This window comes from Macrosteles quadrilineatus, unplaced genomic scaffold, assembly GCF_028750875.1.
Source record: "Macrosteles quadrilineatus isolate MER2022 unplaced genomic scaffold, UCM_ALF_1.0 Scaffold_2__2_contigs__length_208266976, whole genome shotgun sequence".
Classification (NCBI taxonomy): Eukaryota; Metazoa; Arthropoda; class Insecta; order Hemiptera; family Cicadellidae; genus Macrosteles; species Macrosteles quadrilineatus.
Window position 1 is genome coordinate 87,410,388 of NW_026542595.1, and position 72,089 is coordinate 87,482,476.

The 72,089-nt window shown below is 33.8% G+C and overlaps 2 protein-coding genes across 3 annotated transcripts; one reads left to right on the top strand and one right to left on the bottom strand.

Moving 5' to 3' along the window:
- Window positions 1–481: 481 nt before the first annotated feature.
- LOC128984034 (charged multivesicular body protein 2a-like) lies at window positions 482–23,786 on the top strand. 2 transcript variants are annotated; one of them, XM_054403315.1, is made up of 6 exons: window positions 482–594; window positions 7,273–7,507; window positions 12,975–13,150; window positions 14,548–14,682; window positions 16,777–16,882; window positions 23,427–23,779. In XM_054403315.1, the coding sequence occupies exons 2-6, from the start codon at window positions 7,340–7,342 to the stop codon at window positions 23,526–23,528; spliced, it is 687 nt and encodes a 228-aa protein (XP_054259290.1). In that variant the 5' UTR covers window positions 482–594; window positions 7,273–7,339; the 3' UTR covers window positions 23,529–23,779. The 2 variants fall into 2 exon arrangements, with proteins under 2 accessions (XP_054259290.1, XP_054259291.1); XM_054403316.1 differs by lacking the exon at window positions 482–594 and having other exon boundaries at window positions 7,327–7,507; window positions 23,427–23,786.
- Window positions 23,787–26,378: 2,592 nt separating this feature from the next.
- On the bottom strand, window positions 26,379–36,528 carry LOC128984033 (ETS homologous factor-like). The gene is made up of 8 exons (XM_054403314.1): window positions 36,346–36,528; window positions 34,506–34,551; window positions 32,093–32,246; window positions 31,205–31,350; window positions 29,971–30,328; window positions 29,542–29,661; window positions 28,845–29,037; window positions 26,379–27,564 (listed from the first exon to the last, which is right to left on the bottom strand). Exons 2-8 carry the CDS (start codon window positions 34,542–34,544, stop codon window positions 27,450–27,452), a joined length of 1,125 nt encoding a protein of 374 aa, XP_054259289.1. The 5' UTR covers window positions 34,545–34,551; window positions 36,346–36,528; the 3' UTR covers window positions 26,379–27,449.
- Window positions 36,529–72,089: the final 35,561 nt, after the last annotated feature.

A 72,089-nucleotide genomic window follows, 5' to 3' on the forward strand; every position in this document is an offset into this window, starting at 1 on the left:
AACCTAGTATTAGGAAACTGTTATAAACTAAACTTGCTGTATCATTTCAAAATTCCGTTCGATAGCAGAAATATTCAATCAATAACTGAACATGCTCGGCGTTTTCTTTTTTTTATTAAATCTCAAAGCTTCAAAGTGGCAAAATTTTATAGGAACCTCCAGAAGTAACTGCTCCCCTGTACTGTAATAACTGGACTGGAACTAACTGGAATGTGAACGGAACGAAACGGGTTGAACTTTAAGAGATAACAACAAGAGTGACCAGTGACGTCATGCCATGACTATGAGCATGAGCCAATAAGAATGCTTTTACTACGTCCGTATAAAAAAAAAACTGGTGCTGAAATAAAAATTGTGCCGCCCTTCTATGTTGGTTAGGAGAGTCCTGGACTCAGTCCGAGTCTCAGTCTGATTCTGATTGTCTATTGTCTGTCTACTGACTGACTGAGTGACTGAGTACTGTCAGTTGTCGTTGTCAAAGGTTCCGTCCCGTCGTCTTTGCCAAGTGAGACTGTTTTCTTTTGTGAATGTAAGGTGATTCACCATCAATATTATTAAATTAATATTTTAGGTCTTTTTCTACTACTTATTAGGGTAAGTAAATCAAGTTTTATAAGTTTTATCTATATTCTCACTCTTAGATTAATGGTTGTATTTAGACCCTAATTCTAGCCAATGTCAAATTATCAATACATTTGACTGGCTAACTTGGCCTACTCTAAGAGTTCTAAGGTTCTAAGCATAGGCTATCTAACTAATTAATGTAATGTTAGGCATAGAATCCCTCGTTTATTTTGGTCTATTTTAAACTTATGAATCAACAGAAAATAAGACTGGGTTTTTTGCATAGGTATGCTTAAGTGGGACTGCTAACTGCTAAAGTCCAATAACCTAGGCCAATTATTTCTCAAAAATGTAATTTGATTAGCCTATGCTAGGCCTTGGCTAAGGCGTATGCTAAGATGACTATTTCTCTTTTTAACCTCATTCTTGAATTCCTATCAGTGACAGCGACACGCCTACTGATAGTCTATTTAGAAGAGTCAAACGAGTGAATGTTTGTCTGGTAACTAATTGATATGTCTACAACACAATATCATGTAATTTTTAGATGTCTACTTACATTATTTTTCACGCTGAATAAAAAAATGCCAATAAGTTTTTGTGGGAGAGATTCCTAAGTGGTTGTACAGTTAAATAATTAATATTAAGCTTCAGTTTTGTTGAGTGACTTATTCACATAACTTATTTGTGGTTTGGGCGAGTCCAAGTTCTAGTGGCGACTAACTCTGAAAGGGGAGGAAGGTTTGTGGAGTGGAAACAGCTGTCAGTTTTTTACATTCGCTAGGTAAGTTAGGTAGGCCTACTAAACAGACAAAACCAAACACGATGACATGAGAACAAAATCAGAATTTGATTGGAAAAGCAAATGGACTTTGGTGCCGTGTACAAAATACAATAAATCAACTGCGATACATAAATTATACATCAACATAAATTAAGTTAGGCCTATAAACAAATTGAATTTACTCTCTTAAAATAGGTACCAGTAATAGAAGCTAGGCCACTGCCGACATGATCGTTCTCATTCCAACCCTCAACGTCGTCTGTTAATGGGCGTAGCATAGTGCATAATCCCATAGTACATAAGTTAATCCCATTGTGCGTAAAAGTGAAAACGTGACACAGTGCATAATTTCATGTATTCAGCAACTAATAAATAATATTACGGTACATGTTTAATAAAGAAACCCCAACAATGAGAGATTCCATGCTTGGTAATACTGTAATATTTTTTTGCCCTAAGACAAACTGCAGTAAAGAAATTAAGTATTATTGAAACCCTTTTTAATTACATTAAGCTCAGCTAATCTAATCTAACCTAACCTAATCCAACCCAACCTTAATATTAATTTTTAAATCACATTTTATGTCAGAAAAGGCATGTAGACATAGACCTATCAAATAATTGCCAAATTTAGAGAATGAGGCAATGTTTATGATCTCAGCGGGTAATTTTTGTAAATTTTTGGCCCCATATACTGAGGGGATAAATGAAAGATTTAAGCCTATGTTGAACTGGTTTTTATAATATTTTTGAATCTTGTGTTATGTGGATGAAATTACATTAATGCCAATTTGTAAATATAAGAGCTAAAAAAGGTTAAAATTTTAAACTGAACAAATAAATCTTTACAATGTTTTCAACGGGGGACTCTGGCCATTAATTTTACAGCTCTTTTTTGGAGAATAAATATTTTTGGCCTGGCTTGATGAGCCCCATACAGTAATATTACCATAATTCATCAATTTAATTGATGAAAAATATGTGTGATATACTACCATACTATTTGTGTTTCTAAATTACAGTAGAACCTCGATAACAAGACTGTTTTTTAGGTTGGGATTATTAAATAAGACTTGTTATCAAGGTTGACTTCTCATTGAGGTTGGCAATAACATGTGATAAAGGGTAAAATAAATAAGTCAATAATAAGTCAATAAGTCATTTATTGGGCCAAATTGACAATACTTGCATTAGCCAAGTCAGTACAAGAAAAATAAATTTATTACATCTTAATAAAAAAAATTCCTTAAAGTTAAAATTTTAAATTCTCTGAAATAATCTCTGCATGATTGTTGTTTGGAAATAGAAAACACAATTCGAATTGCCCTTCTCTGAAGCCTAAACAAGAACCTTGTCCTCTCACTTTTGCACCCCCAAACAGGAACCGCATAAGTCAGATGAGGGTAGACAAGCCCATAATAGGCTGATAATAGGACATCAGTGGTGGCTGATTGGCTGAGAACTCTCATCATAAATATACCCACCGATACTTTCTTGCTGACGTGCTCGATGTGGCTGTGGAATTTGAGGTTTTCATCAAGGACAAGACCGAGGAATTTTACTTCTGAAGAAGGGGAGATAGTGTTATCGTCGAGGAGAATGTTCAAGTCATAGTGGGACCGTTTTGACCGGTTAGAAATGGAAAATTGGACTATTTGGGTTTTTTGAGCGTTCAAGATTAGGTCATTTTCTTCGCACCACTGAAGAAGGGAGTTTGATTCCAGAAAGGTGACAAGTTCCAGTTCCTCCATACTAAGTCTGGACACAGTTAGGGAAGTGTCGTCCGCGAATAGGCATACATTTGCCTCGTTTACGCTAGATGGCAGGTCATTAATGAACAGAAGGAAAAGGATCGGCCCCAGGACGGACCCCTGTGGCACACCCCTCTTTACTACAGCCTCAGAAGATACATGGTTCCGTAGATAGCCCGTGTTATCAACTGCAGGTATGATTACAGTCTGCCTTCTACCTTCAAGATAGGACGAAAACCAGTCGAGAGCTGTGCCTCTAATGCCCATGTTATTCATTTTGCTAAGGAGAAGTCTATGGTTTACGAGGTCAAAGGCCTTACTGAAATCAAAAAACATCCCAGCTACTGCTAGTCTAGAATCCATATCTTTTACTATTCCGTTTATGAGACTGAGAATTGCGCCTGTCGTTGATTTGTTTTTAACAAACCCGTGCTGACTTTTAAATAGTATGCTGTGTTTCTCAAGGAATATCCACAATCTACTCAGCACTGCCTTCTCAAAAACTTTGGAGAAGGTCGAGACCAGGCTTATAGGGCGGTAGTTGTTGCAGCACATTCTATCTTCATTCTTAAATATAGGTCTTATTAGTGATGCCTTAAGGTTGCTAGGAAATCTTCCCTCAACAAAGAAAGTGTTTATCAAGTGGCATATAGGTTTTGTAACTACATCTGATATATATTTGAGCAAATTCGGGGATATTTCGTCAATTCCAGCAGACTTTTTATTTTTTAATCCGTTAATTATACTTTTAATTTCTTCCTCGGTAACGGAACTCAGAAAAAATGAGGAATTTATTTGTTTTTTATTTGAACTGAAAGAGGGAGTGTTTCTTTTTTTCAAACAAGCATGCTTTCCCACTTCAACAAAATGCTTATTGAAGGCCTCACATACCTCCTCTGGTTTGACCACCACATTACCGTTGTTGTTTTTAAGAGAAATGCCTTCCTGTTCCCTTTTCCGTTTTGGTCTAATATCATTTATTACCTTCCAAGTTCCTACTGTTTTATTGCTCGACTTTTCAATTGTATTTAGTACTGATTGTGCTTTAATATCTCTTATCAAGTTTCTGTATCGGAATTTCAGTCTCAAATAGTACTGTCTTAGGAAATGATCAGAGTGTAAGTCTTTTGTCTTTTCGTAATACTGGAAACACTGTTCTTTCAGATGAAGCAGTTCTGGAGAAAGTTTGATTCGTTTCTTGGGTTTATTCTTAATTATTTTATTTATTTTCGGAAATGAAATTTCAAAGTAATGGCCAAGCGTGCTGTTAAATATATTGTACTTTTCCTGCGTGCTTTCTGCTTTGTATAAATCGACCCAGCTCTCTCGACCAAGTAAATATTTAAAAGATTCCATGTTTGATACACTAAATTTTCTACAGCACCGAAACTTCGCCCCTGCGTCCTTGTTGGATGGAGATATTTCAAGCTTTATAGTTTGAGCGTAATGGTCAGATAAAAATGATTTGACAACATCACTTTCGGGGCTGTTACTGTCATTCGTGAATATATGGTCTATGAGGGTACGTGAACCTAACGCTTCTCTTGTGTATGATTTTATGACATTGTGCAAATCATATGAAGATAAGGTCGCAGTAAACTTACTAGCAATAAAACTGTCAGTGGACAAGTCAATGTTGAAATCTCCTATTAATACTATTTTAGAGTGTGAAGACGCATATTTATCTAAGCAGTCTTCAATATTGTCCTAGAAGATTTCATATGATCCTGACGGTGGTCTATACCCGGCTACGACTAGCAACTTTTCATCGCAACTGATTTCGACTGACATTGCCGATAATTCACTTTCTCCTTCCACACTCAATTTGACAGTGTCAAGGGGTTGGTATTTCAGGTGTGGGCTGCACCAAATCGCAACACCTCCACCATTCGTTTCTGTTCTGCAGAAGGATGAGACATAGTCAAAATTTTGTATAACTAGGTTCTCAATTTCATGTTGTTTTAAAAAATGCTCAGATATATGCATAAGACATCTGGGGTTTCGTCATCAATAAATATGTCTAGAATATCCAGTTTGTTAAGTAAGCTCCTAACATTCTGGTGAGCTATTTTTAAGATCCTGTTAAATTCAAGGGAATTTACAAAATTACCGGTACACTTGTTATCAAGGGTGACTTATTATCGAGGGTCTTCTTATCGAGGTTCTACTGTAGTAGTAAGTTATCCGGAATTATTGTGAGAACAAATGTTTCTGAGCGTAGTCTTTTTGATAGGTTTTTCTGAATCGATTTCTATTCCCAAATAATTTATTGACTGTTGTTAATGAGTTGTCGTTAAGTTTATATTTACAATTATTTCTTGGTTAATATTGGACGCAGAAAACTGAATTAGTTGAGTTTTTGCCACATTCATGGACAGGCCATTTACTGTAAACCAGTCCCCAAGGAGTTGAAATTCCTGATTTATTGAGGCTTGTATGAGCTCATTGTTTTGTCCTGTACAAATTAGAACGATATCATCTGCATATTGAAAGCTGGACATCTTAGTATCTTTGCATAGAGCATTAAAATATATAATAAATAAACAATGGCCAAAAATGGAGCCCTGAGGAACTCCACTGGAGGGTTAATTTTCCACTCTGATTTATAATGTCTGCATATTTTGTACACCAAGTCTTTGTTTTCTGTTTTTAAATGACAAAATAGACTAGGCTAGGCCTACTACAGTAGAGTTGAGGCCGTTGTGGGAACAGAAAGTATGAGCTGCACATGTTCATTTCACTAAATTGTCAGTCTCTACAAAGATTATCTAGGATTGTCATAGTTTTTAGTTTTACCGTAGGCAGGTACAGTTCCACTCAGAGAACCTGCAATAAATATTATCGGTCGAAATATCAATCAATATATACCAATTTTGATTCGGTTCGATAGCTTAAGTTAAGTTTTTTAATGTAAATATTGAATTGAGCTATGATATTTTTTTGTTTTTTGATGATTAATAAATCTACTAAACAGTGTGGTGTGATCAGCGTGTGACTTGATTTCTGACAGAAACATTAGACTTAATTTCTGAAAAGCCGTAGTGGTAAACAATGTTGTATTTTGTGTTCAGGGGACCAATAAATCTCTACACCACTGAGTATCTTGTTAGCTGCACCCTTAAGAATAATAAGTTTTTATTTCAGATTAAGGTAGGTACACAAATGAGGTTCAGTCTTTTAAAAAAATAATTAAGAATCCTCGCTATCTTTGACCTTTTTTTTTCTAAAGTAGGCCTAATTTTTACAATCTTTTTTTATATCTTTTTTTATTATATTTGAAAAGAAGCCATCCTACAAAGGGGCCCTGTATTTCAACAACCTACCAGAACAACTTAGAAATGAACCAACTCACCGTTTCAAGAACCAATTAACAACATGGCTGCAAGAAAGGCCATTCTACTCAGAAAAAGAATTCCTTGACAACCAGCTTTAACAACATATTAAATCAACAAATTTTAATTATTATTCTGACGCATGTACTGTTCTCAACGAATATGTAAATAAAGATCATTGTCTATTGTCTATCATGTTTAACTTTTCAAACTTTATTGAATAAAATATAAACATAAACAAAACATGGTAACTTACATCTGTAACTAGACATAGTATTTTTGGTTCAGAAATGAAGTTAACTTAACTTAGCTACTTTTAGTCTTTTCCCCTAAGTATTAATATTTTTCAATAGGGTAGATGTACGGTAATTGATTCTTATTGTTTTTTTTTTATTTAATCTACAGTAGACTCCTTCTTATCCAGACACCTTTTAACCTGACGACACTCGGCGGAAATGTCATCTCTTTAACCTGATAATTTTTATTAGCACATTGGTTTAACCGGACTAGATCGGCAGGAAGTGGTCAGTAGGCCTACTGAAACAACTGTTCTCATAGGAAAGATTTGAGACCAGTGATCACATGTCTAAATATAATGCTCTCGTAAATTTAAGTCCAATATCACAGTAAACAGTCCGTTTTAACAAGATTTTGGGGACGTCGGTTTAACCGGGAAAACCCGTTATCCGGACTGGCCTCAGTCCCGAAGAGTCAGGATAAGAAGGAGTCTACTGTATTTTTTTCTTTTTTAGAAGCCAGGAAACTTTAACCATAGCATAGAAATTATACATGTTAATACAACCATTCTATTTTTTTGTTTCATAAGTTATTTCTGTTTCAGCAACACAATTTAAAGTTGTTTGTATGCTACATCTTGGATTTTGTAATATTTAAACTGCAAAATAACAATGGAGTGGTTATTTGGAAAAAGAGTAACACCTGAGGAGATGTTAAGAAAAAATCAAAGAGCCCTGAATAAAGCAATAAGAGATCTTGATAGAGAAAGAATGCGAATGGAACAACAGGAAAAGAAGATAATTGCAGACATTAAGAAAATGGCAAAAGAAGGGCAAATGGTGAGTTTATTTTCAAGTTCAAATAAGTTTTACACAATCATAGTACTCATTGTGTAGCCTAGTCAAAATATTTCTTGAAAGTATTGATGAATTCAGTTAACAAATTGTTTATATTACTTCCTGCGATCGCTGTAAAATTGTGATTGTCTCTCATGATCAGGAACGTCTCCGTAATCTTAGAAAAAATTAGAAAATCTTCCGCATAGGACTACATGTGTTATTATTATTTTTAACGTCTCCTGTGGTAACAATAACAACTTGAATGTCTCTTTCGGTCACAGCACAGGCCTAACAGTGAACATCCACAGTTGCCGGGACATCATCGTCTCCTGTGATCGTGGCGAGATCATGAAATCTCCAATTGTGATGAAACCATAATATTAATCTTGTAATCTTCATGGGCACTTTTTGCTAAAGCAATAAGTTATCGTAAGAGTAAACGCTCCACTAAGCTTTAAAATTGCTTCAACACCTCTAATGCAAATTACTATTTGAGGTTGGCCGGAAAGATACTTCCGCCATAAACTGATATCACGGGCCAACTGTTGGTCTAGCCTGACCTGAAAATTCCAGAGACGTGCAACCTGAACTTGAAATCAGGTGTAACTTGTGTATGAAAATAAGTTTACAGCACTATGAATTACTTGCGATTTGATTTTTAAGACAACTTATATTTTACTGTTGTTTACAGCCTAGCCAATAAATTGTTAACACGTTCACTGCTGAAAACCTTTAAACATGCGCTCGCAAACTGCGGCGAGGCCGCGTTACTGAATCAGCGATCGCATTTGGCATTCAAATATCTCAGTAAGACGAAACACAAAAGAGCAGTGGTGATAGCTCTGCATTACCCCGAAAGTGGACGTAGTTCACTAAAACACCCAAAGGTAGCAGCACTGCCTGGATCAATAACCAGAGTCTTTGTAATATGGCTCGAATAGAGAAAATCCCCAAAACCGGGACAAAAGCATTTCCAGACGGGATTTTACGGGAATGTTTAGTACCAACCTACACCAAAATAAAGCTTGTATTCTAAGCTAAAGCCTGGCAACAATAACACTGTCCCCGGCCGAGTGCTGGGCTCAGACTGTGTAGGCCGCAGCAAACGTGTTAAGTGATTTATGGAGTTATCAATGTTTTTTTTTTTTTTTTTTTTTTTTTTTATGTAGATACAAATGATCAAATCATGAAAGTGGTTATTTTATCATATTAAATAGCTGCCAGAAATAGCCAATATTATTTTGTGACAAACTCATATCTAGACCTACAAGCTATTATCTTAAAGTTGGTTAAAAAATAATACTAGTAGTATGGATTATTTTACTTGGTGTATTGTTGAGCGCTGGCTACATCAATTTATGTAGTTGCGCCACTAGCGCTCCTATCGGCCTACATTACTTCAGTATGAGTTCAGCCATTGCCGAGAAACTTTATAATCGTTGCTAGCCTGTAGCTTAGAATGTGAGGTTTATTTTGGAGTAGGTTGGTACTAAAATTTCCTGTAAAATCCCGTCTGAAAATGCTTTTGTCCCGGTTTTGAAGATTTTCTCTCTTCAAGCCACATTACAAAGACACTGACTACTGATCCAGGCAGTGCTGCTACCTTTGGGTGTTTCAGTGAACTACGTCCACTCTCGGGGTAACGCAGTACAATCACCGCTGCTCTTTTGTTATTCGTCAGATTGAAATATTTTAATGCCAATTGTGATCACTGTTTCGGTGCTACGCCCGGGGCTTCACCAGGGCCTCGAATAACTAATTAAAATTGTATTTGGGCCCACCTAATATTTTTATGAAAACTGTAAAAAAATGTAGACTAACGAGGAACATTTATGTAAAGTATATAGGCTGTTTCGGCCCCAGTTGCAGGCAAGTCTGAAAAACCTCTTTGCACACTGGATATACGAATAACTTTTACAAAGACCAGTGACCTTATGACCAGTGTCGTTTTACGCAATCGTTAAGTATTAGTAGTTTACGCAACAATTGCGTAAAGATAGTGTTAACAACACAAGTAGAAAATTTTAGGTATAGTATGAGCCTTGAGGAGTGCCTTAAAAACTTCTACGAATGTCGTTAACGCTATTTACGCGAGTTGCGTACACTACTTTACCTACGACAGTGATTTAATTAAAAAAAATCACTACTCATAACTTCTAAGAGAGGTTATGGTTTTGTTTATATCCTCTCATTGCTACTGACAGTGAAGCAACAAAACATTGTACCAAACACTAATACTCAACAATTAAATTGGCCTGAACAGCTGATTAGTTGAAGTTGGAATCATTACAACTAGTGTACCTGTTGCTCGAATTCAAGAAATTGCGAAGTATTACAGGCGTTATTTTAAAACGAATCACAGTCATAATTTCCCATGACTTTAAAAGAGTCGGCTCAAAGATTATGGAAATACTTACGATGTACATACAAGTTTGATATAATCAACATTTCTTGTAAATATCTTATCATTTTTCAAAAGCTGATCTTGTTTTTTCTGTTTTCTACAAATGTTTCCCACTCTGGCCTCATTAGGTTGTCCATAATAATGATTATAAAATCTAAAAAAAAAAAACACATAATTTCCATTTATCTACTTGGTGGTGCTCTCTGACTTTCCTATGCTTCCGTAGTTTGCAAATCAGCTCCAATGCTGCTCATTCAAATACAGTCCACTCTTGGTAATTCAAACACTTGATAATTCAAAACATTCGATAATTCAAAATGAAGGCTCAGTCCCTAGAGAATCTCTCAATATTTCAAATTTTTACCATGCATTTTGATACACTCGGTATTTCAAAGTCCAAATAGAGGGCAGGTCAATTTGTAACACGCAGTAATTCAAAGTTTCGTCGGAAAAACACTCTATAATTCGAAGTAACTCAGTAATTCGAAGTTCGTCGGTTGACACTCTATAATTCGAAGTCATGCTGTAATTCGAAGTTTCGTCGAAAAAACACTCTATAAATCAAAGTCACGCAGTAATTCGAAGTTTAGTTGGCAAAACACTCTATAATTCGAAGTGATCTCTTCCTGTTATAACAGGAAACTATACAGTACAGTACATCCTGTTCCCATGGTAGGCTAGTGTTGGACGTTTTGATGTTTGTTTAGTTAGAGCAGTAGTCTGAGTTAGTTCGCTGACTTGTTTTTCTAAGTTGGCAATCCCATCTCTAGATTGCGCGACATCTCCTTGAGCACAAACGTAGTTATGTCGACAGCTGATAGTTCAGCTATTGGCGAAATATATAGCGCTAAATAACAGATTTCTTTGCAACTATGTACATTAACTGAAAAGTAAGCCGTTGATTGTTTAAAAGTGTACTAAAATACGGTATGATGTTTTATTGTAACGTGCTGTACCTTTGTATGTATTAAACAAACAAACTCTCTGTAATTCAAATGGTTTATTTTTCTCCCGATAAATCAAACTCTTGATAATTCAAAACTCTTGATAATTCAAATTTATATGCTTGGCCCACCAATTTCGAATTATCAAGAGTCTACTGTAGGTGAATGGGGGTAATTGGGTGCTGTTCATTCATGCTGTCATTGCTCTTTCAATGATTGCTCAAGAAATGCTGCACAGTGTTAATTCAGTTTTATTTTTAGTATATCAAATTGTCCGGGCCACATCGCTTTTATCCATTGTAATATTAATGCCAACCCAAATTCAAAAATAGTAAATATTTCATTTCAACCAAGTCAGTAAATGTTTGTAGCACTTAAATTGCAACTAAAATATTAACAGCTGATCATAATGTAAACAAATATGTTCTTCGTAAGGATAACATGGGGACTTAAAAAACCAATGGGGCAGAGCCCAAGGGGCTTTTTCAAAAATGTAAGGTCATTTTGTAAATCTATACACCTAGACGAACATTTTGGTATATAATATGAGGGGTTAAATCTTAAAACAATAAAGCCTTAAGACCTATTTTGCTTGGAGCGACTGTAGCGATAGTCGCACAGCAAATATCGCTTAGCTACTGTTGCTGTTACGGCGGCCATTTTGCTTAGAGCAATTGGTTTTCGGTCGCCGCACGATTTTTCATAGTTAGTTGAATACCAGCACTCACAATGGTGAAGTCATGAGTGTGTGTTGTAACTTTTAAAAGTATCTCCTCAGCGAGGAGTTAGAAGACGAGGCTCTACTTGACCCTTGTGGAAGTATTAATAGACGATCGATAGAAAATACATAGTGATACGTAGGATTTGGGACGGATACGTATCACTAGACGTCACTAGATAGGATATAAATAGAAAACTGTAGTGATATCAATAGAAAAAAATATATTTATATAAAACAAAAAAATATTTATATAAATAAGACATAAATATTATGTATTTGTTTGTACATGAATGTCGGAAAATAAAACCTGGAGTCTAAATAAAAAAGATTTATTCATACAAAAAACCACAATCATAATCGTATACAATCGTAATAGCACATGAATAGAAAAATTAATGTGAACAAAAAAGTAAATCATGGTTATTTCAACTCCTATTATTAATGTGCCTAGTGAACAGCACTGTTTGAGGTTCTGTGCATGTATAGCTGCGCATCAGTCGCGGCGCGATTATCGCAAGACTAGTATCCAGGGCTGTGGTCCGCAACTGTAGCTAGTGACTCTTGCGACAGTCGCTCTAAGCAAAACAGGACATCACAAACTCCGATAGAACAGTACCCAGCTACTATCGCGGAGCGATTATCGCTACTCGACGATCGTTGCAATGGCCCAAGCAAAATAGGCCTTTATTGTTTACAAAGTTTCATGTCTCGTATTAATAATATAGATTTTACTATTACTGTTTCTCTCTCAATCCTTGAACCTCATTGGTCCGTTACCTGTGTTATGAGTGAAACTATGCTGTTATGAAAGTAAACAATGCTGTTATGTGAAACTTTTCAATTCTAAGAACTGAACTGAAACAACTACCTACTTTAAAAAACGGTCGTAGGTAAACTACTATAACAGTATTGTTTTTTTTTTTTTGCTTAACAACACTGGTACGGTAACATACCAATGAGGTTCAAGGATTGAGAGAAAAGAAGTAAAATTGTAATGCTTCGAACTGCAACTAATAAGCTGTTCAGGCTAATTTTATTGTTAATTTGTGGTGCAATTAGTGTTTGATACAATGATTCGTTGCATCACTGTCAGTGGCAATGAGAGGTTATAAACGAAAACATCCTCTCTTAGAAGTAGTTAGTAGTAGTTATTGTAAGTAATTAAAAAAACTGTTGAAGGTAAAGTAGTGTACTCAACTCGCATAAATAGTCTTATCGATACTCGTAGAAGTTTTTAAGGCACTTGCCAAGACTCGTACCTTAAATTTCTACTTTTGTCGTTAACTCTACCTTTAAATGTGATACCTAACACAAATACTCCATTAAACTGAAAGTGAAATCCGTAGTTAAATTGAAGCATTGCGCTGCTTTTACTTTATCTGTTTTTTATTTTTACAGGATGCGGTAAAAATAATGGCAAAAGACCTAGTGAGAACGAGGCGATATGAAAAGAAGTTCATGATGATGAAAGCAAATATTCAAGCAGTCTCTCTTAAAATTCAGACCCTCCGTTCTCAAAATGCTATGGCTCAGGCCATGAAAGGAGTTACAAAAGCAATGCAGAATATGAATAGGTATGTTGAGTATCTTTGGAAATTGTTTAAAAATAGAATTGGTAAATTTAGTGCAGGTTTTTTTTTATTTTTAACGAGTGATTATTGTCTTAAACTGAATTCTTGAAGTAGGTAATAAAAGAATAATAAGGGGTAAATGGGAGCCTGAGATTTTGAGCTGAGCTTTTACATAGCCTATAATGAGTGAGTGTTGTAAATACCTTACATCATTGTCGTAATAAAAATGAATTGTTACAAAATTCATATTACGAAACAAAATTACATATCTTGTTACAGGTGGGCAATATTTCATAAATAACATTCATCAGTTTAAATGCTTAACATACTGGGAAAAAAGTGTTTGTTCTTGAACTAAAAAGGCAATGACTGAGGACAACTTCCAAAGACTTGAGAAATTTGAAATTATATCTTCACTTTCATTTATCAATTCTATCTTTAAAGATAAGGAAAGTATTGCCACTTTAGGTTTTGATGTTTACACTGTTTCTTAATCAACACAAGCAAAGATGCAGATAACTACAGTATATAAACATTTAGTGAATTAAACCATGTTAATGATAATTAATAACCACTTCATGTCTGACCATACATTCTGTTATGTCAACTAGTAACCTACACATTTTACTTAACCCATTGGGGAAGGAATTAATGCGCTACCTGCAGCACCCTCTGGCGGCAATTAATTTTACCGAATTTGTAGACTTTTACTCTAACTGCTATAGAAAGAAAACCTTAGGTAATAAATTAATAATTCTTTCACCATTTTGTTCTCAGTAAAATTGTCTACAGAAAAGTGGTAACTGGATAGTCAAAGTTCTAAACTAAAAAAAATATATATATATAAAGATTATAAAAAAAATTTAAAAAACAATATTTTGAAAGTAAACTTGATATACAAATTCCAAGATTAATCCAGATACCAAATAACACTACTATTATAATGTTCAATCGATTCCCTACGTAGAAAAATAAAAAGTTGTGTACTTTAATAAGTAATAACATTTTTAAAAAATTGTTTGTTTACCTTACCGCAGCTGATTTTTTGTGATATGTGGTTTCCATGGCAACACAAAATTGTTTGTTTTTCGCTAAAATAAATGAGTAAATACAAGAAGCAAGATATTTATAAACATTATAATAGTAAGAAGAAACAAAAAGGGCGAAAAATAATAATAACTAAATAACTAATGGCGCTGCCTAGCGGTGACACGAGCGGCACTCGTAAGTCGGCCGCCGGGCCTGCAGCGGCCGTACGAGTAACGCTCGTAAGTCGGCGCCAATGGGTTAAGATCATAATGTATGACAAATAATTAAGCATTTGTCTGTTTGAAAATTCAGACATATTTTATATAGTGGTTCTAGTCAAGGATGTGTTTAATTGGCTTATTGCTGTGCAGACAACTGAACCTGCCTCAGATCCAGAGAATACTGCAGGAGTTTGAGAAGCAGTCTGAGATGATGGATATGAAGGAGGAGATTATGAATGATGCCATTGACGATGCTATGGAGGACGAGGGAGACGAGGAGGAAAGGTAAGTTTCCTCTTACTCTTTTATTTCATACATACTGCAAACACATAATACAACACCAAATGATACACAAGCAGTACGGTAGGCTACATTCATTCATATGTGCAAAACTTAATGGTACTTAATGATTTCAATATAGCAGTTAATAGTAGTTAATGACAATCAATAGTAGGTCAATTAACATAGGACTAATAGTAAAACCTTACATTCATTAACCTTATGAATGATAAGCAAAACTTTACACTAAACAAAACATAAGAATATCAACTCATACCATCCTTGGTTGGGAATGTTGTCAGTGACAGTGAAATATTTTGTAAGTAGGCCTATCGTGTTTCGTGTGCCAGATTGGACTCTTTCCCATTTAGAATTGTAGAATGAGGAGGATAGCAGCTAGCTTACCTTGACAAGTGCAAGTAGGCCATACAACATATCAGAGTAGAAACTGAACACACAATATTTTATTCACTGGAGAACTTTGACAAGTGTAGAGAAAGTGATGAGAGTTTCAAACCCTCATCGCCTTCGTCTTTTCAAGGTAAATTAGCTTCCATCCTCCTTATTCTGCAATTCTAAATCCTGGCCTAGAGCCTTTCCTTGGACAAAACTAATCTTTCCCATTTAGGTAAGCCAAGCTTGCTATCCTCACATAAAATCCCAAAAACCTAGGCTCTTGTGCTCTATGTTACATACCTAACCTTGTGTATGGGAAGTCGATAAAGACATGGATAATACTTGTGAATTATCAACACTTGATTGCTACAATTCCAAACAATTACTTACTGCCGTGGCTCCACAAATCTCACTTCTGTCCTTATCTGTCTGCTGCCAAGTTGACATTTGCACCCATTGTCGTTCAATACTTGGTCAGTCCATCTCAATTTCGGCCTTCCCAATGAACGTTTACCTCCAGGTGTGGCTCTATAAACTTCATACAGTCTTGTTCCTTTCCCTCCTCTTAGCACATGCCCTACCTAACTTAACATTCTTCCTATAACTATTGCAACAACATCTGGGTTGGTGTATAGTGATCTTAGCTCTCTATTTTTCCTCATTCTCCACATTTCTCCCTCCTTCACTGGTCCAAATATTTTTCTTAGGACTTTATTTTCAAACACCATGAGTCGGTTTTCATTTTTCTTGGACAATACCCATGTTTCACTACAATATAACAGAATAGGTTGAATTATTGTCTTATATAACTGTATTTTGGTTCTGTGAGATAATACTTTTTGCATGAGATCAACTTTTTCCAGGCTCCCCAACACTTATTGGCATTTGATAACTTAGTTAGTATATCTTCGTCTTCTGAGTTTCTACTATTTACAGTTACTCATAATCATAAATATTTGAAACTTTCTGCACAATTTATAGTTGAGTTCTTTATCTGTCTGTTTCTGTTTCTATTGTTTGCTTGTCTTCCAAAGTTAATGATTTTAGTTTTTTCTAAATTTACTTGCAGTCCTATTTTGTTTGCTTCTGTGACAAGTACCTCTGCCAAACTTGCCAAGTTTTGAACTGTTTCTGATTAAAATACCACATCATCAGCAAATGTCAATATGTTTAGATCTACTCCTAGCTTAACACCCAATCCAAGTTATTTTGTTTTCTGCAGGGCTTCTTCCACTGTTAAGTTGAATTCCAAACAATTGGTGGACATAAACATAACCTTCAGTTTTGTGATGTGTCTGATGATGCCAGCATAGCTGGCGAAAGGCCTCTAAATTGCAATTAAAAATTCAGAAAAAATTGGTGAAGTTTTTATTTTAAATTTATATTCATTTCAATATTACCAGTTCTTCTTGAAAATTAGTTGACACAAATGTTTGACATAGTGGAACTGGAAGCAGACTGAGATGGTTGGTAAGAACAGATGAGACCAACACAACATAATAGATATCCCTCAGTATTAATATTACTGACCTAATAGTATAGGTTGTTAGTGGCTTCAGATTTAGGGGGGTAGGACATACTAGATCCTTATTTTTTTATATGGACTGGCAATGTGTATGCCTCACTTCTAGGTTGTGTGATATTGAGCTGACAACATTATATTATTAGTAGCTAGTGGCATTACAAATGTTTGTGGTTGTTCAGTGATGCCGTTGTGGCACAAGTACTAGATGAACTGGGCCTGCAGTTGGATGACCAGTTGTCTGGTTTACCTCAAGCATCTGCGTCCCTCAGCGTGGCTGGTGGAAAGGTAAGTAACTGGTGTATGTTTCTATCTAGTTTTAGCATAATAATAAAGCATCAATTAGTCAATTATATGTTATCTCGGTTTACCAAAAGTGTTCCAAAGCTTTGTTTTTTTTCTTCTTTTTCTTATTAGATACTATTATGTTCATAGGGATCAGCTAGCTTACCTGGTAGATAGAGTACAGATTAGGTTTCATACACACAACAAAACAAATAACACAAAACAGTAAAATTCTTAATTTTAATGTTTAATTACGTCATGGGTTCACTAATCCCGGGTACCACCATGATTTACAAAGCCCGGGAAGCTGTCTAGCAAAAGAGGTTGTATTGGTTTTTACCTGGCTATCAGCGCCAAATGTTTAACTATCGTAGCAGATATATTCCAACACCGGTTGCCACCGGGCATAAAAACCTTGAAAAGCTTGAATGTATGAATTCTTGTGACCATGAAAAAATGTGGCCGTCTGGCCGTTTTCAATGCATTGAACGTTAAATTTATGAGAGGACACAGCTTACCGGGAATCACAGGCCCAAGAAGCAAACTTTGATTGATGCTTACATTAACTAAATTGAGACGTAGGAATTGGCTAACTCAAGAGCTCGCTAACTCGGTCGTGTGTCGGAACTGGCTAACTCTGGAACTGGCTAACCGTCTCAGTCAGGAATTGGCTAACCCCGGAACCCGCTAACTCGATTTTGTCTCGCGGCGGAATTCGCTAACTCTGGAAGTCGCTAACCCGGCCGCGCCCACTGCATGGAGCGTTGCCAACCTTGCACGACAAAATAATCGTACATTACCGTATTTCAAAATATCAGTGTCAATGAAGATACAGTAAATGTACAGTCCAACCTCAGTATAACGAATCTGAAGGGACCGAACTGAATATTCGTTATATCAAGGATTTCGTTAAAACAAGGTTCGTTATATAGAGGTTATGTTTGCAGGAATTTCGCTAAGTCGAGGTTCAGAACCAGCGTCGGTCAAGGTCGGGATTAGACATCATTAAAACACAATTAAAGTAGCATAGGCTACAATACTTTACAGTACAGTGTTTACAGTGTTTACATTGTACAGTAGAATCTAAATTATCTGGCATAATAAAGGGGAGGGATCTTGAATATTGCACAATCATGAAAATGGCATTGACCTTGGTACAGGTTAAAAAACTGTAAGTTTAAAATCACAGCTTGTTCTAACCCTCCTAAAACCTTGCCAAACACTGTATTGCGTAGTCATAAACCATGTAAAGAACAAAACAAAACAGTAGTAGAAAGTTTTCTAAGCTACTGCTCGTGATTGACCGGTAGGCTACTTACAGTACAGTAGGCCTACTGATTTATCACAACAGAGGAATGTCAATAATAATCATTAACTATAGCATTGGTGTTGATAGTTGAAACAAATCGTATCGATAACAATACAGTAAATTATTAGGTAAGTCATTATAAAAGTGTATAATCATAGCCAACTTAAAGATAATAAAAACACTCGAAAAATGAATGTTAAAATAACGATGTTGCTATTCTTTCTCTTTGGTTTTGTTTTTATATTCTTTCTTGGGTTTCTCTTTATCCAAAAATTGTACAATTCACCATAGTTAATTATCGCCCAATCACAGCTTACTAAACATTACGTCGTCATCAGTCCTCAGTGAATGAAATCAGTTATCAGTTGCAACATAGCGCGCGCAGCGACGACAGCAGACAGAGATGTGTAAAACGGAGCAGACGAATGTTAGCGCAAGCGATGACGTCACCTTTCCATTTCATTTGATATAGAAACAGATTTTTCAAAAACAATAATGGGGTGGGGGATTTGTTATATCGAGGGAAAGACGTAGACAATTCGTTATGCAGAGGTTAAATTCCCAATGTAGAGGTTCTTACAATGATAAATTCGCTATATTGAGGTGTCTTATTTTAGCTAAAATCACAAAAAATTCGTTAAATCAAGGTCGTTGTTATGGTTTGTTCGTTAAGTAGAGGTAAAATATACATTGTGTCTTATGGAGAGTTCTAGGGGATTTAAAAAAAATTCGTTATATCAAGGAATTCGTTGTATCGAGGTTCGTTATATCAAGGTTAGACTGTAATTGTTTTTGTTATCAATTCCACTTTCAACAGATAACTAGCCCAAAGTAATTCAAAGACAATTATTAAAAAATCATGAAAAGTGTTTTTTTATTTAACTCTACAATGACCAGTTAAATGTTAATGATTTCGATCTTAAATATAAATGCCATAAGTATAAAAGAAAATAATAGAGTTTGAAAAATATTGAAAAGGTACTAAATAATAAAACCTCTACGAAATTAAGCTAAAATACACGCTAGGTCTCAAACACGGAAAACAAATTTAATCGTAATGTCATCAAACATCAACCATCAGTCATCAACCATCGTAACTTTCATAACTAATTCATAGATTTAAAATTAAATGTTCGTTGTTGAATCGTCCAACTTACGTGTAAAAATATCACATTAGACTAAGCTTTTATCTAGGCCTAATAGTTTAAGCCAAAACGTTGTAGGCCTACTAGTAAATAGTTGCCTAATTCTATAATGTGTTGAATTTTTTATTAATAATGTTACATGTTTTAAATAGACTAATTTTTAATGCACTCTATAAATAAATTAGGCCTACAACTTTATAATATTGTATTGATAAATGTGTATTTAAATTCAATAGCTCTATTTAAAAATACATTAACAATGTATTTCTGAACTGACGTTTAACGTGTAAATTTTATCATGATTTATGATTCAATTTTATGATTCAAGGTGACAAGCCCAGTAGGCCTATATAAAATACGAACTCAATAATTTATTTGCAGAAGTTCAAAAAATGGTATTTATTCGAATAAAAGAAACAAATGGCGAACTACGAAAATAGATATTTCATAACATGTAAAAGATCCAAATTAAATGTACATTTTTATCTTTTTGCATACCATAAAGCTACTATTTAAGTAAGAAGCCCAAATATAAAACATACTCCCTTATATTAGTATATTTCTAATCCTTATGGATCAGCTGAAAACAGTTTTATTGTTAGTTCTGTCCGGTGCACTGTCTTTAGAGGTCGTGTTTTGTTTACAATTGTTTCTTGTTTCCAGTCATTTAAACATCGTTTAACCAAATAAATGTTCTAATCACAACTAATAACACGTCCCCTAGTTATATAACCAAACAGTAAAGAGCAAATTATGAAGTTAACTATAGAAATAATAGAAACACAAAATACACCCGCCGCAGCAAACCTGCCGACTAAGCGAATTTCCATTTGTCTGAATTGATTTTCAGTTAAATATATTTTAATAACATTAGGTTTAACGAGTACCTAGGTTTGCTGTTACAAGGAAACTAATAAAGTGTGTTTTTGAGTAAAATATTTATAGCTTAGTACAAAATAAATAAATTTGCCAAGTTTGATCAAAATATATCCATAAACAAGCGAACTACAACATTTGACAATATTTTCCATAAGAATAACATGGGAATTTTAAATTTACAATTTTTTTAATTTTCTCCGTTACTAATAATCGAACAAAAATACTTTTATATACTAAATTATTTGTTTTTTTAAGCTCTTTAAAAAGGTCTAAAGAGAAATCGGGAAATTTTGTGTTTTGAGGGTCAAAAGTGAGAAAAACCAATTTTTACCCCATAAAACCCCCCGTAAAGCCCCGTTCCCATGGTCCGATCGTGCTGGTTCGCGAACTCATTCAAGTTTATCCCGCTTTACACCTTTAAACCAAATTTCATCAAAATCGGACAAAAATTACTCAAGTTATCGCGTTCACGGACGTATATATATATATATAAGTCTATATATTTTGTTATTGTATACATCAATGAGGGCTACTTTAAATGTTACTAAGCAAATCAAAATACCACAGTACCCTAAAAACATTTTATTTTATATTACTTACATGTTTCGGACATTAATGCCATGATCACAGTATAGTATATAACCTATTCTTATATACTATATTCTTATATAATATATTCTTATATAACCTACACGGAATAGGTTATATACTATACTGTGATCATGGCATTAATGTCCGAAACATGTAAGTAATATAAAATAAAATGTTTTTAGGGTACTGTGGTATTTTGATTTGCTTAGTAAAAGTCTATATATATATACATATATAAAAATTTGAACGAATGTTGTTTTTGGCCTCTGGGGACATCAAAATGAAAAAGTAAATCGGTCCCGGGTCTAGGTCTTACCGTGCCACCTACGGTAATAGCTACTTCCCTATAGGGAAATTCGCTAAAAAAAAGATTTTGTTGGTACTAGCGATCAGTGTCATGAACGGACATGAACTAGACGCGAAAAACTAGCTTCAAAGTTTACAATGGGATATAAAGTTTACTTGTGTTGGTTAGTCTATGGTAAGACTATAATGCATTTTCCACCCTAATAATCATGAGAATAATGTTAAACATACTTCTCAATATATTTATTTGATCAACTACGTTGCTCTTACTCCTAATTAATCATAGGATACGACATTATGGTACCGATACTATATAGGTACTACACTTTCGGTAACACTGGCCAAAAATATTCGTGCTTGGCTCCCATTGGACGGCCCGCGAGGCTTCTGATTGGGAGTTAGCGAGTTCCGCCGAGGGACCGAGTTAGCGACTTCTGTACGAGGACGGAATTCGCTAACCCGGCTCTAGAGCGGGTTAGCGGGTTCCGGAGTTAGCCAATTCCGAAACCGAACAAGTTAGCGAGTTCCTCTCATCGACCAAATTTGAAGATAGGGCTTTTAACATGGGGTTAGCGAGTTCCAGAGTTAGCCAATTCCACGGACCCACTAAATTATTATTACTGTGGAATTATTAACTTTCAATCAATATATTAATTAACAGACCAAAGTTGACCGGACACAACAAGGATTAATTAAAGCAATATTGATATCTAAATGCTTACACTTAAGTTAAAATGGACATCATAAATCATTGAGCCTGAAACAAATTATGCGAAAATTTAGAATAGGTAACTTATAATTTAACCACCATACCTTATCAGGGCCTCACCCCATGACCCGTATATCTTAGCCCGTCATCCTGCTTCTTCCGTAGTTCGTCTCCGACTTCGATCTTGGTCCCGTGGTCCACCTTAACCTGTTTTGTACACAACTACACAATATGGTGGGTCAGATACCTGGAGAACAGTGTCACAAATGATTGTTCAAAAAGAGAGATTATCCCTAATTCACCCATAGGTTGCCTCAGAACATCAACAAAAAATTTTACCTGCAAGGAAAATTTCCAAAATATTGTGGTTTTCATTGTGCTAACTGGTTGATTGATTGGTCAGCAATCTAGTCGTCAGGTGTGTTCGTAATGTTTGCTTTGGCACCGTTCTAAATGGCAAAGGTGATGAATTCTTATCAATTATCAATTCAATTATATAAATTATTTAAGACTCGGACACCACTATGTGCATATTTTAACCCAAATATGAGTAAAGGATAAGTGGCACGATCTTGTAGTCTTGTTGGTGACTAAGGCAGACATGTTCCTTAGACACAGCTGTTCATTAATAGCCAATAAAGCCAATGGCACCTAAGGGGCCTGCAGCTTATAGTGGAATCCAAATTACATTTTTCCTCACTATTTCAAAACTCTATAATTTTGAAGCCAACAATCTGTAGCTCTCCACCAGGGTGGTATCCAGCTGAACATAAATTTTGATGCCCAGGAAAAATCCATGAACTGGCTAAGTTTTGTTCATTATGGGACCAGAAAATGCAAAATTTGTTTTTAACTCCAAAAATATCTACCAATTATCACGGTATATATTTTCTTTGTGTCGTCTTGCCAAGTAAAAACTTTAACCGTGGAAAATTATCATAATAATGCTACCGTGCTAGTGGTAATCGCTGCAATCGTTAGAAATTTTTATAGAAGTTGCTACAGTTACACTAAATCATTATGATTGTGTCGATATAGCAGAAGATTATCAGAGTTATTGCTATGACCATGGAAGATGGTAGCAATTGTCAATATGGTCGCAGGTGATGATCACAAATTTTGATCTTGAGAAATATCCCAGATGTTGCAGTGGTATTGAGAAATCATTGATAAAATCCCTGATCGAGGGAATTCATTACGGTTGTGCTACGATTTTTTATGTTCTCTCGGTCGTGATACATTATTAAGGACATTTCTGCAACCATGGGAAATAATCACGGATGCGATGATGACCTCATAAAATTAACATGGATATAATTTGAATCATCATAGCTACAAATAAGTGAAATGACTTTATTTTAGCATCCTGGAAAACCTAAAAAACCTTAAGTTGAATTTTATTTTATGAAATGCTGGACATGGACACCCTGCATCATCATAGGGATATATGAACTTTTGAGAAATAATTTGTTATGAGTTTGTTCTTCGTTGAGAAATTTAGACTCCCAGGTTATCAATTTCCGAGTTACAGTACTTAAATGTACTGTTGTATTGTTTGAATGATTTGTAGTACAAAAGCAGCTGTTGATTGCGGTTATTGTGTTATAGACCGCTGTGGCAGCCACAGCAGGAGGGGGTGGCGGGGCCGCACCAGTCTCCGATGCAGACGCCGACCTACAAGCTCGTCTTGACAACCTGCGTCGTGAGTAAATGATCACGACAATGTCTATTCTGTACATTACCTGTAATAAAGCTTTGGATTAACGAATGATGAGCAAAGGTATGGTAAAGTTCCATTGTAAAGTTGCCTAAATAAGTGCAAACCTTTTTAATACTAAGTCTTGTGAAAATTTTATTACTGCTACTTGTAAAAAGTGTGAATAAACTAACCCTTTTTGTAAGTTCCACCGTTGAAAATTATTGTAATTATAACTTAAAATCAGTTTGCTAGTAATCGTTGTAAATTTGAACTGTGTATAAATAATTCTAAAGGTCTAAATAGGATTTTGTATCATAATTAGACTATCAAAGTTAGAATGTTTAACAGCTTTCAATTTAAAAAATTATAACATTATTTACAATTTATATATTAAATTATTATTTCAAATTTTGAAAATTAACTTGTCTGTTATTTAATAACTTGCACACAAGTGGAGATAGTTTTACCATACTTATTATACCAAATTCCCTGTGTTTTCAACTTAAGCAAAGTTTTATCAGTATTTATTTGTATAAAAGAACTAAATTAATTATTTGTTCTAATATGAGATGTATCGAAGACACCTGAATCAATAAGCCAAGCTTTTGCTTAACATTAGGTTGTATAGTTTTATGTTAATTAATTAGGTACTATAAGACAAAAATCACTTGCAGTGAAAACTTCTTGCACCTTTCAGGGACAATTCCTGTACTTAAGTTGGGTCTTAGGTATTGGTTATTTTAAAAATATTGACCCTTTTTAATGATTGTATAAAACATGAATTGTCAATGTATAACAAAATAGATGTTTTACCATGGAAGGAAGGCTTATGCAAACAAACTCTAAATAATTGTAAAACAGTGATTCCTCTTGGTTCATTTGCATATCTTCTTTATTGGGCCTCTTTAACAGTCTAAATGTACCTTTGACTATTAATACAACTAGATATTCCATCCCCATGTTAAATATTTCCAACTGAAGCCGTCATAGTTTATGTGAGCAACCGACAGATTGTGCTGATCTTAATTACTGATTTATGTCGAATGAATACACAATCTTTTTTACCAATTCAAACTAACGGGATGACTTATGATGGGTTATAGCAACTGTTATAACCCATCAACTTGGTCAGCAACAAAAAATAAGGCAGAAAATATAAATTGAGTCACTAGCGCATTCTGTGACTGGCTCACACAACTACGTTCTTTTTTAACAAAAATTTGGCTCCGGCTGGTCTATATAGATGGGACGTTTACTTCAGTATCCAATAGTCAATGGTCTCGCGAATATAAAAACGGTAATCAAATATTTAGTTATTCTGAACATATAAAATGTGAGTTGGTGGCTTAGTCGGTAGGGTCACGAACTTCGGGCCCAAGGCAGCGATGTCGTGGGTTTGGATCCTAGTCACTGTCCTGATAACTGTACTGATAAAATTTATCAGTACAGTTCACCTTTGTACTGTACCGGCTCACCACTCGCTTTGCTGGATACGTTCCACGCAAGGGCAGATAGTCTATGTGAACAGGCAAATGCAAGGTTAAAAGAGGCTGCCAACCTCTTAAAAAAAGAAGACCCTTTATTGTGGTTCGGCCCAGATTACTAAATATGGCAATAGCAAATCCCTTCTTTACTCACATTCACAGCTTCAAACCAAAGTTGTATGTAGTCATTTTTAGATGAGAACAAAAAAAATGAAATTCATCATTAAGTTTTAAATAGGCAGGTCGACCCATAGCTTAATAATTAATGTGTTGGTTGAAAATACCATTGTTTGTTGTTTATATTTAGTGAGTATTGCCTATAAAAACAACTTTAAATGTATGTTTACATTAAGATTCCCTTTAAAAAAATGTATTAGTGTCGAATAAGTTACCAATACCACCTTAAAACAGAGTTTTCTTTTAGTCTCCTGAGTGATAAAAAATACAATTTTTAAAGCATTATATTCAATGGTTGATGTCAGTTTATGGTAATTTTTTACTTAAGTGTTTAAAAAACAATGTGATACTATAGTTAATAATTGTTATTGTATTAATATAAGCTGCTATTATAACTGGATGCTGATTTATATTAAACGACATATATATTATTTTGATAATTATTGATTTGTTTTCATTATTATCACCCGTTTACTACCATTACATTGATGTAGGACTTTGTACCGTCAATAATTGTCCAACTAATATTAATGGGAAGAAAAAAAGCAAACAAAAGTTTCTTGCCCTCAAAGTCTAACTGTTGATCCCAAACTATTACTTAACAGCTTTGGGCTTACTTTAAACTATTTCACAATTTTCTTAAACTTACTGGAACTCCAACTTTAAATTTACTGGAACTGGAACTCCTTTTCTTTTTTTAACTGAATTTAAAAGTCACCAAAGACATATTTTTTTGTTTTTTATACCAGCAAAAAATTAAATCTCAGTAAAAACTATATCAATTGGTCTTACATAGTACTCAACTCTTATGTAGTGGTCTGTTGTATGTAAGACAGTTTTGTTTACCCAAGATTGACTATTGATGGTAAAAAAACATCCTTGGAGTTAAATATCTGCATTGGACAGATTTGTGTTCTATAGCTATCCTTGTTATTGATTTTACAATTTAATGTAGATTTTTCTTTGCAAACTAAATCAAACTATTTTTGTAGTACTACAGTGTTCTATTTTATTATTATCTTGATCTATTATTATCTTTTTTATAATAATAAGGGTTTTTGCCCCTTTGGCAAAAATATTTTGTAAGCTCTTGACCTTTTCTCGACTATGTTTCGAACTTGAAACACTTTCTCGAGTCTGAAAAATCTCACTATTGGCCTTAGGTTTATCTACATGTAAGAAATAAATGAAGAAGATACATTACTGTGATGTACAGTTTATTTCAACATAAAAAATTAACAATAAATATAACGTGAAATAATATTGAATAAGTTAGCTTCGTTTGCAAGCTAAAACAACAACACTCAGAAATATAAAAATATTCTAAGAATACTTGGTTCATACAAATTGTTGCAAAATTCATAAAATTGCTTCAAGATAACTATCAACTATTTGCCTTTGGGAACAAATGGCTTACTAAATAAAGATAACAATGGTATACATAGCTTATATACATAGGTATTTTGTGGTAGAATGTTAACATCTATATACAACAAACTTTTATTATCACAGAAAAAAGTTGTACACATCTAACCACCAAAAGAGAATTACGTTTAAAACATGTATTTCTTAAAAATAAAATTACTCCAATTAGACAAATAAGAATATATTCTCCATTCATTTTAATGTATTTGATATTACAAAATAGAATGCATTTTATTTAAATATTTTACAAATAGCATTGAGCTTGATACTTCTATCAATAAAATTCATGAGCATCATTTTATAAGCTAAGTAGGCCCCAAGAGTTAAAAAATTCAATTAAAATCACTTATTTTCAAAAAATTTGTTCTTAAATTACTAAATCTAAGAATATTTTAAAATCTAATGTCAAAACTTGAGATTAAGAAAAATTCTTTAATTTGGCGGTCATGTGTTGAAGGAACTTTAAACCATGAACATTAAAACATTAAAAGGTTTGATCAAAAACTTTTACAAACAAAAGGAATGATAAAACAACTTCTAATCAGAATATTTAACACTCACAGTTTAAAATTTATAACTCTGTCCTTGAGATCTATGTTTCTTGTTAATCCTATTTTTTTTCATAAATTCAAAACGTTACTTTATGTAAATTGTATTGAGAAACAAATTCATGGCCAACATTTTAAACAAAAGAGATTACAATCGCTATGTTTTACGGTTAAGGAAGAATCACATGTGTAAAAACGTCTTAGCATCTGGCTTTAACTTAAGTCTACAAAACATAACAATAGGACTAGGAATGGTCGAGGTGCGCAGTACCCTGTTTGTCTGAGAGGTAGGTGAGGTTTACCCCTGACGGAAGATGGGCCGTTCTGACCGCCAGCCCGTAGCTGTGGGACCAAACTTGTAAACAAGCCGCTTGCCATATACTGGGAGTAAAACTTGGCTCTTGTAGTAGTATCTGTAAATCATAATAAAGGTTATAACTACAAAAAATAAGAAATCACTCTTTGTAATGCCATTGATGCCAAGACTTGTTATCAAGGTCGACTTCCTATAGAGGTTTGCACTAACATATTGTTATTATGGGTAAAATCAATTCAAGGGGATTTGGAAATGACACTTGTTATCAAGGGTGACATTTTATCGAGGCTCGTGTTATCGAGCTCCAATGTATATTGAATCACATTAATTTCTTCATGGACAACAGTAATTGTCAATCAATGTACTTTATTTTCTTATGGTGAAATAGCCTCTGAATCACGGAGCTAAGATATAATGGTTTAAATTACCGTCAAGTGATCTTATGCTAGTTGAACTGTAAATGACTAGCTTCGGGCTACTACAGTCCATCTTAAGTGTGGCAAAAAAACAATATCCATCCATGTTGGATAGAAATAGATGGACCTACATGTTTCTATCAAACTAGAAAATCTAGTAGTTTAAAACTTAACTAACACAGGATCCCTTGTACAAATTAAGAGTATCAGTGTACCAGCAGAGTCAGTTTAGCAAACAATAACATCTATTATTAGCCTGTTTACTTCATCTCAGCCTGTTTGCACATAGTGTTTACCTTCCAAAACCAGCCAAATACTTGCTATGTGACTCGCTTTCTCGTTTTAGATTGTGGAAACAGCAGTTATTTGCATTACAAACGTTATTTTTACAAAAATCTTACTTTATCACAATGTGAAATAGTTGTCAAAATCACTTTTAATGGTGTTCAATAGGTATTCACTAAAATTATTCATTCCCTTTTCATCCTTTATGAATTTAAAAATCTTTGTAAAGGAAATCTTCCTGTACAAGATCAACAATAACATCAATGCAACAATAAAATACCAATAGGTTAGTAATAAAGTGTTGATCTTATTTATTGGACAAAATTGTATTTGAAAAAGAATAGGTAAATTTGAACAAGATTTATGCTTTAGAAAGATGTCCACATACAAAATTTATCTGTATCCGCGAGAAGGGTGGTTTGCTCCATAAAAGATTACAGCATTCCTACAGAGTGCCAGAAAGTCGTGCCATATTGATGCAAACCAGCTGGTTATCGTACAAACACTTGCTAGTATGTCTTTGGAACTGGCTGACATTTTAAATTCTCATTGGTTTAAACATTATGCAGATATATCCTTCAACACCAAAATACTAGCAGGTATATTTGTTACTGGAAAGGTTAACTTATATTTTTCTCCCAAAGTGGTATCAACAATAACGACAGTTAATGCTTACCTCATGGCACGGCTGAGTTTCTCGTAGTTCATGTCGATGTTGTCTTTCTTGCTGCCCCACAGTTTGGCTACACGGTCACTGTGGACGAACCTGAACGTTCCCTCGTCGTAGTTCTCCCAACATATGAGGCTAGGGTTGTACAATGGGTTGAGTAACAGGTCTCTGATAAACTCCCACAGTCGTCCAAGCTTTTCTGTAATCAATACACAGAATTTACTAATGATCTCACTTTATTTTGATATATTTTATATCCAGCTTTACTAATGACTTTGGCAAAGTTTTTATGTTCAATCTTTGGTTTAATGGAATGATCGAGTATTAGAGATACATGAGGAATCTTTGAGCAGTTGACTTGAAGAGGACGACAGAGTGGCAGGGAAACGTGATGCAAAGGCCAAAACCTACATGAATTTCAGTGATAGCAGGACTTTTGAATATGGAAAGTAAAAAAAATGTTAAATTTATGAAATTCACAGAATATTTTGCTACTTGATAGATTTTTCTAAAAAATTTTATTTATTCCCCAAACAGAAATTTCACATATTTTGCAGTTTTAAATTAATTTACAAATTATTTTGCAATTGTAATGAGTAAAAGGGGAACCTTTTCAATTGAAAATCCCCTGCAACTGTCCCTAAGGTTGTGATAGTTTGTAGAGCCACTACTGTAACTTCCTTGAATGTTAAGGATTTAGTACCTGGTTTCTTCTTCCTCCGTGTGCCGCGAGGTCTGCCTGGTCTTCTCTTCTCAGGGGGAGGGGGAGGCTCATTGACTGTCGTCTCTTCACTGGAATCTGACTTGTAACCACTATCAACCTCTGCAACACAAGGTTAGCATTAGCTTTCAGATCAAACAACATATTGCTATAATGGAGTTTTCATGAGATTTCAGGATCTTGATACCTACCCCGCGTCCTCAAGTGAGAAACAACGATCAGCATTTGCCAGACAAAAATTACTAACAGGGTTTTTATTTATGAGCTTTTGTTTTTTTGATTATTCTACTTGTGTTTGACTAATATGTTGTTCTGTTGGTGGTTTTTGCAGTGTTTTTCCAGCTTTAGCTGTACTGGAAAATATCCACAATAATTTGTATAAATATTTATCATAACCACGATTGTGTTTACCTGATGGTGAGGAGTATGGAGGGGCGGTGGCTGTAGATGATTTAAACGCAGGAGTGTGCAAGTGGGACTCGTCCAGGTCTGTGAGTGTGTGACTCTCATGTGGTGGACTGCTGGTGTCCATGTGGTTGTCTGTACGAGACTGAGACTGTTCAATGCGATACCTGCTGTACTCGTCCTCATGCCTCGGGTTGTTCCACTGGTCTACGCTGAACATACTGTTGTAAACGTAGGGTGACTTGAACCTCTGCAGCCTCATGTACAGCTCCTTACCATGGTCAGGGAAGTTTTGGCAAAACTCTTCCGCACTCATGTGTTTCAGCATTACGCCGTTGATGTGTGCCAATTTCTCAATTTTTACCTGTTGACAAAGCAACAAGCTAGGAAATCATTTTTTAAATTGAGCCATAATAGACTATATGAACGATGGGTGCAAATGTCAACTTGGCAGAAGACAGTGAGTGACGAAGAGGCCGGTAATCTAAAAGGTGAAGAATTGACTCTGGATATGTGGAGCCAAGGCAGTAAGTAGGAAAGTTTTACTATGGATCATGAGCAACAACTAAGCAAAACTTAGTGTTATCAACTAAAGGGTTGAACTTATGTGTACTTTTGATAACAAAATCCTGGTCATTTTTTACAGGTTTCCGTCCCATCACAGCTGTATTACTAGAACATCTCAAAATTTGCATCTTGCTAACCAAATGGGTTAACAAAATGACTAAATACTTTCTCTGAATGTTGAAGAGTGGTTTTGGTAAGTAAAAAATCGGTTAGCAGATTTTGTAGATTTTTACCAACGCTTCAGGCAGTGGCGGATCCAGAGGAGGGGCGACTGACCCCCCTCTCAGGCATACATATATATATATATATATATATTTACACATTGCGTAAAATAATTTGTCACACTAACTTTGGACAAAGAAATAGTATAAAACTGCCATTTGGATATATAGTTTACACTAATTTTTAGGGGGGTACCCCCAAGTCCCACAGTCCCCCCCGTTTGCTCCCCCCCTTGTGACTGTTCTAGGTCCGCCACTGGCTTCAGGAAACAGCCCTCAAACCACTTATATCTGGCTTGCTATTTTGTTTGGAGCTACGATACCAAACTGATTATTGATTTAATCTAGAATTTCTACAAGAGTTTTGCCTTCCAAAAAGTAACAGTTTTTTCCAGAATTAACTGACAAGTATGTTATGTGAGTAATGTGACCAAGAGTAGTGGTTAACTTACCTCTGGTAGGTTGCGGCCGACTTTGAGGTTATGTAGCTCGTGTATGACCCAGAACAGACAGTCTTCAGGTGTCCAGTGGTCAATGTACTTGGACTGCCAGTCTCCGTAGTGCTGTACGTCTGGTGGACACAGCTCTGCCAGCGGCTCTGAGGAACAAGTAAATAATGAACCAAACAATGTAGTAGACAACTGAATAAAAACTTGTTTTATTTTATCACAAATCGCAAGTATTTCAGGAACACCACCTAGGATCTCTTTTTCAGGAGATGGGGACACCACCTAGGTGCCTATATTAACCCAAGGATTAGTGTAGAATGGTGTGACATGATCTGTGCGTATCTTTTGTTACTGACTAAGCCCAATGATCATGAACAGCTGGGTCAATTTGCACTGGATGTTTCTTTCCTTTTCAGGCTCAATAGGTAAATGACAAGAATCATGAGACATATACTGTAGCCTACTGTACTAAAGTTATGACGTTTCTTTATTGTTCCTCTTAAAGTTACTTATATTATCACCCGCTCAAACAAGAGATTGACAAGTAATGATTGTATTTTGTTTTACTTAGCTTACTTTTTCAAAATGAAAAATGAAAGCTGTTTAAAATTCTTCTCAGAAAGAAATTAACAGCCTCTGGATCTCAAGGCAACCACTCTAACCACTTAGCTCTAGACCTAGAGTATTTAAGTTCTCAGTTTTTAAATTAATTAATTTTTTGGTTGGTATTAGTTGTGATGAAATCTAAAATCCTCGATACTTTTAGAGATCAAACATGTAAAATCGTCATGTAGGCTACACCATGCAGGGAAAAAATAACTTCAAATGCTTGTTCTTAAGAGTTTTAAGTAAAAAAGTTAGATTTTTAATGGCAAGAGAGATGTTATTTACCTGTTTTAATGGTCTTTGGAGGTAGTCCGTAGGTCGGAGGCTGATATTCACTCTCCACTTGACGAAACAATTCGGCGTCATCGTAAAGAGAGACCGAGTCTGATAGTAGTGATGTGGCTTTGTAGATACTCCAGTCTTGTGAAGGGTCAAACATCTGGACATCACCAAAACATGCATTAGAACTGATCGGAGTATATAATTCATTAAGTAGTTTTTAAAAATGTTAAACAAGTCTTTCATTTTTGTTTATCGTAGGTTGAATCTATGCTTAAGTTATTGCTAGTGGAATTTTATTGTAATGATTTAAAAAGTAGTTATTAACTTACAGGTATATAATATATTTATTTATATTGAACTTATGCCTGTTTTCCTTATTATTGTTTGTACATTAAGAGATCATCTTCTGTTTTTTTTGTTCTTTAATATTAGTCATATCTTGTAACCGTTTACATTGCATTACCATACTCTACATAACAGGAAAAAATTCTTTGCCTTCTTTCAAAATGATTCCTTTTAAATTACTAGTCAAATCATCATCTTGTCAAACACCTTTACTATTATACTATTTACTTTTTAAACATGATATCATGTTTAAAAAGCAAATAGTATGATAGTATCTATACATATCAAAATTGAATGTATGTTGGATAAAATATAAATTAAATTGTCTGTAAGATTAAAACAGTTAAAAATTTGATTCAAAGTTTCTAAAATAAAAGGATAAGAGTACAAATTAATAGAAAACTAACTTCTTTAACTTTGATCAGTGGTGATTATTTACCATTATTTTCTAGTGTTGCTAAAACTTTATTTTGCTGAAACCATGCAAAATCTAAGCAATGATAATAAAAATACCCATGCCACAGTGAACCTGCCAACTAAGCGAATTTCCACTTGTCTGAATTGATTTTCAATTAAATCTATTTAAATAACATTTAAGGGTAAACAAATATCTAGGTTTGCTGCTATAATGAAACTAATAACGTGTGTGTTTTTTTTTTTTATACTAATAATTAAAAAGAAAAGAATTTCATTCATTGGACATCTTTTAAGGACACCGGAAAATAGAATAAGCAAGAAAATAATTGACAAGTTGTGGAATAGCAAGAGTGACTTTAGGAGGATTACAGAGATTACGGAGGACATGAGAAAGTTGAAAATATCATTAGAAGATTTGGAAAATAAGTCAGAGGCGCTTGCAGTACTCAAAGACAAAAATATCATCCTGCAAATAGGAGCAAACAATCAGAGACAAGGAAGAGTGGTTTCGGAAGAAGAAAGAAAACAACGGTCGGAAAGAATGAAGAAGTATTGGGCGGACAAGAAGATGAGAGAGAATTTAAAAAGAATCTAACCATTATATTGACCTAAGTGGTCCAATGCTGGCCATAAAATAATAATAATAATTAATAGTTTAGTATAAAATAGGCTAAATAAATTTGCCAAGTTTTATCAAAATGTATCCATAAACAAGCAAACTACAACTTATTACAATATTCTCCATAAGAATAACATGGGAATTTGAAATTTATTTTTTTTTTAATTTTCTCCGTTACCAATAATGGTACAAAAACACTTTGATATAGGTACTAAATTGTTTGGGGTTTTTAAGCTCTTAAAAAGGTTCAGAGATAAATTGGGAAATTTGATGTTTTGAGAGTCAAAAATGAGAAAAACCAATTTTAACCCCATACAGCCCCCCGTAAAACCCCGTTCCCATGGTCCGATCAAGCTGGTTTGCAAAATCTTCCAAGTTCATGTTGCCTTACACCTTTAATCCAAATTTCATCAAAATCGGACAAAAAAATACTCAAGTTATCGCACACTCAAGTTCAGGACATATATATATAGCCTATATATTGATTGTTGTATATAAAAATTTGAACGAATGGTGTTTTTGGCCTCTGGGGACATCAAAATGAAAAAGTAAATCGGTCCCGTGCCTAGGTCTTACCGTGCCACCTACAGTTATACTACTTCCCTGTAGAGTAATTCACAAAAAAATAATACTTATGCGAAAACTTCAGTCTTAAAATCAGGCACAATGTATTGCTACATTGAGATCACATTTTCTCATTGTAGTGATCTGTAGGGGCCCCCCTCGCCAAACAAAAATGAAAATAATAAGGTTTTGAAGTTAACAGTTGATCAAGCAGATATATTTGACAAATTACAATAGCTTAATACTGATCTAATGCCAAAAATAGTACGGTACACACGGGAACATGTTAAAACCCAATGGGCAATTGATAGTGAATTTAGTTTGAATCCAACAAACAAACACACATAAGGGATAAAAACTTAGTTTTGGTACTGATTGAATAGTAGACGATTATAGTTAAAATAGTGGAAAAGTCACACAAAATGTCTACACAGTTTATAAAAGTTAATTAGTTGCAGAGGGTGAACTTACTTCATTAGATTCAGAATTAACTCCTGAGAACGCTGGCATTTTGAGCCTGTAAACAAACACAAACTGTAAAAAATATAAATCAAAACTGGCTTAAACAGTATGCGAGTAAGACTAATTAATCTAATCACAATCCCTAAGGCCCTAAGGCCTCTAGTAGTAGAAATTGGACATGATTGACATTATGAAATACTTTTTGACAAAATAAGACTTCCAACTAATTTGTAGGGGGAAATAATTACCAAATGTTCCTGCAAGTTTAACTGAACTTTGGTCTATTTATTGTACAATGTAGGATTTAATACAACTAGACCTCTAACTAAATTATGTTGACAGTTAAATGTAAATATACTAAATTGTTGTTCTAATGTAAATCACAAAAATCGGGTACAGTTTCTTAACTGGGCTACGCTAATATTTATTGAACTATTGAATTGAAAATATTGATTAATAATCGATATTTTAAAATATATCTATTATAAAATTAAACTATCATAACCTAACCTAACCAACCAAACTTGCTGATGGTGAAAAAATTGCATGAAGGTTTACTAATCGAATCGATAGTTTCAATAAATATTAGCGTAGGCCAGTTAAGAAACTGTATCCCAAAAATCTACCTGATCATGACATTTCTGGCAAGTAAAACAAAACAAAATTAATTGTAAATAATTGTCATAATTATACATTGAATAATATACCGGTCTCTCATTTAACGATGGCTTGGCATGAGATGTATTAACTTAATCATAAAATCTAACTTAATTTTGTTGAAATTTTTCCCAAGTAGTAATACCCAAGTAGTAAAAAATTTGTTTAAAACAAATTCTTTGAAAGCAATCTTTTCAGCAATTAAACACAAATATACATTACTATTTTGAAAATAACTGACATGGGACAATTTTATAAAATAAATTATATCTTGTAATCAATAATAGTGTAGTATTTTGAGAAATGTTCCAATTCAATTACAACTTAAGTAATAAGTATGTTTGCTTGCTTAAGATAAATATTAAAATCCCAGTTCAAAATAATAATAGAATTAGATAATTTTACAAGCTAAATTCTTGTAAAATTGAGTCACCCTTAAACTGTGGTTTGTTTCTAAGTTCATAAATAGTTAAATTAAAGGTTTTTATGTTACAAATTCAAAGACATTTTCTAATGTTTAATTAACTTACCGGTACTTTGAATTTTACAATCCCTACAGTAAAAAAAACTTGCAGCTAGTGTTGTAAACAAGGTATATTTTATATTACATTGCAATTATGATAAACAAATTCATTTATAGCAATTGAAGTTACCATCTTATTACAAAGTAAGTGGAATTAAATTTTAAAAGGAAAAAAAGGTTGAATGGTAAAGAAAATGTGTACCATATTCCTTATCTGCTCAAAGATATGACTGCAATAAACACATATAAACAAACAGTCAGTAGGTCTTAATTAATTTGTTCACTTTATGATGATGGTTTTGCTTCACATGTATCTACACTACAGACAGAATAAAGGCAGTTGATAAACAAAACTGTAATGTCATCATCAACTGGTAAAATATACTTTTAAAATTTTACTTTCATTGTCTTACACTTATATAAAACCCATGACAGTAATAATACAGTTATAATTTTTTAAAGCAACAAACCCAAGATAAAAAGTTCAAATATTTTCAATTGTTCACAAATAAATATCTAATGTATTTTAGAAGTTACTGTAGGCCTACCTATGGCTCTGAATTACACATTTTTTTATGTATAATAAGTCATGCTTGGCAGTCAAATTTCACAAAAACGAAAAACATGCTTAATATTAGGAATTGATGTTGATAATAATTTCACACTTACCAAGTTTTTAGCAATATCCAAAAAATAGTAAATAAACTGTCTTAAGTTAAAATAGTCAAAACTATTTTTCAATTATAGATTACACACACAAAATAAAACGCACCATTTCACTGTTCACACCAACACACGCGCTCGAATGGTAACTCTCCACTGAGTGTAGGCAATATACTGATTGTTGATAACAACACACCACCAGCCAGTGCCTGTTTTCAACACTGGGTTTCTATGAGTTGGTGTCAGCCAATGAGGAACAAGCATTTCTCGGTTGTCATGACAACCGAGTCGTCACAGCTTGCCAACGACCTTGGCGACTCGGTCAGTCGGGGATAAACCAGCGTTGCCATGGTTACCTGCAAGCCTAGCTTTCTCATTGGTCGAGCCGCACTCGGTCACACAGCTGCTTATTAAAAACATTCAGAAGCTGTTCTATCTGTTAGAAACAAAAACAGAACTTCAACTTCATTCCCGGTAGGGAAAACAGGCGCACCTGTGATTAACCAAAAATAAACGAGGAAATTTACTATAAACTGTATTGTTTGATCTAATGGTTTTCATCTTATCACTCGCTCATTTTTCCTCATGCAAAAGTGCATCACAATCTGTGCAAAAGTGCTATTATCTGTCTATTTAATTGAATTCGACGAGAATATTGTCTTCTTTTTTACACATAAGTTTCTATAAAACGTTTTTCTCTTAAATTTATTATTGGTTCCTGTATTAAATTTATTAATATTGCCTAACTAAGTAGGTTAACAAAAAACCTCCCCTTAACAGATTTGTTAAATTTTCATTTCCTTGAGTATACATTTGGACCTTGGGCTTCGTGCTAGCTTACTAATGGCTGTCCTTGAGTAGTCAGTTGGACAAGGATTTGTCTACTCAATAAATTATGTGACGAAAACGATAAACACAATCACCCTGGGGAGGGAAAGTTGGGCAATGGACAAAAATAGAGAAGCCCGTGTCTACGTCCCGAAATGACCGAATGAACTTTCAGTCGCCGAATAAACCCAAAAGGGGTCATCGAACCACGATGTTTCAGATATAGATACATAAGCGAGTCAACAGGCTATTTACTGGGTTTATCTTTATATTTTCAACAAAAATGTGAAAAATACAAACACTTTTCCAGGGAAAGATAAGATGCGACTACCAAATAGAGATGCGTCAGAATGCTTACGTTCACATTAAAGTAAACGTGTAAAATTAGTTAAATACAAAGCTCTACGGTTTCCGAAACTTATAAACAAAATTTTAGTTGGTTTTGTGCAAAATACAAGTAAGATACGATGGAACGCGTCTAGCAAATAGAGAACAGATATGAAACCAAAACGTGATTACACTACGAGAAAAAGTCTGGATATTTTTGTACACGGCACCGCATATGATATCAGATGAGAAAATACATCTAGAGATAATCTAAGAGACATAATTATCATACCTGTCATACTAATCTTCATCTCGGTACAGTTGAGTTGGCACTCTATAACTTTGCCGTCGTCAATCGCTAACATAACACCTCCCCTCCACACTCACACACATACACAATTACACATACACTTACACGCTTACATACATGCACCGCGGATGTATTTCTTTTATAAAAGCAATGTGCATTCACAGATTCAAAAGGCACATTAATAACATTGTAAGTATTTTATAAATGGTCAAATAAATGTCCAGAAAGTGAATGCAATGCAAGTGACATAATGGATCAGGGAATATTGTTATCACTTAATTAATTCGCTTAACATTTCTTTTACGAATGAGATCTGCTAAAAAAGTTACATCTTCAATTTTTCAAACAATAATTTTTACTATTGTAGTGTAGGTACCTTCGTTTATATGGTTGGGTCAAAATTTATTATAATTGTAATTTAACATTTTTAAATATTTTTTAAGTTCTGCGCACAATATTTCTTAATAGTAACGCTCGTCTAATTATTAGAGGGAAGAGAAAAAAATTGATCGAAGAAGCGGTTAAAACCGAACATCATAGTGGCACGTCCAATAACACGTTTTTTATGGCTTTTGCAGTTAGAGCATGACACATTTAAAAATAACATGTAATCTATGGATTTTCGTTACATTACTTACAATGTGTGTACAGCTCACCCTCTAATATAAAAGGTTTTTGGGAAATTGATAGGTGAACAACTATCATCGCGTCGCAGGGCAAGGGATATTGTTAATGGTATTTTAATTACCGTTATGAGGAAAACTAGTATTTTTCCCGCGCTTTAGCAACAAGTTATGAATTAATTTTGTTATGCCTAATAGTTTTACAAAATATCCCTTTGATTTCTGGCAATCAACTGCTGAAGAAAACGGAAATTAAAATACAAAATTAAATATTAAAATTGCAGATTGTTTACAGTTTGGAAATTGCAATGAAATATACTGCAATCAATAACAATTTTCATTACTTATAACCAGACCTACCTTTTCTCCTTAAAATGCTTAGTTTTTCAAAATTTTAATATTAATTAATTACCAGATGTTTTATTGTTGATAATGTTGATAATATAAAAGGTTTTTGGGAAATTGATAGGTGAACAACTATCATCGCGTCGCAGGGCTTTACTGTATTTAATTCTACATATTTATTTAATTGAATGGATTTCTTCTTTTTTCAATCCATTATTTCTGTTGTTATTACCCATAAAATACAGTACACTCCACTTCTTGATTAACACAAATATTTTTTTGGTCCTTCGAGCCATTTTCTAAATTCTTTGATATTTTAAACCTTCCAACCTATGTCTAAGATGAAAGAATCTCAGATTGCTCAAGAGATAATTGTTTTAGAGTTTTATAGGGACACTCTTGTTAAGATCAGTGTTAATTTACATAATGATCTAACACACTTTAACAATTTCAAAGCACGCTTCGATAAACTCGAGCCTACAAAATGGTTGTCATAAACCTAATGTGATATCTTTGAAACCCCAGAAGCAGAACCCCCAGATATTTTAAGTTTAAGAATACGACAGAAGACTTTTCAATTTCATAAATAATAATATCAAAAGGTTTCAGTGGTATCTGATGTACGGGTTGGATATAAATAAAATACATACGGACCCACAGACATAAATAAATTTGGTTATAAATACATAGACATATAAGTAATTTAGTTTACCAGCGATATTCCAAGAAATGTAATCATTATCATGATTCCGTTGATTTCAAAGAAAAAAAAAGATAATAAGTAAATAATAATGAAGGTACGCGACGAGAATTTATTAAGTATAAGTAATTGAAAACTTCTCCCTCATGTAGCGTATATTATGAATGTCTCGGGTGTTGTATACAGAAATAGACAATGCTGGATTCTGATGGTGGCTAAACGGTGGTAGGTTAGTTGCGCAGATAATTGCAATGACCCTAGGGCCATGGACGAACCTTGACTGGGCACAAGCCAAAAAGGGTTCACTAATCCTCGCCTTGGCTGGGCACATGGTCCACGCAAGGCAGACGGCGCGCGGCAATGAATTCCTAGAAAATCCCGAGTGACTAGTGAAAGTGCAATGTTACATGTTAATCAAAACAAGGGTTAAGTTAATCCTAAAATCCCAACATTAGATAATTTTTCAAAAGCCAAAATATAAGTGAAGTGATTTGATACACAGCACACATTTGAAAGACAGCTGGCAACAACATGAACCTCTTGTGTGAAATCTATATAAATAAAATTACAGTTTTGTCTGTAAATTGCTTAGAATCATCCAATTTTTGGTTATTTGTACGTTTCATAGCCTAAGAAAGCTGAAACGAGTCTTATCTCAATTTCTGTCTGTCTGTCTGTTTGTCCATTCTATGATTCCGTCTGTGACGCCAAAATGTCATTTTACGCGGCCTACTCCTAGAAAAATAGATTACCGATCAAGGTCCAAATCATTTTTCTGTATTTACTGGATTGGTGAGAGTGTCTTGGGCTATAAAAACATGGCCTCGCTTCTTTGGAAACAAAATAACGAACGATCAAAAACCCAATTTTGTTAGATTTTTGTCAAATTTTCTCCCAATGTTTACTATTACATTTTATAAAATGAAGATCAGCTGTTTGGATTAGTTCTCACTTCTAGCTGTCACTGATATGTTTACATTAAAAGTTGTATACAAATACCGCAACCATTTCCGATAAAGTTTTGTTAGCACATCCAAACCAAGGGGGATTAAAAACGTTGTGCCTTACTTAACCGGTTAAATTAATAATAAGTGCAACGATTGTTCTTGAGTTTTGATGACCGGGGGAAATACCGTGAAACAGTGTTGTATTGGTGCTGGGAAACTTACATTTTTTTAAACATCGTCACCAATACAGTAGCTTACAAAGGTTTCCACTCAGGTAGGTAGTAGAGGTTGAGGTAGTATTTTAAGTACTTTTACCAGTGTGAAAAGTAACTTTCAATTACAGGCCTACCTTAGGGCTATGCCTCATAGATCCGTAAAGCAATTTATTTCATCATTAGATATAAAATATGGACTAACACGATCGGGTGACATTTAATTGCGAAGCATTCGTTTGGCTTTGAAACTGTCAGATATTGTATTTGCTAAGGTTTATATGTATTCCTATACAGTAATAGTTTTTCCAGCATATCTGGAAAAAATGCACACTAAATATCCAAACCAACTCCTGTTCTGAATATAAGGTTTCAACTTACTATAAGATTCCCGTACGTAGAACGGGCAAACAACTAGTTAAAAAAATCTTCGCTTGTCTATCAGACATGGCAGCTCAAGCACAACGTTACTAGTCCTGAAAATAAGTGTTTACTGGACGACTGTGGTCGTTCCCGTGCGAGACCAAGTCGAGTGCGGGATTACCATATGAGTCCGGTAAACACATTTTGGACAAGTGACGTACAATAGTTTACTCTTGTTATACTATTTCAGTGAGGGTCTCATCCATAAATATATTTTCTAAGGTAAAAGGTTATAAAAATATATCTATTAGCAATAGAAGAGCAGTGGTATATTCTTTTGTTTTTATTAAAATTTGTACTGCCACATCAACATTTCACGATAAGCCACTGTAAATAACCAAACCTGGTGAGAACTTTCAATTTTGTGATTATCAGACCTAGACATCTGAAGAAATTTATCAAAGACACATTTTTTTCAATCTATCAAACTAAACATCAAATATCCAAAAGTACAATGTTTGAAAAACTTTCTACAAAGCATCAAGAATAATAAAATAAACCCACCGCAGCAAACCTGCAGACGAAGCGAATTTCAACTTGTCTGGTTACATTTTTTCTATAAATAAGACATTATTTATTCCCAATTTCAATAACATTAGATTTAACGAGTGCTTAGGTTTGCTACTACGGGGAAGGTAAAACATGTTGTGCCCCACTAACAGACAGGAAAACGAAAGAAAAGGATCGTTTCATAAATCAACAAATTGAACTACTAAACAATCGTGATATTGACAGTAGTGTATCTCGTACAGATTATCACGTTAATATTTGTGTTCATCGGATCTAAACATTGTAGATTTTGTAAAACCTATCTTTTTGATATGCGATATAAAACCTGCACATAGGAGAAATGCATTTATTTATTTTATTAGTCTTACGTTCATTAGTTACGTCTTTAGTTCACTGGCTACGTGAGGTATTCCTGGAACCGGGGGGGCAGACCCTCCCTGCCAAAGATAAAGGATGTGCCCAGCCAAGGCGTTTCAGTTGCCGCATGTGCCCAGTAAAGGCAAGCCCAGGGCCATTGCCATAAATGGGGAGGTTAGTTCAGCATTTTAAGCTGGCGGGCCCTTTAATTAGGTAGGTTAGTTGCGCATTCATATTGACAAAGGTGGGTTACACTCCATTATACAAGCGTAATTAGCCTCACTTAAAATCGGCGTAGAATGAATATAGAACATAATGAAGTTGAGTATCCAAAGATTGAATACTCTTGTATCCGATAAATAATTCGGAATAGTAATGATACATACTCTACTCACCTTGTTTCATAAATGTTAACAAAATTGGCCTTAGTAATAATACTGATTTAACCTTTTATTATTAATAATACTGCACAGGTACACACTAGGATTAGTTGTGACAATAGTTATGTAAAAAATACACGAACAAGCGGAATACCACGCGATCTAGATGCTTGAATTCTCCAAAGGGCGTAAGTGATTGCAACCGCATACCATCCGCGCGTACTACAAATACTCTCTCCCCGTTTTCCATAGTTTAAGGAATTCCTAGAAATGTTATACCGCATTGTTTACCCCTAATTTGTAAACCATGTTTACGTGGTAACCAGCCGGTGCGGAGTGTGGAACGCTCTTAAAAGAGTTTTATATAATATAAATTATCCTGGTTGAAACAATAATCAGTTTCTGTGGTAACAACTGTTAAATTCCCTCCGGAATACACATTTTAAGTCTAAAAATCTAAACGCAAAGAGCAATTTAACATACACATGTTTCAATAGATTTCTACTTGTAGATTTTATTTAACAAACAAACTGCGTCGGTAGGTGATTTGTCGATGCAAAATATAGTACAATTGGAAGTCGTGTCTAACGAGAGAACAATAATTTATATATAGAAAATAAATAAATAGTAGTATCAAATAGTTTTATAGCGAACATACGGGTTAATATACACATCGGGTGTGGGCCAGCAGCCTAGTATAAATTTAAATTCAAACACAAGGTGAACTATGCGCTAATTACGCATTTTGATAGGGCTCAAAACTTGTTCACAAGGCAAAAAGAATAATCCAATACCATTACTTTACTTTTCATAGATTATATTGCTTAAGACGGTGTCCTACTATTTGCCACCAGTGTCGTTTGCCACCAGTGTCATTTGCCACCAGTAGGGTCAGTTCCTGGAATTCCCGCCGTGGCCGTTCCTATGAGTCATAACCATGTAGATGTACTTATAATTTTTTTGGATATTAAATAAATGTTTATAACTCCAGTTACAACTTTGGAAGTGAAAATTAATTTTACCATCTTGTTCGGCAAAAGAAAACGCACATTTTGAGTCCAAAATCACATAATCGCAAGTTAAACAGTATAAGCCTATCTATGTTAAGGTATTTTAAGCTATTTGAATATTCCTTACATGGCCTAAGATAAATAATACAAAAATAACATTTGGCACAGTATACAACGCATCAATGAGATTAAATCCTATTAAAATACTTGAAAAGACGCAGTTTCAGTGTTTAGTATTCTGCGAATATACAGGGCAAAGAACTTAAAGTAGTTGCAATCTCAGAAACTATTCGATTTAGAGAAAACATTATATGGGGAATTTCAACTACTATCATATGACATTCAAAAATATGAATTCTCTTCCTTTAAAGTGTATTTAACTTAAAAATTTCTTATCGGACACCATGTATGACGATTTTAGACTGTAATTTCAAAAATGTTTTCAGTTTATTTTTTCTATAAAGCTACGTAAGGGAGTTACAGCGTGTAAAATTTAGATTAAAGTAGCTTTTGGTTACATTCAGCAAGATATAGCTCCTAAACGAGTAAGTTTGGAGAAAAAGTGCAAAGAATAAATTATAAATGTTTTAAAATTACATCTACATTCTAAAAATATCATAAAATATATTGAAATTATTCCTTTGAGACGTTAGGTTCATGTAACAGTTATGGGATAAACAACAGACCTAAAAACTGTGTTTTGTTATCATAAGTTATCTTGAAGTTATTTGGAAAGAATCCTTCATATGTCGGTATTATGTTGTGTAAAATTCTGCCTGATAACTTCTTAAAAATAAGCAACTAAAACATTTATGTTAACCAAGTGCGTCTATGGTATAAATTAATTTGTTGATTGAATGTGGTTTTATTTAGTACGTTATTAGTTTACATTTTTATTTAGCCGCTTTAGATTAAGTTTGTATTAAAGCTCATTTAACCGCGATGTCATTCTTGTGCAATATGCATCTACTTATGTATAATTCAACTTTAAAAATCTTTGTACAACTAAATCTAGAGTTCTAATGGACCGATTTATTAATTAGTGGGTCATTGGAAAGCTTAATTCATGTAGATTTGCAAATAATTATGAACGTTTTTAGCGAATTTATAAATAAATTAGACTAACACTTTGTAAAACTTGGTGAGAACAGCACTAAAATGTCGTAACACTACAAAACCACAGATAGGAATGAGCGTTTCCGTTATGTATTCCCCTACTCATAGAGAGAGTGTTGGAATTTTTACGATAAAAATGTTGCAAGAGAGGGTGATAGTGTGAATTATAGGTATTCCTTGGTCCATCGGCCGGTGCCTAGAGGGGTGATGACCGACGGACTAGGGTTGGGGCTGATGACTCACCCAGCCAGGTATAAAGTGGTGGCAAATGACACAAATCCTAGAGTGGTGGCAAATGACACTGGTGGCAAATAACACATATTCGCTTAAGACAGTCAATAGGTGTTAAAACACAACTAATATTTAAACCGGTATAAAGAAGGTTTTCCTACAGTTACCTAACAATGTGCATGTTCTCTCACTGATTTGAGAAAGCAAAGTGGCCAATTCGCTCATCAGTGAGACAATGTTAACATTGTCTCACTCCAGATTTGCAACGTGAAGGCACGAAATAGTGTGCGCGTGCAGGCAACGTCGTATGCGCGCGAAATACGTTGGCAGCACTGGCTGTAAATCAGCTGGTCAGCTGTTGTACTGTTGTATTCGTCACTTCAGATTAAATGTTATATTAAAAGTTCACTTCTGTGTAAAAATAGGTTATGTTTCTTCACCAATTTATTTGTTTTATGGTAACTGTAGGAAAAATATAATGTGCAACTCGAGTTCAAAGTACAATTGCCTCACTCGAGAAACCATTGCTGAGTAAGGATATCTCTCGAGTGAGTCAATTGCTCACTTTTCTCACTAGTTGCACAAATAACTATTTCCTACAGTTACCTAACAATGTGCATGTTCTCTCACTAATTTGAGAAAGCAAAGTGGCCAATTCGCTCATCAGTGAGACAATGTTCTAATTACTTTGTCTCACTCCAGATTTGCAACGTGAAGGCACGAAATAGTGTGCGCGTAACATGCAGGCAACGTCGTATGCGCGCGAAATACGTTGGCAGCACTGGCTGTAAATCAGCTGGTCAGCTGTTGTACTGTTGTATTCGTCACTTCACATTAAATGTTATATTAAAAGTTCACTTCTGTGTAAAAATAGGTTATGTTTCTTCACCAATTTATTTGTTTTATGGTAACTGTAGGAAAAATATAATGTGCAACTCGAGTTCAAAGTACAATTGCCTCACTCGAGAAACCATTGCTGAGTAAGGATATCTCTCGAGTGAGTCAATTGCTCACTTTTCTCACTAGTTGCACAAATAACTATTGTCAGCATCATTGGGTCGTTGAAAGCAAACTCTAGAATTAAATAAAATGCTAGGGGGCCCTTGCCTCACTCCGCTAGATCATAAGCTTTAACACGACACCTCAATCGTAAAAATCGTTTAAGTTGTACAACTAGAAACGGGATGTAACAGAGAAAACACTAATTGTATTACGTATATGATAGATGGATGTTAAAACAACTACAATACCTAAAATATTAAATCATCAATACTGCAGGCTAATGCTTGCTGATGCTAAACATATCAACGAATTGTACGACAAAAGTCCTGCCCAAAGCTGCTCAACTGTAGAAAATATTCCCTGTAAAAAGCTATCAATCAACTTTAAAGCGAAGAGCCCTCTAAACTGATGTGAACCTCAATGTATTTAGCAGTGTAGTACCTTTATAGTCAATTGTAGTAACATCAACCAGTAAATAAATCAAAATCGCCATTCCACGAGTTGTTGATGAAAATGACAGTTGTCAGGTGATTATATTTATCACAGTCGAGTAGTAGCACTGCTTGTGCTATGACGTGAGATCGACCCTTATCATCTCAGGTGTGATAAGCGCTATCTTGTCTCGCACACATCTCGCGTTTTCCTTATTGCTGCGATAACATACTGAACACATTCAAACAATACACATACGATGCAAATAAAAAAAACATGGTAATTTTTACAGCATTTTCCTCGTGATTATTAGGTGAAGCTAGACAGCATGGCTTTTGAGGAAAACTGTTAACACTAGTTGTGACTTTTGTTTTCCTGTTGGATAATTGGCTAGAAGCTTCACACACAGATAACCTTCACGATTAGGTTTAGGCTGTATTATCTTTACAATGAAGGCGGTTAAGTTAACCTGTTTGAATTAGCAACCTTGAGAAATTATGAGCTAATTACTACATAATCGCCGAAGGAAACACAATAGAATTAGCATCAATAATATAGATTCTTAGGTAATTGCAATTTGAAACCCCTCTTTCACATGACAATGCAATTAATATATTGAAGTAATATTCGTAGAAAGTCTGAGTGTAAAACTGTGACTGATAATTTACTGTTGAATTTGTCAACATACGATTGGCATTTGTATCTGTCGCTACAGTCCACTGCAAATGGAAGATTAAATTATTTTAAAGCAAAAACTATTTTACAGAACTCACTTGTAAACATTTTTAAATTGCTCTGTAACGGCCGGATTTGAAAAGCTTTACGAACTAATCGGGTAAATTAATAATCAAAACCTCATTAGTTCCCAACATAAACAAACTTACACAACCAATATGAATATTGCCATGAAAATAAACAACATAAAAAGTCAACTTAGGATGATTCCTACACAATTCTTTAAATTCCAATAGCACTGAAAAAGAATTTCAAGTGCGCATTGCAAAACTACTGTAGAAAAAAAATTCAATTTGTGAATTGAATTGAAAGATGTTAGGTATACATAATGTAACAGGAGAAACAAAGCCACTTGACAAATGAATTTAGAGTGAGGCCACTACAACGATATAAACAACTCAGTTGGGCGACTCAAGAAACTAATATTTTTATATCGAAATGAAAAAAAAAAAACCATATTGAATTGAAAAAACAATTCATAACAGGTAAAACAAGAACCTTGTAAAACATTAAATTAAGACTAAATATTTAACTAAATTATTCATTATAAATCGAGACCACATATAACATAGAGACAAAATTTTATTTTCCAATACTGTATAACATAAGCCGTGGATTTTTATATTTGGTTTTTATTTCACGAAATTTTTATTGTGATATTTATCCTTCGAATATTAAAAAAGCTGCATGTTCTACCGTAGACGAATCTTTTACTGCAATCTTATCATCAATGTACTTTGAACTAAAAATTTAGCCTGACACCTCATACAAGAAAGGTATTTCAATATTTCCAAATGTGTATTTCCCATTCTCATTAAAAACCTATGTAGATTAGCTTTGTGACTGTTCATTCGTTAATAGATCTTTTAAATAGTCCCTTTATTCTTACACCCCCGAACGGCGTACACTGCAAACACTTTAATAACTCACAGTCTATTTAACTTTCTACTTAAATACAAACTAGACCAGTAAACTTTCAGAGATTGGCAAAACACTTTCGATCAAATAAAAATCCCAATTATGCAAAATCCTAGCGATAAGCAAACAAGTCTTAATCACAGATTTCATACTGTGAATGCACTCTTTGACTATTAGATACACTACATACAATTTCTTAGCTAGCTTACCCAATGCTTCTAAAAGCATCTAAACACGATAAACTCAATAGTGTAAAATGTTACCACACATATTATAGTCAGTAAAACTGCCATGTCATGTCTGTTAACTCAAGGATAATCATAAATGGGAGTTACACAAGCCTTTACACTCGTTATTCCAGTCCAAGATTGTATCAACCTCTCAATACCAAGTAGAATATCTTAAGTGGAACCAGTGACAGCTAACAGCTGATGCATAACTGTCACAACAATAACGAATGTGGAAGCAATCACAGATGCAATGTATGAAGAAAGAGGCACAATACACTTCTTTGTCTAAAATCTGTGTTTTAAAACGTGAAGGCCATCTTAAGAGGGTGGTAGAAACACCCCCCTCCTCTTGTAGTTGTGGGTGGTTACCACGTAAACGTGTTTCTACAAAAAATAGCTTCGTGGCATTATTAAAAAGTGTTTATCGAGTTTAAATAAACTGTAAATTATTCACAAAGATCCAAACTATGCCCTGGATAAACTAAAATTCTGTAATTGTGTCTTTAATTATTTACAAAATCATGTTGAAAATCCGTCAATTAACATTAATTTATCCCATCCATTGCAAGCTCTGCTATGATAAGAGTACAAAAAGCAAACAATCATTGGAAACAAATTAGTTTTAGAGTGTTGAGAGCATGTTTAGAAACATTAGCATGCTTTGCTGCCATCTTGAATTGACCAGGGAGAACTCTCTTAAGATAATAGTGAAACTCTTGAAGATTACAAACAAACTATGTTTACTGGTTTAACAGCCAACCACAAAACATGATGATACCAAATTATGCTTTCCACTGCTATTTGATGCGATTAGTGCTGCCAGTGGTAATGTATAGTTTAGGTTATAATTTTTTTTTAACCTTGTATATTTTTCTACTTTCAGATTTCATGTTTCCAAACACTAAGTATTATTTTACTGTTTGTTCTCTCTTTTAGCGAATTTCCCATAAAGGGAATAAGCTATTTTACATTATAATTAGTTGAAGATTGAAACGCTTATGTCTTTGAACAATATACCAATTAATCTTTTATACTAGTTTAATGTTTTGAACCACCTTGTGTCATTTGATGGTCCAGATTTTCCTGTTTTTATCATCCTCTATTTAACTGCCCAGGTTTTAAATTTTCGAATTACCCTATATCATTTGAATTATAGATTTTCATGTTTATACACATTCTATTTTCACCATCGTCTGGATGTTTAACACCATACTGAAACATTTGATATTTATTATATAAATTTTTCCCGACTCTACATATTTATTTTTCGAATATTGATGTTAAAAACCCTTGTTTGATCGTACAAATGTTAATGTGTTTAAAACCTATCTAGATGAACCAGTTTTTCATGTGCACAACCCTCATATTTGATAGTTTAACTACTCATGTCCCTCAAGACCCCAGATAAGTACTTGGTGGACCAGTTCATATGCTCAACCCCCATGATGGCTTAGCTACTCGTGTCCCTAAATACTAGATAGCCAGATACTTGATGGTCCAGTTTTTCATATGCTCAGTCCCCATATTTGATGATTCAGCTACTCATGTCCCCCAAGACCTCAGATACTTGATGGCCTAGTTTTTCTTATGCTCAACCCCCATAATTTGATAGTTTGACCATAGATTAAGGGAGTAGACATATACTCTTTTAGTCTATACTCCTTTTATATATGGTTTCATGGCCAAAACAAGGGTGGGGCTGGTGCAACTTTGGTCTCAGGGCCCGGGCCCCTTGGAGGCCCTGGCCTAGTTATGTTTAATTTTTGTTTGTTTATTGAACAATATTTTAAAGCGAATCATAGATTTTTAATTTAAATAGCCTACATATATTTATTACAAAATCAAAGTGAAAAATAGAATTTAATTCTAGATTTTAGGTTTAGTTATGAATTGGCGAAACTCAACAGACGTTTTTGATGATTTTAGTGAAAAGAATGTTAAAAAAGCTATAATTATACATACCATAAACCATCCATACATCAATGTAATGTTTTTGTTATCTCTGGTAGTACCATGCAGGCTGCATTGACGAAGGTAAACATGTACAACCTAAGGTGGGATTAGGAAACATTTGTAGAAAACGCTAAAAATAACAAGACCAGCTTTTAAAAAAATATACAATATTTACAAGAAAGGATCATTATATCAAACTTTTATGTACATTGTGAGTATTTCCATTAGTTGCATAACCTTTGAGTTGACCCTTTTAAACTCATCGGAAATTATTACTGTTATTCGTTATTAAATAACTCCTGTAATACTTTACAACCGCTCGTTTTCGAGCAACGAGCAACATGAAACACGAGTCATCGATTTGATAGTCCCATTCCTTACTTACATTGAAAAAATGTGTAAGTGGTTGAAAAATGTTCATGTGCATACTACGCGAACATAGTGTAAGGGGGCCCGAGCTCGATTCTGGTTACAGGGCCCACAATCAAATGTGGGGGCCATGGAACTACATGTCCCATAGACCCCAGATACTAGATGCCCAGTTTTTCAGCAGTATTGTGCAGAATGACATGGCGTTTCTCACGGATTCAGCCGATTAGACGGTTTGTGCCGTTTCAGTTTCACAAACAAAACAGCATGACTATGTGCGTGAACAACACGGTAACTCACGCAAACATCTGCGGGGCATCTCCTGCGGCGGCGACCTGACCTCCTAACGTCTAACTTCCGTCATTTGGGACTCTGTATTCTACGAACGGAAAATGATTAAGCTGTTATGTTGCCAGAGTCATAATCACCGCAATCTCAGTGTTAAGTACAGTTTTAGATTATTTTCTGTCACAGCTAATTTGTTTCAAAACAGGTTTGGTTGGTCGTAAGTTAACCCCTAAAAATTAATACTCGATTCGAAATTTAATCTTAACATTTTTATATGGTTTTACTGTAATAAGTAACTTTGTCACATAAGTTTGTATACTCTCATAGACGTGACATAAATTTGAAATTGGACTAAATTGAAGCACCCATGGCTAAACACAGGATTTTCTGTAAAAAGTGGCATTTTACAGTTCAACCCCCTGATCTAAGCTCCTCCATATATGATTCTTGTATATATGAGTATAATGAGAATAAAAATGAATTTATATACTTCACTAATTGGCTGAACAACCTTTCCATGTGAAACATACTTAACTTTTATGTAGTTTGAGGTGAATTAAGATCAACCCTCAGAAATGATGTTAAAAGAGAAAAATTGTGATTTCAAAAAAACCTTTCCCCCCAAAAAAAATTCACCCTCTATGTTGTTCCTACGGAAAATACCCATGTGGTTTACTCTGCTCTTTGCCAGCCTGCAGTTGTCTGTCAAATTAGCTCAAAAGAAACTATATGATTTGAACACCCTACCCCCGCAAAAAACAATCAAAATTCCCCCCTATATTGTCATTTTTGAAATTACACGTGTGGTTTGCTGATCCTTTTGTCAGCCTGTCATGTGCCTTCTTGAGCCTGCAGATGTCTGCCACGTTAGCTCAAACGAGAAACTTTTCTAACAGCAATGGAGGAACCAAGGTTTACCCTTCAAATACTCCCGTTACCTAAACCTACCGTGGAGGGGAGTAGGCGGGATCTAGATTTTAGTATTTTATTTCGTAATTGCCTGTCTACCTTGGGCCAATCTGAAAGCTGGTTGGTCCTGAATTGACATTATTGGAGAGTGCGGAATGAATTATAGCGCCATCTCAATTGACCGACAGATTTGGCTTTTCCAAATCAGACTTTGACGGGTGATAACTGGGACCTTTCACCCTGATAACATTGGTTTTATCCATCTAGTTACTAACAAGTCCTACATTTTTATTTAGATAATACATTCACTGATTCAATATTTGGTTAGTGTGGATCCGCGTACTGCTTTTGACAATTTGCGACTGTCTTTTGTACAATTCATGCAACGACATTGGTACTCAACGATTTTAGTGGGCTCAAAAAAAACGAAATTTTGATTGTAGATACGAATGTTTCTATAACCATACGAAATCAGAAATTTGTATTGTAGAAAACATTACATAAATGTATAGGCCATCTTCAGGTACAATCAATTACAAAGCAAACATAAAGTGCTTGTCTAAAAGCATTATCACAAAATAGCAGCCTTTCTCTTAATTTAAATAGTCTTTATGGCAATAAAAGTTACATTAAATCACAGACTAGCTTGATTGAAATATGTAAACAAATGTCAACAATGCATAAAATGAGTGTTTTAAACATTAAAGTCTACAATAAGATAAACATCATTACTGTAACTTGCGTTGTCAAGTTACAACCACTTCAGTGAAATAAGTAACTAACAATTCACCGTTTGATTCACCATAGTTTCAAATCTGTTATCTTAAGAATTGTAGAATGGAAACCAATAGTATTTTGAAGAGCGTTTTCATAGCATCCATTAAAAAATGCATAAATAACTTTATGAGAAAGCAAACCGTCGTAGAGAGACTACGTCGTAACATTGTACCTAAGTGTAGTAGAGTTTTTCTATCCGTAGAACGTATTTTGGAGCTAAAACTGTTCTTCGACGAAAATAACAGTGTTTTCCTCAAGACTGCTTGTGCAGATGGTATAAATAAGCTCGTTAGCTGTAAATGTTATTTTCACTCGATACAACACAATCTACCTCCTACTCCTAGTAGAGGAACCACTAATGCCACTAATGATTGTTTGTAGGTTTAGAAAAAATAGGCCTACATAAATAAGAACTATATTGTCGAATTATTGTCAAGACTTAAAATCATGAATAGAGAGCTTAAAGAATACTTTAAACAAGTGTTGCAGGAGTCAAATGTAAATTTAGTCACCTAATTGGTCGATTTCCAATTACTCGATTGGAATATATGATAAGAAAGGTATAAATACGTCACATGATGTTTAGAAATGTTAGATCATTGTTCTAGTTGCACTTTCGAGTAGTTTTTCAGTTGAAAATCTTGGTTAGGTCAGAAGGAATGTTCAGTTTCTGTTGCAATGTAAAATCTATGTTTTAAATAAACCACGTAAAATTTAAGTATTAATTACTACTATCGTGTGAACACAGTTGTTAAATTACGATTAGTCAAAAGCAAGTTTTCATGACGTTTCGAGATCTCGAATCTGATCCCAACTTCAGGTAAGTAAAGTACCAAAATACAACAAGGATAGTCTGCAAACGTGACTAGCTTGAGCTACCATCTTTGCAGACGGGTGTTGTTTTGTTTCAGGATTTTTTTTATGTTTTAGCCACAATTTTTATTATGAATAGAACAAGAAATTCCATTCTCATGTTAAGCTTGCGTTTAGTATTAAGATAAATACCCCCGCCGCAGCAAACCTACCGACTATAAGCGAATTTCCATTGGTCTAAATTAATTTTCAATTAAATCTATTGAAATAACATTAGGTTTCACGAGGTTTCACGCCTAGGTTTGCTGCCATAAGGATACTAATAAAGTGTGTTTGGTAAAACATTAATAGCGTAGTATAAAATACATAAATTTGCCAAGTTTGATCAAAATATATCCATCCTTCCACAAGCAAACTACAATATTTTGCAAAAGAATAGCATGGGAATTTTAATTTTACAATTTTTGATATTTCTACTTTATCAATAACCGTACAAAAACACTTTCTTTGGTATACTAAATTATTTGTTTTTAAGGCCTTAAAAAATATCTAGAGAGGAATTGGGTTGTGAGGGTCAAAAATGGGAAAACCCAATTTTTACCCCATAAAACCCCTCGTAAAACCCTGTTCCCATGGTTCGATCATGCTGGTTCGCGAACTCATTCAAGTTTATCCCGCCTTACACGTTTAAACCAAATTTCATCAAAATCGGACAGAAATTACTCAAGTTATCGCGTTCACGGGCACTCACACTCGCATATAGGTATATAAATTTGAACAAATGTTGTTTTTGGGCTCTGGGGACATAAAAATGAAAAAAGAAAATCGGTTTCGGACCACCTTTGGTAATAGCTATTCCCTATAGGGAAATTCGCTGAAACGAAGATAGTTTAATTTAGCGACTGATTGAGTGCGCTGATGCAAATTATATCTAACATTTAAACCAAAACCAAACGGAAAAACAAGTTATTGTGAACTACAGTATCTTTTAAACAATGATCCCAGTTACAAAATCCAAGCTGAGAGACATGCAATTTTGCTGTAGCATGTTCTGTGATTAGCTCATTAAACTTGGAGTTTTAAAATAAAAATTGGTAGCCTGTCACTGTTTTTATTATGATGCCTATTTCAGTATCCAAAGGTTAAATACTATAGGATGGTAGTTCTTTCTGTGGATTTTCATTTTGATTTTCTAGTTGTGCATACTAACCTTGTAATGTTTTTACTTCTTCACCTGAGCACAAATTCTAGATCACGAAAACATTTAACGTGGTGGAAAATGTTCGCGATATTCTCTTAAATGACATAAATTTATCATCACCAAAAATGAATCACAAACAAGGAACCATTGACAACTTATATACTTCAACTGACTACTTTACTCTTGGTACGCGTTTCTCGAGCCCTTGTGTTAGTAGAGAGTCAGGTTCTACCCCCGAGACAGGTCGTCGTCAATGTCGTTTAGAGAAAGCTCGCCACAAGAAGTTCTGCCATCAGGATCACGTAACGGTGAATGTAATTAGTGTTTAAGCGGTTGTACAGCTCCAAACTGGAGGTCGCGGTAAAAACGAGACCAATATGTAAAATAATATCTCGCAACTTATTAGGTAAAAATAATTAACAGTGAACTCTTAGCGTTAGAGATAAACCTGTAACTAGTGTGAGTAATAGAAAAAAAATTATAAAGATAAGAAATTAAATTGTAAATTTAAAACTAAAAGAAAGTTCTTATCTTAATCAATAATTTCTGTGGTTACACCGACCTGTTTGCCAAACCAAACCGAATGTACAACTTTCTGTAAACTGTACAATCTTTAACGCCACATAAATTAAAGTTTTAGTAGGTTTAAAATTAACAGATAAAATACAATTATAACAGAATACACTCTGTGATCGGCTTTATTTGAATAATAATAAACGGTATAAGCAATCTGACGCATACCTTTCCCATCAGATTGTCAACAGCTTTTACAGGAAAGCGAAGAGAGTAACTAGATATTTAGGTAAAATCACAAAAGTTCCATTAACTTTTCTACTGTAATTTTAACAGGAATTACAGGGGGGGGGGTTACACTATTTTGTTTAGAATTATAAGGACCATAACAGACGAATTTCAATCAGAATCGGTGTTTTTCTGACAAATCCATTTTTCTGTTTTTCATGGGTTTTATGGGGAAATAACATTAAGTTACAATAACTTTTGAATCGTAATGTTTACAGAAATGGAGGTTGCACTATGTTTTTAAGAATTATAAGGACCATCACATACTAATTTCAATCAAAACTGGAGTTTTTTTCGAAAATACGATTTTCTCTTATTTTATGGGGTTTTTTAAATGGGAAAATAACATAATTCAAGGGGCTACAACATACTAATTTTTTTATCAAAACTATTATCAAAATTTTTATGAATCCCACACAGACAGACACACACGGACAGACATAACTTCGAAAACCACTTTTTTGGGTCCAGGGGGACACAAAACACACATATCCACTCAAAACAAAAAACCCGAAAATTTTTACGAAAACAATACTGTCTCCATATACTATGGTATAGGGGGAGAAAGTAATGGCCAAAGCGGGTCCATACAGGTGGAATATCGGTTTTATTCGAATTTTAACGGTTAAACAACTTGTTTCAAATCTTTTTGAAGAAAACATAATTATGAATTATTTGATTTTGCTTTGGAAGTGCCGACCAACACTTAACAACATGTTGAAATTGAAGTTAGGACAGGTTAGGATAGTTATTTAACTTTCATTATTAAAAAAAAAAAAATTATTTCATATTCAAAGTACATAAAACAAACTTCTATCCTAGCCTGACCGACTTGTTGGGAACCATAATGATACCTAGTTGTATCGGCTTGTCCATAATAAGCGCTAACATTTTGTTTTGTGACAGCTCAGCTAATTCGTGGTTTAGAGAGACGAATTTTGTTTTGAATGGTTACTTAATAAAAAAGTTATGGTAATAATTCGAAATATTTTCTTAGTCTATTGAAATGTTTTGGAAATATATCTTTCCCTCTTCATCAGTGAAACACTAAACTGAACATATAAAACCATCCAAAAAATCCAAACCCACTCTTTATCTTAATTTTAAATAAAAATAAAAAGTAATCAAATTCTGAGTTTTCAATTTTGATAAGCTTGCACTAAGATTATCTAATTGTATTTTCAATGAGTCAGTAATAAAGTTTATCAAAATCATTAGGAAATATTATCATGTGTAATTCCCCTTAATAGCTGTAGCTATTCCAGCTTTTTATTTGTCATGGTTCATTGAGACATTTTTTATATTAATCTAGTCATAACTCGAGTCTAGAAAAAGTGTACCTGACAAAAAAGTAACGTATGTAAACTATTAAAACTGAATACGTTATAAGTGAATTTTCCATTTAGGGAATACGCTATTACCATAGGTCTCATGGTAAGACCTAGACCCGGGACCGATATATTTTCCGTTTTGATGTCTCCAGAGGCCATAAACACCATTAGTTCAAACTTAATTTTATTAGAACGATTTTGCGAACCATCAAAATCGTAAGTATGTATCGAAGTATGGTCGGACAGGGTTTTATGAAGTAAAAATTTGGGATTCTCTTTTTTGACCCACAAAACATAATATCTTGCAATCTCTTTATCAACTAATTTTTGTACAGCTTACACAATCGAATAATTAAGTACATTGAAGAGTGTTTGTACCCCTAATGATTACGGAAAATTATAAAAAAAACCATATATTTAAATGTCTATGTTATTTTATTTGAGAATAAATACATTTTTGTAGTTGCCTTGTTTAGAGATATATTTTGATCCAATTTGGCAAATTTATTTATCCAATACTAAGCTTTTACCATTTAAATAAAAACACACACTTTACTACCTTCCTTATCTACTCATAAGGTTTAAGCAGCAAACCTATCTGCTCATTAAATATAATGTTACAGTACATTAATATAAAAGATTGGCAATTTTTAGGGAATATTATAGTGAAAATTCAAACAGGAAAATCGGAATTTGCTTTGTCTGCAGGTTTACTGAGGCAGGGGTATTTTAAAATTATATGAAAAAGTCACAGCAGTTTTTTTAGAAGGTTACATGATTTTATTTCATGTAATAAAACTCTTAAGGCCTATATAGTTCAATAGATTTAATTAAATAATAGTCAATCAATTAATCAATTATTTAAGATGGGGACGCCACTATGTGCGTATTTTAACCATGATTTTAACCCAAATATGAGTGAAGGATGAGTGTAGAATGAGTGGCATGATCTTGTAGTCTTGTTGGTGACTAAGGCCGACATATTTTTGAGGTACATAAAATACCCCCACCACAACAAACCTACCGACTAAGCGAACTTTTATTTGTCTGAATTGATTTTTTATTAAATATATTTAAAATATATTAGGTTTAACGAGTACCTAGGTTTGCTGCTAAAAGGAAACTAATAAAGTGTGTTTTTTAGTAAAATATTAATAGCTTAGTATAAAATAAATAAATTTGAAAAGTTTGTTCAAAATATATCCATAAACAAACAAACTACAACATTTTACAATATTAGTAGTGGAGAACTGCCGGTTTTACCTCACTTTAGACACGTTTTTCCCATGTTATTCTTATGGGGATTATTTTTGGCCACCAAATCTAAAATCCTGATCTTTGCCTGCAAATCCCTATAAAATTGTCAAACCTTATTTCTTAGTTATTCCCCATAAATATATTTGATATTAAGCAAAAATAAAAAAAAATCATTTATTGACCCATGTATGTGTATATGTATAGTAGTATAGTTTGTCGCAGCCGTTTTTTGAGGTGCGTCGTCATTTTTGGGCCAACTCCCCCCCCCTCACCCCCTCACCACTCCCCTCTGCCCCATGCACAATTGCTAGTACATCTACCATTCCCCTTTCCAGTTGATATATTATATTTCTATTTCAAAATCATGTATGTGTGTGGTTTGCACGCGAACTCGGCTCATGGCGTGGGCGCGCTCCTGACTCATGGTTGTTTCTTGCCTCTAGTGGTGACGTGGTGAAAATGTCACTCACTTGGGCTTGCTCCTTGCTAGTCTTGGATCTGTTGAAGTAATTTTTACAAATTTTTAATTTCTAGCTGAAAATTGTTAAAATTTCCAAAATTTTGAAATGTTCAAAAAGTCTATAAATAGAAGTGGCACAAATTGTTTTTGTTATATATAAAAATGAGGCCCACCTGTCAACACTGCTCCGTGTCGCTCTCCACCAAAAGTAACCTGATTCGTCACTACAAGGCAATTCATCAAATGAAGGTATGTAAAGTTTGTAATTTAATCTGTGAAAATAACATTGCTCTAAAATCACATATATTACAAAGTCACAAGAGTTGTAGTTTTTGTAAGAAAAATGTTGTTGGACATTTTAGAAGACATGTTAATTCTTGTATCAAATGTCCATACACAATGATTAAATTTGTGGGTGAATCGATTAGAGCTGACCTTGAAAATACTCTGAAGTCTTGTCCTCTTCCGATAAAATGGATGTTAGTTAGGAGAATCAAATTTATAAAATATTCAATGGATCAAAATGGAAAATTAGTTAATGAGAAAGATTGTATTGCGGATTTTAGAAGTCTTACTATCTTAACTATTGAGAAGAGAGATTTAAAGCCTCAAATTGAAAATGCACTTTTAAAGATTGATGCTTCCATACACAAATATCAAGCCCAAGGCAGTGGATGGATATATGACCATACTAAATATTGGCAGTTGCATGTTTACAAGTATAAGCCCCTAACTCCAAAGTCATATATTCCCACGCCAAAAAGTATTCAATCAAAACATGCAGTTCTAAATATAAAAAATTCAGACAATAAATGTTTTATAAAAGGTTTAAATACCTGCTATTAAGCAATCCAATTTTGTTGTTGACACAACTAGTTTCGGTGTCTGTGTGACACCATCATCAGGCTGTACAAGGACAGTTTTCTTTCTTCATACGAAGAACAAAGAAAAGATCCTGTTTTATTTCAGATATGTAGACGACACTATTGTTTTGTTCAACGGAAACAGTAGACAGTTGTCGTTACTCAACGCATACTTATGTGGCATTCACAGCAACATGAAGTTTACATTGGAGGAAGAAAACAATAATTGTTTGAATTTTCTGGACCTCACCATAAAAAAGCATGAAAATAAATTTGAGTTTAAAATATTCAGGAAACCAACATGCACTGACCAGACCATTCACTCAGAATCCCATCACCCGTATTCACACAAATTAGCTGCTTATAATAGTTTCATACACCGATTGCTCACAATTCCAATGAATGAACAGGACTACAACGAAGAAGTAATTACAATAAAACATATAGCCGTATCAAATGGTTATCCAAGTAGTATTGTGGATAAACTCATCTACAAACATAAAAATAAAACAGGAACTAATAATAAACAGAACAATTTCATCTCTGCAAAATTTGGCACCTTTATGAGCAATAAATACAAAAATCTCATGGCTAAAAACAAAATCACTGTTTCCTTTAGAACAGAAAACAAGCTTGGTTCATTGTTAAAGGAACGCAGCCCCACGATGACGCAATCTTTTGATAAATCTGGCGTTTACAAGATCAATTGTACCGATTGTACGAAATATTACATCGGCCAAACAGCACGTTCCTTTACAAAAAGATTCAAAGAGCATATTCCAAAAGCATCAACAGCCCACCAAACATCATCTTTTGCCGAGCATTTAATATCCCAAGGCCACAATTATACCAACATTAGCAGCAATATGGATATTCTACATTTTTCTAAAGACAGATATAAAATTAACACATTGGAAGAGTTCGAGATATATAAGGCAGTAAAATCCGACCACCATAATGTACTAAATGACCAACAGTTTTTCTCGTCTAATTTTATGTATGACACCGCCATCGGTTTACTGGAGGGGGAGGTGTGATTGAGTGATTGACAGGACGCAACCTGGGATGATAAGATAACGGACGTACACCACTGCACTGACCACCCGCAGTCTGGACTCAAACTCCGTCGGGTTAGCGTCGTCTGTTTTCTTAACTGATCAGTTACCATAAATGTCTCGTATTCGTGTTTGTGTCGTGTTTAAATGTTTATTTATTATTTTCGTGTAAATATGACGCTCTTCGTATGAAGAAAGAAAACTGTCCTTGTACAGCCTGATGATGGTGTCACACAGACACCGAAACTAGTTGTGTCAACAACAAAATTGGATTGCTTAATAGCAGGTATTTAAACCTTTTATAATATTATTTGGCAATCCGGAGGCTAACAACTACAATGAAATAAATGTTTTCTTTGGTCGATTTTAGCAGCTTTACATCCAAGGTATGCAAACAATGCTGAAAGGGTTTCTAATTATGTACCCTATGAAAGTCAGTTGAATATGACAAACATAAAGTATCCTGTGAAAATATCTGATATAGATAAATTTGAAACACAGAATGATATAAGTATTAATGTATTTGGGGTTGAATATGATAAATTTATATATCCATTAAGAACGACTAAACTAAATAGTAATACTCACATAGATTTATTATTATTACAAGAAGGTCATAAATCACATTATTGTTTAATTCGTGATTTTGATAGGTTAATGTTCCACTCTACAAAACATGGCCATAAGCAGCATTTTTGCAAGTTGTGTTTACAACATTTTTACACTAATGATATATTAGAACGTCATGTAACATATTGTAAAAGCTTTGATGCTCAACGAGTGGAAATGTCTAAACAAGATACATTACAATTTAAAAACTATAAATATCAACTTAAAGCCCCATATGTAATTTATGCAGATTTTGAATGCTTTATAAACTCTAATATACATATTCCATCGGGATTTGCATTTGTCGTAGTAAAAGATTCAAAAATTATTTCTGAAGAGTTGTACAGTGGCACAAATGTTATGGATGTGTTTTTTGAAAGATTATTTCAGGCTTATGATTATATTAAAAATCAAATGGCAATATATATTCCTCTTCAAATGACCCCTGAGCAAGAGGTATCTTTCCAAAACTCAACACATTGTCACATTTGTGAAAAGCCCCTATATTTTGATAGGGTGAGAGATCATTGCCATTCCTCTGGACAATACCGTGGAGCTGCCCACAATGATTGTAATTTAAACTATAAAGTAACAAAGAAAATACCAGTATTCTTCCATAACTTGAAAAATTATGATGGTCACATAATAATGCAACATTTGGGAAAGTTTAATAAACGTAAATTAAATTGTATAGCTAAAGATATGGAAAAATATATATCATTCTCTGTTGATGATTTAGTATTTTTAGATTCATACAACTTTCTGTCCCTTCCATTATATAAATTGGCTTCCAATTTGAACACATTTAGATTCATACAAAATCCACTACTACAACGTAAAGGTGTATATCCCTATGAATATATGACGGGACCAGATAAGTTCGCAGAGTCTCTACCCCCAATTGAAACATTTTACAGTTCTATAACTAAAGAACATATCTCTCCCAATGAATATGAACATGCTAAAAATGTATGGACCCATTTTAATATACATAATTTACAAGAATATCATGATTTATATCTTAAAACAGATGTATTGCTACTGGCTGATGTGTTTGAGACATTTAGAGACCTGTGTTTAAAAGATTACAAACTTGACCCTGTACATATGTATTCACTTCCTGGACTTACATGGGAGGCCTGTCTTAGAATGACAGGAATAAAATTACAATTATTCAAAGATGTTGACATGCATTTGTTCATAGAAAGTGCGATCAGAGGAGGAGTCAGTATGATTTCTACACGTTACGCTAAAGCAAATAATAGATATATGGGTGAACACTATGATCCCAATCAAGAGAGTGTCTATTTAATATATTTAGATTGTAACTCACTATACTCTACAGCAATGTGCGAGCCACTGCCTGTGGATGGATTCAGTTGGACTAATGAGATAGACTACAAATATAATCAAAATGATGAGTTTGGATACATTTTAGAAGTTGATTTAAAATATGATAAAAGCTTACATGATTTACATAATGACTATCCATTAGCACCAGAGAAAATGAATGGCAAATTAATACCTAATTTAAATGACAAAACTAAATATATTTTACATTATAAAGCATTACAAAAATATGAGGAATTGGGTTTGATTGTAAAAAAATACCATAGAATTTTAAAATTTAGACAGTCTAAATGGCTTGCGCCCTATATTAATTTTAATATTGAAAAACGCAAATGTGCTAAAACTGATTTCGAAAAAGACTTTTATAAATTGTTAAATAATAGTCTCTTTGGTCGAACAATCATGAATCAACGCAAGTTTCGTGATATATATCTCAAGGATGAGTCACTATTAACAAAATATGTCACTAATCCAAGGTTTGACTGTAGCAAAAAGTTTGATAACAATTTACATGCTATACATTTAAATAAATTAGTTGTAAAGTTTAATAAACCAACATATTTAGGAATGACCATTTTAGATATCAGTAAAGTAATAATGTATGATTTCCACTATAATTATATGTCAAAATTTAAGAACAAAAGATTTCTAATGACAGATACAGATTCATTAATGTATGCTATAGTTACAGAGGACTTTTACAAGGAAATAGAATGTGACTTACACTATTTTGATACCTCTGGATATAGTAAAGACCATTTCTTATACTCTGATAAAAATAAAAAAGTCACTGGAAAGTTTAAAGATGAATTAGGTGGTCATATTATGTATGAATATTGTGGTTTAAGACCAAAGTTATATTCTTACATTCCTCTAAAATGGTTATATGAAGAAGACAAGCAAGCTTTAGAGGTGAAGAAAGCTAAAGGAGCTGATGGTGCCACTGTTAAACATCTCCTCAGACATCAACATTATTTGAACTGCCTTGCAACTGGGCAAGATTACTATGAGAATGTGACAAGAATTAAATCTATAAATCATCATCTTCAAACCTTAACCATGAATAAAAAAGTACTATCCTTTGACGATGACAAGAGGTTTATTCTGGAAGATGGGATCAACACTCTTGCGTTTGGTCATTATAAAATTGATGTTCAAAATGTGTAAGATATATAATAAATACAAATGTTAAAAAAATCTTTCATTTATTTACCCTTACCATCCTCTTGATAGAATTGGTCAAACATAAATCTATATTTGCCATTATTCTTTGACCTTTCTTTGTCTATTACGAAAAAGCCGTATTTAGTTTTATCCCAACATTGATGACAGAGATTTTTAAATTGATCAAATGAAAAGTCATTACCAACATGATTGTGATATACATGTTTTAAATTTAAATCATCTTGTTTGAATAATATTAGGAAATTTACATTATCACGTAAATGTTTGTGTACTTTGCTGTAAGATTGACACAAGTAAAAACAGTTAATATTTTTATGTCGACCCATTGAGAAAAATTGTGTAATATTTGGACTATTTATGTCATCAAATACAACAACTGACTGTGATTTTACATCATTTGGTGTGATTTCACAGTCAGTAAACGTGTGTAATTTCACTTCATCACACAAACTAAATATTTCAATTATTTTTTTATATTTTTCTTGTTCTAACGATTTGGATATTAAATATAAGTTTGTAAATTTTAATCCTTCCTTTCTTACAATTAAGTTATAAATTACAACCGTCTTCCCACTTCCACTTGGACCGCAAATAGCACATCGAATATTGGTAGGAAATAGACCCAACTTCTTTGGTATATTTTCTTTAGTATGTACTATTTTAAATTTGTGTTTTTGTTGAATAAAAGACATTTTTTATATAATAAAAATGGTAAAAAATGTTAATAAGAAAACATGTAAAAAGGGCAAAGGTTTATTCCTAAAGCCTTACAGAGGTCGAGGGTTATTGAATACTCTTATAAATAACCTTCCATTTCCACTTCACATACCAACATATCAATACTGTGGACCTGGGACGAATGTACGTGAGAATCTAGCTAAAAATGTACCTCCAAAAAATAAACTAGACTCTTATTGTAAAGAGCATGACATATTCTACATGAATAATCCCGATACCGCTGCTCGGAACAAAGCAGACATGAGATTAGCAGACTTAGCTTGGACTAGAGTTACAGCCAATGATGCAAGTCTTGCTGAAAAAGCTGCTGCTTATGCAGTGACAAATTTGATGAAGGCAAAAGCAAAAATGGGAATGGGATTAAAATTTAATAAAAAAGATGGACAACTACCAGCTGTTAGAGGCCGCAAAAGACGTGCCTCACTTCAGAGGGGTGTACCTAAAAAGCGAGCTAAAAAATCTAACACCAAGAGTAAAAGAGTGCGGAATAGTTAATTTAGACAGTTCATCTGGCACACATTGGACAGCATATCGTAAAAATAAAGATATTGTAATTTATTTTGACCCATTTGGAATCCAACCTCCAAAAGAAGTAATTAAATATTTTGAGGGATATAAAATATTCTATACAACTGATCAAATACAAGATTTAAATAGTTCTATTTGTGGAATTTTATGTTTATCATTCATAAAAAATATTTCTTTATAAAAATGGATTCATTTACCATAACATTTTCGGGTACAGAGCCAGAGCTAAAGTCAGTGTTCTTTCCTCCCATAGAATTAAATGATGATTATGTAATTGGATTGGTAGATTTTCAAAGTTATAATTCAATATTTAATGTTAAAAAACCACTAAATATTTTAACATATTACAAAGTAGAGAAAATAACATTACCAAAAGGAGATATCTCAGTTGATGATTTAAACCAGTTATTAAATGGCAAACTTAAAGTTATAATAGATAAAAATGGAGAAGCATTAATTAATACTAAATCTAAACTTTTATTCAAAGGGCTTATTCCAAAATTAAATCAACTTAAAGGCAAAAAATTAACCATTAGTGAAGGTGATGATGTTTTCTATTATGACCACAATGCTCCAGTTACAATAGAAATTTCTGAAGGAACATATGAGGTGGTTGAGCTTGCAAAGGAAATTCAAAAGCAAGTCCCAGACTTTTTCCTTACAGCTAATAATAAAACTATGAAAGCTACACTACTTTCTAGCCACGTGTTTGATTTTACAAAACCATGTTTAGGGTCTGTTTTATTGGGATTTAAAGGTGTTTCTACTCCTGGTGTTCAGTTTGAATCTAAAAATAAAATAAACATTAATAATGTAAATGTGATTAGAGTAAAATGTAATATTGCAAACGGGTCCTATTTAAATGGCAACAAATCACACACCATACATAGCTTTTATCCAGAAGCTCCTCCTGGCTACAAAATTATTGAAGTTCCAAGAAATATTATATATTTTCCTGTAAATAAGAGAAGTTTAGATGTTGTCAGTATTACATTTGCCGATCAGCATGACAAGGCAATTGACTTTAATGGAGAAGAAACTACAATTAATTGTCATATAAAAAAGATATGAGAATTTATAAGAATTTATCTATAAGTGTACAAAATGCTAGGTTCCTAAAGTCAATAGGACTAAAGTTAAAATTTTCTATTAATAAAAATGGAAGATTTTCTAGACGTTACAGGGAAATCCCAATTCGACGATAGTGTGGTTAAAATTACAAATCACTCCTATGTTCCCCACAACACTTTAGCAATAAATAATTCTGATGAAATTCGAATATGTATTAATAATCAAGATTTGCTAACTCTCCCATGTAGAAGTTATCTGTATATTAAGGGAGAAATTGAAAATCATGATAAAGGTCATTTTATAAATAATGCATTTGCGTTCTTATTTGATGAAATTAGATACGAAGTCGCAGGTAAAGAAATAGACATTGTAAGAAACCCAGGAATTTCTAGTCTTATGAAAATATTGAGCTCTTACAATAAAACTACTAAATTGTCAAATGTAGCATTTGATTCTGACACGAATTTAAAAGAGTTCCATAAAGGTGGCAAGTTTAGTACATGTTTGCCATTAGAGCTGTTAATGGGTGTATTTGAGGATTTTAATAAGGTATTAGTAAATGTCAAACAAGAATTGGTGTTGAAAAGATCCAAAAATGATTTGAATTGTATATTAACAACCACTAGTGCTCCAGCCAGTGGCACTGCTGATACGATTCCCAAAATTACACTTAACTCTATTCAATGGGTCATGCCACATGTGATACCATCAGATGGAGAGAAGTTACAATTACAAAAGATGTTATTGCAAAATAAAAATTTGCAAATTGCATTTAGAAGTTTAGAGCTGCATGAACTTCCATCATATCCCAATACCACAAGACATACATGGTCAGTAAAGACATCTTCAAGTTTGGAGAAGCCTAGGAATATTATATTTGGTTTCCAAACAGCTAGGGACAATAGTGCACGAAAAAGAACTGATGAATTTGATCACTGTAAATTAAAAAATCTCAAAGTATTTCTAAACTCTGAATATTATCCTTATAGTGATTTAAATCTCGACTTTGAAAATGGAGATGTCTCTAAAGCTTATGAGATGTTTATGAGGTTTAGAGAGACTTACTATAATACTATCCCAGATCCTATGATTAGTAGGGCTGAGTTTATGAAGAAATATCCACTAATTGTAATAGACTGTTCTAGACAGAACGAAACAGTGAAAGAAGGAATTGTTGATATTAAATTAGAGATTGAAACTGCAGAAAATGTGCCAGCAAATACATCTGCATATTGTTTGATAATACATGATAAAGTGTTTGAGTACAATCCTTTGTCAAATGAGATAAATAAAATGTAAATAAAAGATGAAAAACATTCAACAAGAATTGGTTGACTCTGCAAATCAAATACGAGAGAAATATAGAGCTTTAAAACGTGGCAAGTTTCTAGAGGCTGAAGAGAGGTTCCAAACATTCCAACCTTTAATAGAGCCATTACAAGAATTAAAGAAAATCACATCAGAGAGGCCTCGAATGGAGATACTCCCAATGACTCCATCTAGAATATCAATGATACCAAGATTACAACCATTACAACCATTACAACCATCCACCCCACAGAAATTAGATTTTGGTCTTTTAGCATCAGACTATTTAGGAAATTACCTCAGTAAAAGTAGTATGACAGACACTACATATGGTATTAGACGAGAAGCAAATAAATTTTTTATTGGAAATAAGGAAGTTGATATTGGCAATGATGATGTTACAGTTGCAAATAAAACCTACAAGGGGACAAAAGGTTTATGGGAATTGTTAACGTTAAAAGAACCTGAGAACTATACTCAGGCTGATTTGCAAAATTATAAAGAGATTTTGGAAGCTACAAATGGACATTTAAAGAGTTACAAAGATGGTGCACCAATTTCAAGTAATAGACATACTAAATATCTTAATATAATTAAACCTCTATTTAAATCTGTTGGTGAAGGTTTGAGACAAGTGACTGGTAATAAAATAGACTATATTTATTGGGATGATCCTAATGAGCTTGTAGATAGGTTAAGACTTCTTTGGCTAAGTCGCCAAGCCGGTAACTCAGGAGTGGATAATGAAATAGATTCCATTATTGAGGAATTGAGAGAAAGTGGAATTATTTATTAAATAAAAATATGTTTATAGATAAATTTTATCGTTTATATAATCCATATAATAAGCCTGCAGAACCCAGGGCGGCAACCATGAGTAGTGAACCTACTTTAAATTTACAAGATGATAGTTGGAATTGTTTAAACCGTAAAATTGGTAATGTTAAAGATGGGGAGTTTGTAGATGATGTATCAACTTTAGGACAGACATTAACTAGAAAAGGTGATGTCTTTTTACAAGGTAAAACTAAATATGAGTTTTTAGAATCTAAGAATAAATACCCCCGCCGCAGCAAACCTGCCGTCTAAGCGAATTTCCATTTGTGCGAATTGATTTTCAATTGATCTATTCCCATGTAGCACAGATGGTTGGGCCAACGTTGGCCAACTGTGGGACAGTTGGTCGATGGTTGGTTGGAGCTTCCACAACCAACCAACCGTTGTCCAACTGTATATCTCGTATTTGGTCCAACCAATATTTACAACTGTGGACCAACATTGGTTCATTGTTAATGAAATACATTAATATGTATTGTTGGGTATCATACATCAAGCCAACCGTTGTCCAACCGTTTTTCACTCCGTTGGACCAACAAAAGATACTTTTGTTGGACCAACGATGGTCCATAGTTGAGTTTACACGACTTTCATTCTCTGGGTCTAGCTTTCACAACATAATTATAGTAAAATATCTGGTTTTACAATACCTTTATCAGTTCCAAAAGTTTCCAAAAGTTTTTGGAACTGATAAAGGTATTGTAAAACCAGATAATTTATATATTACAGTTCCGGGGCTACAACAATGAATTTTAATAATTATAATAATGCAAATATTTTTTTAAATTAATATTCTTTAACTTATTTGCAACAATTTAAGGGGAAAGAGTAATTAATCATATAACAGTCAATTATAATAGCATTAATAATCTAACGGTAATTAATTAATCTATATTCAAATACCAGTATCCTCTCTAACTAAAAAAAAAAATAACTACTTATGATGCCTTAACAGATTAACAGAATCATATTATACTGTGTAGTATCAAAAATGTTTGAAGTATTGCGACCATTGCAACTGTCGGCTACTCTTTCACCACTTGAAAACTCTCTGTATCAACAATCACAGATAGCTCAGTGGTAAGGTAAGAGGCTCATAAGTCGAAGGACCCGGGTTCGAGACCCGTCTGGGCCCAAAAATTTTGTTCCAGCTTTTTTTCAAAATTTGTTTTTATGAACTATTTAATCAATTTACTCAACTAATAATTATGCTTTTCGTACTAAATCTTTATTATTTTGTGTGAAATAATTTTGGTTGGGCCATTGTTGGACAAAGGTTGGCTGGAAAACAGTTTAAAGAGGTGACATTTCTACCGTTGGCCAACTGTGTGGCTCCACAATTTACCAACGTTGGCCCAACCATCTGTGCTACATGGGTTTAAATAACATTATTAGGTTTAACGAGTACCTAGGTTAGCTGCTACAAGGAAACTAATAAAGTAGTGTGTTTTTAGTAAAATATTGATAGCTTACTATAAAATAAATAAATTTGCCAACTTTGATCAAAATATATCCATAAACAAGCAAACTACAACATTTTACAATATTCTCCATAAGAATAACATGGGAATTTTAAATTTACCATTTTTTTAGTTTTCTCCGTAACCAATAACCGTACAAAAACACTTTGATATACTGAATTGTTTGTTTTTTTAAGCTCTTTAAGAAGGTTTAGAGAAAAATTGGGAAATTTTGTGTTTTGAGGGTAAAAAGTGAGAAAAACCCATTTTTACCCCATAAAACCCCCCATAAAACCCTGTTCCAATGGTCCGATCATGCTGGATCGCGAACTCATTCAAGTTTATCCCGCCTTACACCTTCAAACCAAATTTCATCAAAATCGGATAAAAATTACTCAAGTTATCGTGTTCACGGGCACATATATATATATATATAAATCTATATATATACCTATATATATATATATACATATATAAAAATTTGAACGAATGGTGTTTTTGGCCTCTTGGGACATTAAAATGAAAAAGTAAATCGGTCCCAGGCCTAAGTCTTACCATGAGACCTACGGTAATAGCTACTTCCCTATAGGGAAATTCGCTAAAAGTGGAATGCTAAAAAACAGAAAATTACTAATGTGGAAAAGGGTGAAAGTTTAGATGATGTGCCCACTTTACAACAGACTTTAATACGAACAGATGGTGGTACATTTGTACAAGACAATAAAAATTATGAATTTTTAGAATCGGAGAATGGTGTTTGGAATGCTAAGAAACGGAAAATTACTAATGTAGAAAAGGGTGAAAGTTTAGATGATGTGCCCACTTTACAACAGACTTTAATACGAAAAGAAGATGGTAAATTTATACAAGATGATAATAATTATGAATTTTTAGAATCAGAGAATGGTGTTTGGAATGCTAAGAAACAGAAACTTAGCAATTTGATAGAAGGTACAGATAGTAAAGATGCTGTGAATGTTTCACAAGTTCCAAAAATGGAAGCAGGCTATTGGAGTTTTTATAATAAAAGGTTAGTACGTGTTAAACCTGCCATTGATGAAACTGACTGTGTTATAAAAGAACAGACTATAACTTTTGATAAAAAAGAAAAATGTTGGGATGCCAAAAAACAATTTATAAGAAATCTACCAGAGGGGGAACATTCGGATGATATTTGTCTAATGTCACAAGCTATGCATTACGATGGATCAAAATTTGTATATGGAGAAAAAATTTTTAATTTGATGGAATATAATCCTGATTTATTAGTTGCTGACCCCACATCTTTGAGTGGATTTAAGTATATAGATAATAGACCATATATACCAGAAAACTATGTATTTAAAAGAATGGAAGATAATCTATTGATTGGGGCTAATGGTGATGTATTTAGAGTTACAGGAAAGGATGATGTTATAAAAAATGAATGAAATTGCATACGAACTTCATAAGCCTGCAAGAAAGAATTTCATTAGAAGGTCTTTTAAAGTATTGGGTATAAACGAAACTGTACAAATAGATTTAATTGATATGCAAAACTATGCTAGAGAAAATTCTGGCAATAAATATATTTTAACTTTAATAGATACATTTTCTAAAAAAGCTTATGCTGCTCCACTAAAGAATAAGACAGGGTTGGTGGTTACAGAAGCCATTAAAACCATTCTACCAAAGGGGGTTAAAAACATTCAATCCGACAATGGAAAAGAATTTTTTAATCAATATTTTAGCAAACTAATGAAAAAATTAAATATTAATCACTATCACACATTTTCTACAACTAAGGCTGCAATTGTGGAGAGGTTTCAGAGAACTTTAAAGAATTGGTTATATAGAGAATTTAGTGCTCAGGGGAGTTATAAATGGTTGGATTTACTTCCAAAGTTAATTCGAAAATATAATAATAAAGTGCATAGATCTATAGGAATGAAGCCTAACCAAGTGAATATTAAGAACAGTAAATATGTGCATGAGAGGTTGCATGAAAGGACTTCTAAAGTAGTGCAAGTTAAAAAGCCAAGATATAAGGTAGGTGATAGCGTAAGGATTTCCAAGTATAAACATGTTTTTAGTAAAGGTTATACTCCGAATTGGACAGGGGAACTATTTACAATAGCAGAAGTAAAGAATACAAAGCCTGTGACTTATATCTTGAAAGATGAAAATGGTAATATAATCAGAGGAGGCTTCTATACAGAGGAGTTGTTAAAGACCAAGTATAAAGACATGTATTTAGTAGAAAAGGTAATTAGGAGGAAGGGTGATTTATTGTATGTCAAATGGCTTGGGTTCCCAAGTAGCCAGAACTCATGGATTTCCACAAAGGATGTCCAAGGGAGCATGCCCGCGACCAGGAGCGCGCCCACGCCATGAGCCGAGTTCGCACATACATGATTTTGAAATAGAAATATAATATATCAACTGGAAAGGGGAATGGTAGATGTACTAGCAATTGTGCATGGGGCAGAGGGGAGTGGTGAGGGGGTGAGGGGGGGGGTTGGCCCAAAAACCTCGAACCACAAAAAACGGCCGCGACTTTCTTGGTGCAGGATTAAGTTTAAGCTCATCAGCATATGTCTTCATGAATCTTAAAGGCTGCAAAACTTCATTGTATGTAGTTGAGCAGGCCAAGGTCCCACTTGATTGGCATTTATTGATGACATATTTTTGAATACCAAAGTTATTATTTTTAGCAGAAGGTTTCTTAAAAAAGAATTGCTCAAAAACCTTTGTCTAATATTGCATATAATCTAACCTTTGTATATAATCTCTTTGCCATCTATTAATCCACAGTGTATAACATATATAGAAATTCATTTTGCAAAGTTAAGTTTCTTGTGAAATTTCTAGAAATTCGAGAAGCCATAAGACTTCTGACCACTTTTCAGGTAATGAGTAAAGACTGTCCCTTTGTAGTGTTGTTATAAGCGGAGGCCTGTGAATTGACTTCA

Coding starts and splice junctions, on each gene's coding strand:
- LOC128984034 (XM_054403315.1), top strand. CDS start 7,340: ATGGAGTGGTTATTTGGAAAAAGAGTAACACCTGAGGAGATGTTAAGA. Junction 13,151..14,547: donor GCAATGCAGAATATGAATAG/GTATGTTGAGTA, acceptor ATTGCTGTGCAG/ACAACTGAACCTGCCTCAGA. Junction 16,883..23,426: donor TCAGCGTGGCTGGTGGAAAG/GTAAGTAACTGG, acceptor ATTGTGTTATAG/ACCGCTGTGGCAGCCACAGC.
- LOC128984033 (XM_054403314.1), bottom strand. CDS start 34,544: ATGCCAGCGTTCTCAGGAGTTAATTCTGAATCTAATGAA. Junction 30,329..31,204: donor TCGGCCGCAACCTACCAGAG/GTAAGTTAACCA, acceptor CTTTGTCAACAG/GTAAAAATTGAGAAATTGGC. Junction 29,038..29,541: donor ACGGAGGAAGAAGAAACCAG/GTACTAAATCCT, acceptor TATTGATTACAG/AAAAGCTTGGACGACTGTGG.